This window comes from Ictalurus furcatus, chromosome 26, assembly GCF_023375685.1.
Source record: "Ictalurus furcatus strain D&B chromosome 26, Billie_1.0, whole genome shotgun sequence".
Taxonomy (NCBI): Eukaryota; Metazoa; Chordata; class Actinopteri; order Siluriformes; family Ictaluridae; genus Ictalurus; species Ictalurus furcatus.
The window spans coordinates 8,576,316-8,637,263 of NC_071280.1; the positions used below are offsets into that span (position 1 = coordinate 8,576,316).

Sequence of the window (60,948 nt, forward strand, 5' to 3'; positions counted from 1 at the left end):
TTGGCCAGAGTGCGTGGTCATGGGAAGGTGCAATGAATCAAAACCATCTGAAAGAGGCCAGAGAATTAAACCCTTCATTACTGTTGCTCACTTGTAGAACCGACATTGCTGTGGGGAGAGCAATGTGAAAAAGTGTTACTTAAGACTAAGGCATTTATTACACTCAGAGAACCCTACACTTTCTAAAGACTTAAACTCAATGGCAGTTGTGCCATCATTAGTCTTTTCTAACACTACAGCCGCTCGTTTATCACAGATCCTGAGTCGCTGTGGTGTACTCAATAAAAATGTTTTTATATGAGAATATTAAATGGTTCACAACAATCCTGGGCAGAATGAACCTTTAAACCAGTGAGCTACAAATAATAGAGAACTCTCTGCTGAACGTTTGTTTACTAGAGTATAAAATTTTAACTATTATTATTAGATAACGTTCTAAAAAACATGACCTTTAACAGTAAGTGGTGTATTGTATTACAGACTCTACTGCAGAGCTCAGACCAATGAAGTTAATTTAATTACTGCAACTATTGAGCTGTATTGTACTCTTCCTCATATTATCTTTGTGCTGTAGAGCTCATGTATCAGGATCAAAGGCTTTGGTAATGTGTGAGTGTAAAACTATAGACATTATCAGAAAATATATTCAACATTAGGACATTCATCTAATATACAATATATGAATTGTAAATATGAATATACAGATAGATATATGTGTTTACACAGTGTCACTGTACAATACGGGGGCCCTCAGTTCCAGTTCCAGAATGATTTGCTGATTTTCCTGTTGAAAGAAACTGGAACCAGGAGAAACCGGTATATGAGAAACATACACACCAATCAGCCATTACATTAAAATATAATCTCGTTACAGCTGCATCCGTCAATGGGTGGGATATATTGGGCAGCAAGTGAACAGTCAGTTCTCAAAGTTGATGTGCTGGAAGAAGGAAAAATGGGCAAGTGTAAGAATCTGAGTGACTTTGACAAAGGCTGAATTGTTACGGCTAGACGATTGGGTCAGACCATCTCCTAAATGGCATGTCTGGTGGGGTTGGCCCTGTATGCAGTGGTTAGTACTTAGCAAAAGTTGTCCAAGGAAGGGCAACCAGTGAACCGGTGACAGAATCATGGGCGACCAAGGCTCACTGATGCGTGTATAGAGCGGAGACTAGTCCATCTGATCCGATCCCACAGAAGAACTTCTGTAGCACAAATTGCTGAAAAAGTTAATGTTGGCTATGATCGAAAGGTGGCATTGCAGCTTGTTGCATATGGGGCTGTGTAGCTGCAGACCAGTCTGAGTGCCCATTCTGGAGCAATGGAAGAAGGTGGCCTAGTCTGATGAATCACATTTTCGTTTACATCATGTGGACAGCCAGGTACTTGTGCGTCACTTACCTAAAGAAGAGATGGCAACGGGATGCGCTGTGTGAGAAGGAAAGCTGACAGAGGCAGTGTATGCTCTGGGAAATGTTCTGCAGGGAAACCTTGGGTCCTGGCATTCATGTGGATGTTACTTTGATACGTTCCATCTACCTAAACATTGCTGCAGACCAAATACACCCCTTCATGGCAACAGTATTCCCTAATGTCAGTGGCCTCTTTCAGCAGGATAATGCATCCTGCCACACTGCAAAAATTGTTCAAGAATTGCTTGAGGAACATGACAAAGCATTCAAGGTATTGCCTCCAAATTCCCCAGATCTCAGTCCGATTGAGCATTTGTGAGATGTCCTGGACAAACGAGTCTGATCCAAGTCCACCCAGCTCACAACTTACAGGACTCAAAGGATTGGCTGCTAACATCTTGGTGCCAGATACCACAGCACACCTTCAAAGGTCTTGTGGAGTCCATTCCTCGATGGGTCAGAGCTATTTTGCCAGCACAAGGGGGACCTACACACTGGCTGGCTAAATCCCAGCTAATTCCCAGCTGGAAACAAAGACCTTTGAGGACTTGGTGAACGGTGGGGGATTCAGTGACAGGTGGAACAACATGCTGGTTGGAGTACTGATTTAGTGGCATCAAAACCACAATGTGCAGATGCTAAAACGTGAACCTAATTTTCAGATTTTTTTTTTTCCAGATAGAGGGAAGGCTTAGCCATGCTAGTGATTATACCAGAAAAGGCCAATACACTTTACCCATGCACAAGCTGTTATACCAACATGTATCCTGCTTTAACAACATTGTACTGACTGATTTTATATCAATATCCACTCTCAAACTATAACTCATGTTGGCACTCGCAATCTTGTCTGATTAGGCTGAATTATAGATACTAATGGTGCAGGATAATAAAATCTCAGAATTCCCAGGAAGTCAGGCCTCCTCTTGCTGTTTATGCACTTGCTTAATGAACAGTTAAACCACACTTTATGGAAGGAACGCAGCTTTGTTTAGACAAGTAAACCTGATGTGTCGTTTCATCCTTTGATTACTGTGATTTATGTATTGTGCAATACGTATTATCAGTTTGACCTAGATAAGACAGAAAACCATGAATCATCCTTGCCTGGAGGTAATACTTTTCAGCTTCTGGTAAAGACAGAGGCTTATGCAAAATAAATTAAATAAACAGAAGGTCATACTATTGCATCTTTAATGCTAAAATGAATAATTAAATGGGATGCTGACATTTCACACAGCAGATCTTTTTGCTGTTTCCAAAGCAGCTGTTCAAATGTTTAAATGTTCTTCCTAAGACAAGACGGTTGTCACATGAAAAAAAAAATAAACAAATTGCTAAATATAAAACAAATCAAATACCCATTATATGTTGGAAAGGCATCTGTTTGATATTTCAGCAGGTTTCCTCCACCTTTTCAGCACATTTAAAAGTGGAAAAGTGCAATATCGTATCCCATGTAAAATGTATTGAAAAAAATATTATATTGTAAATATAGCACATTTTGTATAAGATGTGTCATAACCAATGGAAGGTTTAGACATAGAAGCATGAATGTGCAGAGAGAGTTTATAGGGTTTAGGTCTAGGCACGCATTATCATTACAGTCAGCACACTCGAGGAAACAGTCAGGTGAGTAATAGCAGGCAAAAAGAAGCTAAAAGGGCAAACCAAATAAGACAGTATATGAAAGTACTTAGCTTTTTGGAACAACAGAAATGCACAACAGACTGGTGAGATTGATTAAAGGAAAAAGGCTAATTTTTCCCAAAAACGTTGCGTGCGTTGGCACTGTCTGCTCACAGCCTCACAGTGCTGTAACAAATTATTACAATTATTACCGGTTATAACAAAAAAACAAGCATAACATATATATATATATATATATATATATATATATATATATATATATATATATATATATATATATATATATATATATATATATATATATATACTAATTGTAGTTATCATACTAATGTAATCTCATTTTCCATCGCTCTAGTCATCTTCTGCTTGCAGGTGATCAGAGATGAGTGGATAGTGCCTGTCCTCCCTTAAAGCTTTGTTGCCGTTTGATGGAGTTTTATTAAATAAATTCTGTTTTTTCTTTTCAAACTGCGAGAGCTGAGTTGCTCTCTCTCATAGCTATCAAAAGAAAAAATAAGTGCAATTTTATGACACTGTCCATAGCAAAACAAAAGAACAACATAGTCAAACTCGCTACATAGCTGAATCAGGTGACGTAACCACGCAAAAACGAATGACATCAACTGACATTTCCTGTGAAATCTGACTCGACAGCTCAATTTATAAATCATTATTACAAACTTACCCTTTGCGAATCGGTAAGCTTATTCTAATTCATTTTTAACCCAAAAAAAGTTCCGTACCGCAGCTTTAATTAAAACTTCTGCACCCCACAACTACACATCATTTGCTCATATGTGATAAGAGTAAACAATGTGCTAATATTAAAGTTTGTTCAGGTTATTATTATTAAATTGTTTTCAGGATTAAGATGTTAATTTTTAAATGAATTTGTCAGCCCTGCTTTGTTATTACTGGAAAACAGCTCCAAGTTGTATGAATCACTTAGGGATGTTACTTTGCGTGGTACATTTTAACTGTAAGGACAGCAAATATGTTTTGGGCATGCATAAACAATTACGTAAAACTTATTATTATTGAATGAAATGTTACCGTATCCTTTTTTTTGGTGATCTGGAACAGTATTATAAAGTGAAACACATGGAAAAGCATTACTAATGACTGTATTAACAAAACAGCATTACAGTTTTGTTGCTTATTTACATCACTTTTAAAGTATGTTAATGGAGAATGTGTTATTCGTTGCTACATTACAACCTTGTACTTTTTGTAGGTTATTGTTTTCCATTTCTTTTTTTAGACCTTGACTGGCTAAATAAAACATCACACCAAAACTGTGCTCCTCTGCGGAGACCTATTTGTATGGACTATAATAAATCATATAGACATTTACATTTTAGACATTGAGGTATTGGAATAGGTTAAGGTATATTAGGTAGTAGATACTACAGGAAGAATGTAAGGTTTAGCTATTGGGAATTAATGCCGATGTGATCACTAATTAATCAGCAGTCAATATAATAGGGCCATAGTTAGCTAGTAGGAGAAATTTAAGTCTCAGTAATTACTGCTAAGTTAATAGTGAACTCCTGCTAACAAACTTACTGAGAAATTAGCTAGTAGTTTTAAGTAGCTGATAGGAGTCACCTAAGAGTTAATGAAGAACTACTAATTATTCCTGCTTAGTTCTTGCATGGTTATAAAACAGTATTATAGTGTTACCAACATAAATCTACAAAACATATGAGGCACATTTACCAGAATTTTTTTTTTTTTTTTGCAAATATGTGTCTGAATAATGTATAGATACTTATAAATATATAATCCATCACTGACGACCTACACAGCTGTAGAACATTTCATCGAAAGTATGCTGACCCATCATAATCTGTAATTCATTTCATATATAATAACACTTTTATGAAAGTGTAATATATGAGGCTTTGAATATAAGATTAGCTTTGCTATCTCAATCAATGCGAAAAGAAGACATACATAGCTTTTGTATATAGCTTTTGGTGGTTCCTGGTCTAAAACCAATGACCGAAATACGTGTACTCTGAAATTAATGCTCTGTCAAGCGGAGATCCCTAGCCCTAAAATGAGTTCTCAAACAATCACTGCTGCCGGACATGTGATCCGCTCAGATGTGCTAAATGTCATTAGCGGCGTAATCACCGCTGCTCCAGTCACACTGCATTAAGCGTGAATTGTGCATTAAGCAGAACAGAAAAGCAGCATGCTAATGCACCCGTGGTGATCCTCTCGGTTGGAGAGGATTAACTGAACCGCATGTGTTATTATTGGAATCAAGCAAAACCCTATTTAACTGCCAAAACCCTATGCGTGTAAAGTAAGAAATGTTTCACGATTTTATGGGAACATGCAGAAAATAAAACCTGGCAAGTTTTTGTTACCTATTTGTTCTTTACCTTATTCCTGACTAACCTCATGATCTCATATTAACCTTAGTTTGTCTTTGTTATTCGGACACCCTACTGTCCGCTGAAGTCAATAAATGCAATATAGCAATTTAAGTGAGTCAGCAGCTGCCCCTGGAGCTGCTTCCCCAGTCAATTCGCTTTCCAGTAGTGCACAGAACCTCAAAAGACCTATGGGCAGGATGCTGAAATGCATAACAACAATCTTGCTGTTCTGATGGACAGCTAATGACATACATGTGAATAATTAATACGACAACATATGCAATACGACAACAAAATGCAAGTAGACATGGTGATGTCTCTTTGTTTGGTCCCAGTGTCAAAGCAACTTTTTTTAAAAGCCATTTGAACTCATTTTTCTGGAAAAACGCCACCGAGAGAAATAATATACTCAAGATTTTCCAGAAAAGACCTCAAATGACAAGGGCAGATTGCCTTTTTTTGAGGTTAGTTGCTGTTCCTCATGTAAAGATGACCTCATGTACCACCGGGGTCTTTGTAAACAGAATAACAGTTAAATACAGAAGAAATATCACCAGTCTGGTTTTTTTTCTTTTCTTTTTTTTTTTTTTTGGATGTTTACAACTTAAATTCTACTGTCAGAAAACCTCTTGGAATCCTAGTGAAAGAAAGCAGGAGGTGTGTTTTAAAGACTCTGGGTCAGGAGAAAGACAAGGGCGGTCAATTAAGCAACATTAAATGTCATTTAAACGACATACCAAGTGCAACTGTGAGCCTCCTTTCAAAGATATGATCTGAACCTTAGTATTGATGAGATGTTCTGCTTTTCCTCCTTATCTGAGAACAGCTTGAGTTTTTTTTTTTTTTTTTTTATAACAAAGACCATTAGTCCTTTAATGGGTTTGCCAAGAGAAAAGAGGCAAAGACCTTGAAATTCCAGGCATTCTGTGAAGCTAAAAGCACAATTTAACCTTCTGAAAAACCTTTACAACCCAGTGCAATCTGGGCCTGATCCAACACACACAGTAAAGACACAGAGGTTGCCTTTTTTTTAAAGGCAACTCCGGACTATCATTGGGTAGTCCTTATCACATTACAGCTGTGTCTTGTTCACTACACAGTTATGCACAACACTATGTTAAAGAAATCAGTTATGAGTCATGCATAAATCTTTGTTCAACGTTCACAAGCCATACATATATGTTAAATACTTATTTAATCCTTTTCTCTAAGCTAACGCCATCTCTCGGGAACTTCATGCTAGGTTTCCACGAATATTACTGAAGCTCAGTGTAGAAATAATTCTTTAACCCCTTAAAGTCTCATCGTATTATTTAGATGTTCAGCTTAAAGTGTACTATTCATTAACTGCTATGAAATGTTAGTAACATATCCAATGAGTCTAGTATTCCTAATGCCTTATCAAGTTAATGCACTTTTGTTTTTTGTTCTATAGCATACATAAAACATTACAACATTACAAGTTTATCCAACTTAGAATTCAGATACTCTACCAGAGCCTGTTATAGTGCATTATAATAATAGGGTTTCTTATGAACAGATATTATAATGTGTATGTAACCTGACATTATGATGCTGTACAGTATATTTATGCTTTATGCTTTATAAAGTGGCATGCACGTAACTATAACTACTAATGGGCATTTATACACACTGTTGCTAGGAATTATATGGTGTAATATAAGCTATATTTATATAACACATTATCGGTACATTTATGATGCATTTATCACACTGGGACAAATAGGAACGCTAGAATAAGAGTGAGGAATGTAAAGTGTCTCCAGAGTCTTTAGTTTGATTTTGAGCTTGGTTTACTGTCTGTGTGGTGTTTTCTCCCTGTGTCCGTTTTCTGGTTTCCTCCCGCCTCCCAAAAACATGCTAGGTGCCTACTCTAATTTTCCCATAGGTGTGAACAAGTGTGTGAACATGCATGTATGGTCCCCTGTAATGGATTGGTGTCCCATCCAGAGTGTATTCCTTCATTGCATACAGTGTTCTCAGGTTAAGCTCTGGATCCAGAATAAATGAATGAATGAATGAATGAATGAATGAATGAATGAAGTGGGTCCTGGGGGTTTAAGGGGTTAATTACCAACCACACTCATGCACGTTTTGATGGAAATTACACTTTTGGATGCAATGTTTCCAAACCTTATTGTGGTTTCACTGCAATTCATTCATACTCAGTCTTTTTCCTCGACGTGTTATATATTCAAGACATACAGTAGCTATGCTTTATGATCACCTTGGGATAATTTTTCACTTGCAATTAATTATTAATATGGGATTATTTTCACAATGATCGATGAGCACACTTAGCAGCCAAAGGATCTTATCACAAGCTGAATTTGTATCAGGACATGTGGAAGATGTTAAGAAATGTTTTGCTGGTCTTCACCACACTCCATCAAGGGCAATGTCAGGCCATCCTGGCCCGCTATTGACCCCTGACATTCCTTTCATCTTACTCAGAGTGGCTGGTGGCTGGCTGAGCAATGTGCAAGCAACAGCCTGAGCTAGTTATTTACTAGAACGTGACTTTGTAGTAGGTAATAAAAACTGACTTAGCTCATCTGCAATGATGAGAGACAGCACTTGTCATTGTTGTCTTGCGAGCAGCTGGGAAAGATGCAGTAGAAAGACAGGGGACGTCAGTATCTGGGAGCCTAGATATACAGATTTTAGAATGATCAGGGCCTTTATGTGTTCCTTGTCTGTTTGTTTCTGCATTTGTAGGTAAAATTGTGAACTCCAATGATGGAGTTGATAATCCAAGGTTTATGACAGAACCTTGAAAATAATAAAGACCGGTGGTCATCAGACGAGACAATCTTATCTGAGGTGACTGCAACAACACAGAGAGAGAGAGAGAGAGAGAGAGAGAGAGAGAGAGATATGAGAGAGATATGAGAAAATCTAGCCAGAATGTAGGAGATAATAATTCAGCAGCCTAACACCCCCACACCATTGGAATATCACACCCCATCTAGATTATCATTGGTCCCTTTCTGCAAACCCGTCCCACTCCATATTTCCCATGCCCTCAGCTGGAACTGAATAGAGGGAGAGAGGGAGGGCTGAGTAATTTGGAGGCGGACCATTGTGCTAGGTTTGCTCCTCCTGAGCACTTCAGGGGAAGCTGATGCTCCATGAGAGCCAGTGACACACTTGAAGTCGGACATGCTCGTGCTCCAACTTCCCTGAGCAGTGCGCAGTGTGTGAGAGAAAGCCACCGGAGTGCAGGGAAACCTGAGCATTCCCACCTAGCTTTACTGTCTTTTCACTCTGCTGCTGGATGATGGAATTTTAACCATGTGGAAGGTAAGCAAGTAGAAGCCGATACGGCAGAATTTTATTGGATTTATGTTTCGTATATTGCGCACAGGAGATCCTGACTTCTAGGGAATATACAGAAAAGGTCTTTTGAATAGTGTAATAAAATGAAGGTACCGAAAAGCATGACTGCTCTTGTAGGACAACTTTTAACTTTGAGTGAAACAGACATCTCAGGAAGCAGGTTCACAAATAACAAATCTCTGCTGTCCTTAAGTTACAAGCATGTGAGTGGACTCTTAGAAAGTCCCCGCCACAGTAATGTGAGCAGACTGAGCTGTTTTAGTGCTGTTGGATGTGTATGATGTGTCAGCGCCTGTAATGAAGTGCAAGCCTCCTGAGTCAGCTTGGGTTGACCTCTTTTTTTTTTTCACCTCAGATGCCCTCATTAGTTCTCGGTGCAAATATATGAGGTTCGCTATTGAAAGCCTTCAACCTTTAAAAGTTTGCTTGTATGTCTGAGTGTGTGTGTGTGTGTGTGTGTGTGTGTGTGTGTGTGTGAGTGTGTGTGTGATTGAGGAATATGTTACTGATTACACCCTGGCCTCAGTAGCAGGCATTCAATGCCACACAGTAATGCCGTGTTTGGTGGCTTATCAGACTTCAGCCTACAGTATGTAAAGAAGAAAGGAGGAGGATTTTGTAACAGGCAAACAGTGCACTTCTTTGTTTCGTCAAACTGTCACACACTTCATGCAGCTGACAGTGACAGGAGCTGACACAGATCAAATCCAACCGTCTCTGGATCCAGTCCGATCAGATGAGCTTGTCTGCACTAGTGGATGTCAAGTTTTCACACAGTGCCATCTATTGTTATGGAGAAGTTTTGACACAGATTTTTTCTTTTTTTTTTTTTTCTTTTTAGAACTTGACTAAGGGAGTCAAAATTCCCCTTATTCCTGTAAACCTGTCAGGGCATATGATAGCAGCACAGTTGTTATTCCCACTGTCTTCTCTCTGTGTCACTACAGTGTGTCTCAGTCATGTACCTTATTATGCACCGCAAGTGCCTGGCGAGCTCTTGAGGCCGAAAGATTGCTCTTGGCTACAGAATCATACGCTCTGCTCATATCTTTGACCTGATGCGAAAGTGTGGCTTATTCTAGCACAAACTAGCTCTTTGTGACCTGAAATGAACTTTTCAGGAGCTAAAGCCGATCAAGTTTTCCCTCGAAATGTAGCAATTGTGTCAAAAACATAGTCTTTTCTCCTCTCTCAATGTGTACTTCCTTTGCTTATCTAAATAAAGCTAAAGCTGCCAAATTCCAGGAGTGTTTCTGACCACTTCTCTACCAGTAAATGATTCTGGGGGAAAAAAAAACAAACAAAAAAAACTAGAACATGCTCCATTGCTCTGCTCTCAGGTAGACGTTATGTGTAATCAGAGCTGTTACAGAGCAGCACAGAGGAGTCTGACTGGTTCCAGGTATTCTTAAGGGTTGATTTGTCTTTGATAAGTCACCTGTTTGTGTATAAGTGGTTCTTTGGCAGATGCACCATCTTTGTGCTGGACTGCATTTCTGCCACTAGAGGGCATCCGTAAACTCGCCCAATTCGCAGCAAATTATTTCTCATAGAAAAGTGGCTAGGTACCCTTCTTAATAAGAGGTATCTTCTAACCTGGCATGCTTCCATGATTGGAAATTCCTAAACATTTGAATGGACCAATTTGTTATAAAGTGATGGTTACTGTTAGGGTGGGTGGAGTTAGAAGTCAGCTTTTATTATGACTTCATTTGTATAGAGATTTTGTGTTCAACTAACCCCACCCCCAACCCTGCAACTAATCCCCCATCCCCCCTTTCCCGTCAAAAAAAAAGTATCCAATTGGTAAAAGCCCTCTGTAAAAACAATGAACAGTTGTGTGTGTGTGTGTGTGTGTGTGTGTGTGTGTGTGTGAAGCTCAACATGGCTTGAACTACACGTTAGAGAAGGAGAATGCATTTTATATGTAATATCTATAGTTCACGACATCCAAACAACACATATAACACTAGAAATCTTATACTAGCTAAGTAATCTGATCTCTGGATTGCAAAATCATAAGATCATATGAAAAAGTAAAAAATAAATAAATAAATAAAAATAACATTTGGGCCAAGCGGTGGGTTTAGCAGACGTGCCTTGTCTTATTTAATCCACCAAAAGACCTGCCCAGGCTGTCAAGCAAATGCAGGCTGTTGAGGAACTTAATCCTGTGTCTATTGCTGGAAGGAACAAGGCATCAGGGGTGATTTGTACGACCCTGAAGGCTGATGTCCTGACACGCCCAGGCAGTGTGGTGTCGTCTAGAATGTAGAAAGTCTTCTCTGCTGTGTGTCAGTGTTTCAGAGGCTTACAGTTCCTGTGGGTCAATTTCAACCTGGATAGTTTTAGTGTTTGAGACCTCATAATATGATTGACCTTTTTTGGGTCATGAATAAACCTCCCTAATTTTAGTTGAACGATATAATCAAAATGAAAGACTGATGAAAAAGGATTTAGAATTATGGATAAAGCGAGTACTTCATTCAAAATCATGAACGCATGGCATGTCACACACCTCCTTGTCAATGGTATACGTTCTTAGCATTCATTTTGCGGTTTAATTTGGATGTCTGACAAGTTTGCTGGAATGCACTCTCTCATGTTGTCTTCTGTAAAACTTTTATAAGCTCTGATGAAACGTGTCTTTTTATTAACGTCCGGTTGTTTGAGCATCCTGGCTGATTTATTACTCGTACTGAATATCAGTAATAAATCTTTCCATTCCTGACATTTTATGTTGGCGCCAAAGCCGCGACATCGAAATCTGTAAAGCAAGTATCTGTTACTAAGGTATGCAAGCATATAGAGGAATGAACAGTTGATAGATATGTAACAGATTGCAACGTATTCAGAGTGCAGTCTGACAGTCTACATGTAGAGGCTGTCTTGAGTAAGAGGCAAAGCCTGGTATGCTGAACTATTTATATATTACAGGGTATGTAGTTTTAAAGTGACAGTGTTTTAACACACATGCAGTATTGAATAATGGATTTGTTGTCCAGATGACTTTCAAAGTTGAATGGAGCAAAACAAGAAAGCATCTAGTACATGAAAGAGTAGAAACATTTCCCGCTCACGTTTTATATCAACATTCTTTCAATGGCTTGCATATAAGGGGGCAGCACTGAGCAACATAAAACAGCTATAGCTGTTTATATTCATATAATGCTAGTCAGGGTTGTGACCATCACTGTAATATTTTTAAGCAGGGATCCGTATAGAACCTTTAAAAGGTTTTTTTTTTTATTTTATTTTTTATTTAATGTTTCTAGATCTAACCCTTTTGGAAAAAGTCAACAATTACAGCAATTGTATATTCATTTGTACTAGCTCTCTTTTGGGTTCTTTGCTTTGTCCCTCTGCGGCATCCCTACAAAACATGATTTCTCTTTCAGAAAGGGCAAGTAAAACCCATTTTAGAATGGATGAGAGGATCCCTTGAGGATCCCTTTTTTTTTTTTTTCTAAGAGTGCAATGATAAAAGCACCACATCATAGGTATAACTCTAGGTATAATCATCACAAATTATAGCAATAGCAAGGAATTGCCTTTGCTATTGATCTGAGACTAGTGTTGCATTGTCTCTTAGATTTCTCAATTTGATTACGCTGTACCAGTCTGAACAGAATGTCCATTGTGATTCATCTGGTGATACATCTGTTATTGTAGATTTTTAATATGCTTCATGTTTGTTTAGACGTGTCAAAGGATATTTCTCGTTTTACAGATATTGTCTGTGTGTTACCGTTCAGGTTATGGCAGGTAATAACAGCTGCCCTCAATGTGGTAAAAAAGCAAGACGAGACAGGAAGTGTGTAATTTCGTGATTACAGCTCAGGTCATAATGGTAGCTGTAGTTTTGTTTGATGTTGTATGAAATGTATATTATATTTTTGGGTTAAATAGCACACGCCTTACACACCCACTCATGATCACACAGCTTGTGCCACTGTGTGTAGATAACAAGAAAGGCTGCTTGATGCTTTAAACTATAGCTGTCTTTTGCAAGAAAAATTGACATTGTACAATTTAAATATTAGCATATTTATGAAGCTATGTAGCAATTCCAGATTGTGTATGTAAAATCCACCAGAGTAATTGCATTAAAAAAAAAAAAAGACACAAGAAAACATTTGTTAAACACATCGGGCCTGTAATATAGTCAACGCATATTGTGGTGCTTGATTAGCTGGAGTTATTAGCAGGTGTGAATGAAATGTTGAATGCTGGTGTATACTATAACTGACATGTATTAGGTGACTTCATTCTTCATCCTAATGGTGTGTTGCACATTATCATTGACCTTTATATGTGTAAACAGATGCTCTGAGACATATTTTTTATTAACCTTTATAATCCTGTCACAACATACTGTTAGCAAGCATGTATCTAAATAATACAGTACACCTGCACATAGACAAACACGCAACATAAGCACAAGCACACAAGTGGTGATATTAACCTTGATACCTTCTTGTCTGCTTCACACACATTCCAAGACCTTTAACCAAAGTCACAGACTGATATATGCCATAGGTTTTGCAATAAACACCACTATCATAAAGACATAATCTACTTTCTTCTTCTCGTCTCGTACACGTCGGACCACATGCACACCATATGGAGCTACGCACTTGGCAGCTCAAGGTAATCTCTGCAGTATGTATGGTAATGATACTCATGAATAACTAGAAAAGAGACACAGTTTGTTCACTGGCCCACTGTCTCGTGCTGTTATTGAGCTGTAGCCTATTGTAATTCATTATTGTAAAAATTTTGGCTGTCCCCTGCCAAATATTTAATGGTTGTACATTTGGGTATTCGTTTTCTTGATAAATATAAAGCACACTGTGATGCCAGTAGCATGCAGAACTTGTCAGTGTAGTTTGAACAGTCACTATGTGTTGTAGACCTAATGTCTACTTGAGACAAAATTGAATTTGAGGTAAGTCACAGCTGGCTAAAGATATCCGTGTATGATTGATTGCTAGGTTGGATGCGTACTGTGTGTGATTTTAGCTATATAATGTGTTCCATGTGGTTGCTTTTGCAGTGCGTTATCTAGTTTTTGTAACTACAATTCTGGTTTGTGTTTAGTTTACTTTTCAACTTAAAGTTTACATTGGAATTTAAATTGTATTTTATTATGCTTGACATATTATCTTTTGTTATTCAAGATTACAACTTGATTATATAATTTGCTAAATGGCAATCTAATCATACAATGCTGTTATTGCAGCAAATTTGCCCTGTATTTTTACTCGGAAGCAGAATTCACCAATAATTCTTCCTCTTGTTGGATCCTCCCTGGGCAACATCTCCTCTGCCATTTAACCAACTATAAAGCGGCCCTGTGACTATGTGATGCTGGCATGACTGAGTGGTTCTCCCTCACCAGACCATGCACTGTGACTAGTGAACCTTCCAAGATTCCACTAACTCGCAGTACTGAGACTGGGCCGAGATATTCCCTCTGTGTTATCTGCTCAAAGTATTCCACATCCTCCACTGTTCAAACTGCCTGGGCCCGTGGATACATAATACTAGCAGGTTGAGTGGTTTCCCAAACATGTAGCCAGTATATGAATCCTCTGGAAACTGAAGATGGGCACCGGCTATACGCTCACTGTCTCAGGATTGATCTGGATTGGAAATCTTCTGCTCTGACTGCATAGTGATGCCAATAGTCTCGGTGGCTGCTTGGCTGTCAGATATAGACCCTGATTAGGAGTTGAATCTTATGCAAACATGGCAGCCTAAGCAGCTCACTAGCTGAAAACAGTCATGTCTGGCATCAACTTATAAATATGACAAGAATCCCAGAAAGCATTGTGAGTCACATCCATTTTTGGGTGTTGTGCGAAACTAGGCATAGCTGTCACTCTTGAAAGACTCCGGTCACAATGGAATTCACTCTGACTTAGGACTGAGAGCTAATGTTATCAGATGTAATTCCTGTTATGCAACAACAGGACCTTCACGATGGCTATTTTTATGTCCTGATCATCCTTGACCAGTGGAGCTCCGACTTTCTCAGAGTCAGGACTCTCTTGTGTAGGCTGCATGCCTCTGTGGCCTCCTAGCGTCGTCAAATTTTTGCAATTTATTTTTTTTTTCACGCTAGGCTCATCTGTATTAACTTTCCCAGCTAAGAGACTATGTCCTCAATCTAAAACTTGTTTTAAATAGTCTTCGGTTTTATCACCATGTAGCTTACAGTGCACTAGTATATCAACGGATGTCTCTTAGTATGCTGTGTATAAGTGATTTGATTTAATTTATTAATATTTCTCATTTTTATGTACATCATAGTTCAAAGGTTGACAATCCGGACATACAGGTAAAATAAATTTTCTTACAAAATAATGTTCTAGAATGTATATGTAGCCCCCCTGGTGCCATCTGGCCCAGGGGACCATGGCCCCAAATTTGAGAACCACTGCGCTAGACCACACATGCTTTATAAGATTTTTCTTCCAATGACAGACATTCCAGTTCAAAGTTTTACCCTTTAGGCTCTCTGTAGTGCCATAGATATTTCAGAGATGAATCCAAGCAACCTTGTCTCCCCTGATGGCCGGAGGCATCTGGATACTGCTGTACCAGGACAGATGGCTCCTGTGTGCCCCCACCAAGGAACAAGCAATTTGGGACACATCCACCCTCCTTGCTCACATTATGGCACTTAGAAAATAGTTCTTTAATACTAAAACAGGCAAAAAATGTGTCTTCATGAGGCTAGATTCACTAAGAATACTAGCCACCTCAACATGTAGAAGATATTATTATGGTTGTAATCAGGTTCAGCCAGGTTGCTTTGCGCAGTACCAGCTCCTGATGAAGATGCTCGGATTGTTGATGACAGCTGCAATGGTAGTCCCCTTGGGGTTGATTTAATTATGAGCTTTTTAGAAGTGGGTTTACTTTGGAGTTAAGACAAAGAGATGCAAGAGGATCACGTTCACAATTGCGTGATGACTGGAAATATCTTATGGATTAACAGGATATTAAAAATCATTTCGAAGCCATTTTCCTCTTTTAGGATCTACATAGAACATTTAGGAGTTTTTCCAGAAGTACAAGGGTACTAAGGGCTATAGATTTTATCTTTTATTTGTTCTTATTATACTCTTGTAGGACAGTATAAAATCCTGTGCTAAATGACTCATTATTAGGTTTGTATACAGTGCCCTCCACTAATATTGGCACCCTTGGTAAATATGAACAAAGAAGGGTGTAAAAAATTGACTTTATTGTTTAAGCTTTTGATCCTTTGTTCTAAAGATTCACATAAATACTCTGCTCTCATGGATGTCAATTGCAAACACAACACAGGTTTATCAAAAAAATCTCTGTTAAATATAGATGTGCAACAATTATTGGCACCTCTATGAATTTATATGAGAAAAGTATATTTGAAGTATATTCCCATCGATATTTAAAAATATTTTTATTACACCTGGGTGACTAGGAACAGGACATTTCCTTAAAAAACCTCAAAATGGTTTTGACATAAATGGATCATAAATCCTTTAAAAAATTATTTTGGGTTAGATTTCTTGGGGTGAGGGTCAAAGATAATTATTGACGTGGGTAAACAGACTTGACAGTGGCTATCACTAATCTTTTGGGTTTTGGAATTGTATATCAGTAATCACTTTTCACTAATATTTTTTTTAATACACCTGGGTTACTAGGAACAGGGAATTGTTCAACCATGACTTCCTGTTTCACAGGGGTATAAATATGAGGTAACACATAGGCCAAATTACCTTAGTCAATCACAACAGTGGGTAAAACCAAGGAATATAGCTGTGATGTGCGGCAAAAGGTTGTTGAGCTTCACAAAATGGGAAGTGTCTATAAGAAAATAGCACAAGCATTGAAAATGCCCATTTCCACCATCACGGCAATAATTAAGAAGATCCAGTCAACTGGAAATGTTATGAATCAACCTGGAATTGGACGTGTGTCTTTATTGTCTCAACGCATTTTTAGAGAATGGTTTGAGTGGCCAAAAATCTCCAAGGATCCCAGCTGGAGAATTGCAGAAGTTAGTGTTGGAAGGGTTTCAAGAAAAAAGACTCTACTCTCATCCAAAAACAAACTCAAGCGTCTTCAGTTTGCCAGACATGGAATTTCAAATGGGATCGGATTCTGTGGTCAGATGAAACCAAAATAGAGCTTTTTGGCAATAAACACCAGAGGTGGTTTTGGTGCACACAGAGAGGTAGCCATATGGAAAAGTTCCTCATGTTAAATATGGTGGTTTATCTTTAATGTTTTGGGCTGTTTTTCTGCCAGAGGACCTGGATATTTTGATGGATACATGGCATCATGGAGTCTATCAAATATCAACAGATATTTGATAGAAATTAAAACCTGGGCCGTGGTTGGATCTTCCAGCAGGACAATATTCCAAAACATACATCAAAATCAACACAAAAATAGTTTACTGACCACAAAATCAAGTTCCTGCCATGACCATCCCAGTCCCCTGACATGAAACCCATAGAAAACCTGTGGGGTGAACTGAAGAGGAAAGTCCACCAGCATGGACCTCGAATTTGAAGGATCTGGAGAGATTCTGTATGGAGGAATGTTCTCAGATCCCTTGCCATGTATTCTCCAACCTCATCAGGCATTATAGGAGAAGACTCAGAGGTGTTATCTTGGCAAAGGGAGGTAGCACAAAGTACTGACTAAAATGGTGCCAATAATTGTTGCACACCTTTATTTAACAAAGATATTTTTTTGTATAAACCTGTGTTGTGTTTGCAATTGTTTGATATCCATGAGAGTATTTTTGTGAATTTTTCTTAACAAAAGATCAAAAGGTTCAACAATAAAGACAATTTTTCACAGCCTTCTTTGCTCTTATTTACCAAGGGTGCCAATATTAGTGGAGGTCACTGAATAATACAGTGTTTTATGTAATACTGTTATAGTTCAGTTTCATATTTGGATTCAAACAAGTAAAATATGATTTGCTGTTTTTCATTAAATAAGTACTGTACAGTTCTTATTAGTGTACTTAGTGACACATCTGCTTTCCACACTGTGCCCTCTTCCTCCAATTCTACATATACAACACACCCTGCCTCTAAATGTATGTTAATTCCTTGGCTAATTTTTCCTGATTTGATATTTAGGTCACAAAATGCAGGTTAGGGAGGCATGGCAGATGTTGTATAGGCTAGATGTGACATATTAAGGCTTCTTTTTTTTCATTTTTTTTTTCTTTCAAATCTGGCTTGCCTTCTACACATCCTCAAATCAACAGCCAATCTCATTAGTTGTGACAGGCATTTTCAGTTGGAGCTAATTCCAGCATGAAAGGGTTTGTGATTAGTCACAGACACATCAGTCTGGGAGGGATGTAGAAGAGAGGTGCCTGCCTGTCAAAACAGTCCAGTAAAATGGCAGCATAATAGAACAAATATACAGGACGTTAATAGCTACAGTACACCATAATGCAGAACAGCATGAGCAGCTGTTGTATATGTTGACAGTGCAAATGATGTGATTGTGAACATCAAGTGGCGTTCAAAGATGTAATCCTAAAACCTAATGGCAATTACAAGAAAGGACTTACAGTATGCCGGAGATTCCGGGAGTATATGTTGAAATGGAAAAGCGTCAAATTACTGACAAATCTGATGTGTAGTGTTGACACATTGTTGGCCAGATATTTTTAATATGTCTGGTTAGCATTGCTATATTTCGATTTCGTTTTTAAGTAAAGTACTTAAATAAAAGTACTCTGAAAGGCACTACCATCCATACATCCATTTTCCGTACTGCTTATCCTATTCCAGGTCGCAGGGAGCCTGGAGACTATCCCAGGGGACTCGGGGCACAAGGTGGGGGACACCTTGATGGGTTGCCAATACATCGCAGGGCATGATCACACATACACTAGAGACAATTTGGAAATGCCAGTCAGCCTACGATGTATGTCTTTGGACTCGGGGAGGAAACCAGTGAAGCATGGGGAACATGCAAACTCTGTGCACACAGGGCAGAGGTCGGATTCAACCCTCAACCCCAGAGGTGCGAGGCAACAGTGCTAACCACTAGGCCACCATGGTTATATATTTTAAAATGTGATTTAGTCCATAGGGGGTTGAAGTCCTTACCTAAGAAACACTAGAGTAAGGAACTTGATTGGGTAAAAAAATAGATGGTAATAGATGGAAATGCATTTTAATCAGTTTTTTTTTTTTTTTTTTTTAAGTCAGCGATAGGGTAAACATCTGATCATACACTGTGATTAACCATGAAACCATGACACCATAACGACCTTATTCACCATGTTTAACCCTTCCAGATTCTGCTATGTTGCATATGCATTCATCAACCATTGTTGACTGTGTGTTCCTGTTTCATATACAGCCTGGCTTCATTTGGAAGCAAAACTCCATATGTACACACTGATAGTGTAAGACAGGTCAATGCCATTGACCTACTTTGCACACTGCTTTCTGTAGCTTGCCATCAAAAACTACTCAGATGGACAATTCTCCTTCTTTTCATAACACACAGCTCTCTACATTATTTATTTCTGACCTTAATAGATGCAATCATAATTCTCACTGAATGTAAACAAATTAGGAGCAAATGCATTTGAAATCAGTAGTCCATGTTTATTGATTACGTGTAAATATTGTGACATACTAAACGCCTTAATGTCTCCACCTGGTGGTCACTCCTTGATCTTTCCAACAGTGTAATAGCTTCCTTTTTTTTTTTAAACTTACTAAATGTAATTTATGAAGCGTATGGAAGACATATAGACAGTAAAGGACTACATTACATTTTGTCCTGTTGTGACTGCTAAAAGCTATTCTTTTTGTTGAGTTTCTGTAGTCAACAGTCATGTGGACTCAGTCCTTCAAGAGTCTTCAAGCAGTTTTCCAACTCTACTATGAGCAGGAAGCAAGGATAAAAAATGAGTGGATTTTGCTGTGTGTTTATTAGTCTAAGTATAATGAGGGGTCAAAACATGAGAAGAGTTTTATGGAAACTATAGCATAAAGCAAATAAAAAGGCAGGATAGGGTGAAAACCAGAGAATATGATACACAAGGAACTAGGAAACAAGGGAAAGCTAGGTAACTAGAGGACTCGTGTGGAAAATCTTGGCTTAGAAACAAGGAGACACATGTTTCACCAAGAATGGGCGAGACTCGAAGATTTTAAAAAGGAAACAAGAATAAAAATACTGTTGCCAAATAAAGCAAGAGGAACACAAAAAGGGTCAGTTAATGTACAAAGCATGGAAAGACAAAGGGGTCAAATGGTTTATACAAACCATTATTGAAATTCTGTTGAACAAAAATCCATTGAGCTGCTTTTAGGATGTTTTAAGTTAGAGGCAATGATCAGGTATGAAATGTGTTTATCAGGCCTTTTAGTTCCACAGAGCTTGACAGACTGGCAATTATATATGAAACATGGATATTAAGTACAATTTTCAATATTTTAATCAGAATTTTTTCCATGCCACTGAAACAAAGTATCATTCAGAGGCTGAATAACCGAGAACGAATTTCCACCCTGGTATTAAGGGCATGCTTTCTAAATCCATCTAAATATTAAGTGCAGGATTTGCTCCACGGTTATATATCATCCTCTTTAGAAGGATAACTGCCTGAGCTCTGAATCATGGTTAGAGCCTTCTATGTCCTATGGTTATGCCACATGTGAACAAGCAGGCAGAAAAGGTTGCATGGCATTCAGGTGATCACAAAGAAAAGGGTCAAAAGGCTTCTGATGGCTGCTTTAGAAAACCTGCTTTAGAGAAATGTGACTGGATTTATCCTATATACAGGTGCATCTAAAAAAATGTGAATATCGTGGAAAAGTTCATTTTTTATATAATATATTCTAGATTCATTACACATGAAGTAATACATTTCAAGCCTTCTTTGTTTTAATCTTGATGACTATGGCTTACAGCTCACAGAAATCAAAAATCCAGTAACTCAAAATATTAGAATGAAGAATTTATAATACAGAAATGTTGAATCTTCTGAAAAGTATGTTAATTTATGCACTGATACTCTGTCAGGGTTTTAATCCTTTTGCATGAATTACTGCATCAGTGCGGCGTGGCATGGAGGCGATCAGCCTGTGGCACTGCTGAGGTGTTCTGGAAGCCCAGGTTGCTTTGATAGCGGCCTTCAGCTCGTCTGTATTGTCGGGTCTGGTGTCTCTCATGGATTCTCTATGGGGTTCGAGTCAGGAGAGTCAGCTGGCCAATCAAGCACAGTAATACCACGGTCAGCAAACCAGTTACTAGTAGTTTTGGCACTGTGGGCAGGTGCTGAGTCCTGCTGGAAAAGGAAATCAGTATCTCCATAAAGCTCGTCAGCAGATGGAAGCATGAAGTGCTCTAAAATCTCCTGGTAGACGCTGCATCGACTCTTGACTTGAGAAAACACAGTGGACCAACACCAGCAGATGACATGGCAACCCAAATCATCACTGACTGTGGAAACGTCACACTGGACTTCAAGCAGCTTGGATTCTGTTCCTCTCCACTCTTCCTCCAGACTCTGGGACCTTGATTTCCAAATGAAATGCAAAATTTACTCTCATCTTCCCCGTGATTGTGGTTGTGTGTACTGAACCAGACTGAGAGATTAAAGCCTCAGGAAACCTTTGCAGGTGTTTTGAGTTAATTCGCCGTTTAGACCTCTTCTCAGGTCAACATTTCTGTATTATACATTCTATATTCGAATATTTTGAGATACTGCATTCTTGATTTCCATGATGTAATGTAATGTTCGATTAACATGTCACTGAATGTATTCTATTCTCCACTGGTTTCTATTCACGAGGAAGCAAAATGTGCTGAAAGCTACAGTCACGTTTAAATGTAAATTGTAGTAGTTTAAAACGATTACTTAAAAAGTGCAATCAAATCCTGTTGACTGACATTTTTCACTCTACATGCCATTCCCATTAATTTCACTTCCTAATCAAACCTCACTATGTCAGTATGTGTTTATGAGCTCCTTCCTCTGCCACCTGTGGCCTAATTGTTCCACACTATTGTTAAATTCCCATTTAACTGAATCACTACAAAATTGCTAAATAAAACAGGAAATCCACACACATTTTTATGTGTTATTTTACGAGTTATGTACGTGTGTGTGTGTGTGTGTGTGTGTGTGTGTGTGTGTGTGTGTACACATGCCAGCCGGAACTCCTGTTGTTTTTTCCTCTATGATTTAATCCCTCATTCACACACAATGGGCAATGAGAGGGCAACTCTTTCATCCTCATTCTACACCTTTGCAACAGATTTCCATCAGTATGTTGTGTGTTTAAATGAACTATTCTCTGTGCTGGAATGCACTTCCAGTTCTTCACATATCTGTGACTTTGTCAGTTCCTCTGTTCCCTACCACCCCCACCACGCACACACCTCTGGCTGCCCAAGCCACAGGGTGGAGGAAACTGACTTTCCTGGAATTGTCGGGATAAAGCTTATTTTTCCTGTTCGGAGGTGAAACAAGAGACAGGCCGAAACAGACATTAGACACAACTACCATCCCAGAACTAAGCCAATTAGAATGGAAGTCAGTGTGTGCGCATGTGTATGTGCTGCGTAGGGCTGAAACGATGCAAGCTGTTAGGCTGCTTTCGCCAAAGCTGTCTACATGAGGCTCTGTGTGTTGAGCCTCTTGCCACTTTCTCGATTTGGGTCGCTTGGCTTGATCATCAGGAGAGATGTCGCTGCTGTCTGGTCTCGGGAGAAATCCATTGGTGGGTACTGATAAAATGTGAAATGTATGTGTGTTTTTAAGAGTCTCTGCAAATGTATGTGCACTGTGGGCAGAAAGAGTAAATGATTTCTTCGAGGTGCCATCAGACTGAGGTGACTTATCACTTCTTTTGGCTTCGTTATTGATTAATACCGGGGTTCAATTTAAATTCAATATAATATACATATTTAAAGGCCATTAAGGGAGCCTGAGGATTATCAAGATCATTCTTTATTGTTTTTTTATTTTATTTTTTTATTTTAATAAGACACAGCGGGTGGGTGTTGAAGGCCAGGAAGGCTCATCTGAGATGTAGACTAGAAAAACACTGTAAACAAGTGAATCTGTCTGAAATACACAATAGCTAAATGCTCCATGCATTTTTAACAGTCACAACTGCCCCTGTTTTATTTCAAAGATTAAAATGATCCACACAGAATGAATTTCAATGTGTGAGGGTCATAATGTAATTGATCTGTTCTGGTGAGTGTGAGTAGATTGTTGAAACATTTTTATGACACATTTAAATATCACTGGCATGGGTAAGGGTTTCTGAAGCGCTCAAGCATCTGGCCTGATGTGCACATGGTTGGGGGGTGGGGGGGGGGGAATTGGATGTGAATGTTTCACTGGAGGAGTGTTGCACTGATGAGAGAGGAAGTGTCATGGGTAATTAAGACCAGTGTATTGGCTTATTTAGGACGTGTCTGACATATCAATGGTTATGTTGATGGATTTGGCTTTGGGTAATAGCTCTTATACTGTGATGTTAAATTTTTTTTTTTAAATCATTAATTCATTGGAAATGTTCAGTAGAATGAAAATATGCATCTTTTATGTCAGTATGTCAATTTTGGGCATATTTATTAAGCAGAGATAGGATCATATATATATATATATATATATATATATTTAATGATGCTTTTCTCTTTTGCTCACGCAATGAATCTATAGGTTAATCTGTTTAAAACCAAAAATAAAGCACTGAGAATTATATTATACTAGTATGCTGGACTTTTTAAAAACACATGGTGTGAAAGCCAGATAACTGAACTCTTTCACCTAAATCCTCTCCATATGTCTTCTTTCCCAGATAGCTGCTTGGCTCTCCCGGATTTTGCTAATGCCATTCCCTCTTCGCTCCACCTAAAAAGGATGGAAAGCCTGGAGTCGGAGCTGACGTGCCCGATCTGCCTGGAGCTGTTTGAGGACCCCCTGCTGCTGCCCTGTGCCCACAGTCTGTGTTTCAACTGTGCTCGCCGCATCCTGGTCTCGCATTGCACTTCAGGTGAGCCAGTCGACGCCATCTGCGCCTTCCAGTGCCCCACGTGCCGTTATGCCATCTCACTGAGCCCACAGCGTGGCCTGGACGCACTCAAGCGCAACGTCACCCTCCAAAATATCATCGATCGTGTCCAAAGGGCTTCCACTTCTGCCACTCTTCTTCTGTCCTCCAGCGGGCACAGTTCACCAGGTGACAGCCCTCTAGGTGCCATGACGACTGCCACTGCACCCTCCTCACCCACTGAGCTGGTGCAGTGCCAGTTTTGTGAGCAGGAACCACCACAGTGTGCTGTGAAGACCTGCGTAACATGTGAGGTGTCTTACTGCGAGGAATGCCTGCGCGCCACCCACCCCAACAAGAAACCATTCACTGGACATCGCCTCATTGAACCTTTGCCTGACTCGCACCTCAGAGGTCTGCAGTGTCTTGAACATGAGGAGGAGAAAGTGAACATGTACTGTGTCACGGATGAGCAGCTCATCTGCTCCCTCTGCAAGCTGGTGGGACGCCACCGTGACCACCAGGTGGCAGCGCTACATGAGCGCTACGAGAAACTGAAGGTATGTTGGACAACTTATTCTGGATGACTTTGTATGAGCTGATTGTTCAATTGAAATTCACATTTTAAATTCATATTTGAATTGAAATTGACACAATGATGACAAGGGTAGTGTTGATCTCTCACAGCTCCAGGGTCCTTGGTTTGATCCTGAGCTTGGATTACTGTCTGTGCTGAGTTTCTCTGCTTGTTCTCCTGACATCTGTGTGGGTTTTGTCTGGGTTCGCCAGTTTCCTCCCACCTCTTGAATACAGGCTTAGGCAAGATAAATTGCCCCTAGGAAGTGTGTATGGTTCCCTGAGAAGGACTACCGATCCATCCATGGTGTATTCTAGCCACATGCCCAGTGTTCCCAGAATAGGTTTTGGATCCATTGCAAATGAATGAATGAATGAATGAATGAATCCAGATTTAATCATAATTTTTTATTATTCAATCAGAGGCATGAACATGTTTCACAGGATTGTTTAATGAATAAAAGCTTAAAGTCTGCCACATTCATTTAGCTGAGCGTGTTGATTTCGTGCATATAACTAAGATGTATTATTCAGTAATTTGCAGATTAACCAACAGCCAACTTGTACTGTCCCTTCATCACAGTAAATACAATGCTGTTGTTTGTAGTGACTCTTTTTTTTTTTTTTTTTTTTTTAATCTCATTCAGTTTTTTACATCTGCCATTTGTTAGAATAAGGACTCTTTTGTTAGACAGTGCTGTGATGTAGCCTCAGTTTCCTGAATGACACAGACAGGTCATGGAGTTTATGTTTTATGGCTTGTTCCTGAAATGATGAAGAAAAATAAAAGCAGTCGTGAAAGCAGAATGACTCTGAAAAGAACATTTTCCCATATTATAAGAACTAACAGCTGAAAACGTTTTGGGATTCTTTCTAAATCGTTAATCATAACTCGACCATTTAAAATAATAAAGATGTTATATTGGAGTCAATTAATCATTAGGCATGATAATTCATATTAGTCAAAATAGTGAGATATAAATTACACAAGTACCAATGCACAAGGGTACTAAAGTTTAATATTAAAATGACCAACTTCCCAGACTCTAAAAACAAAGCTAACTAAGCTAACATTAATGTTAATACAGAGATCTTGCTGTTTTCCGTGTTCCTAAAGAGGAATACGTCTGCTGTTATAATAACTGTCCTTAGTTACTTTACATTAATGTAGTTAAATGATTAATGAGAATATCAAGTACTAAAGCTACTGCTAGCCTAACTATAGAATGTAAAGAGAAAAATATAGGGCCAAGACGGTCCTGTGATTAGAAAATGATTAACTTTTATAAGCCAAATTGTATAACCATACAGTTAATGTAATTAATTAAGCGTAATTTAGTTTATTAAATATATGGGAAATATTCTAATAACGTTCAGTTATTATTTGGACAATGCAAACCTTAAAAGATAGAGTTGTTCGCTAATTTTCCAAAACTATAATTCCCTAATTAAGGTCCTCACCTGGTTCATTCCCCCAAAAACAGGAGCATATAGGACACTTGTTGGGGCTTGTGCTCAGACCAGCCATCTGGCCTTTTGTTTCTCAGAGATTACCCTCTTATCTTCTCTGACCTCAAAACACTCATTATGAGTATAACTATGGTTCTGTGATTAAGTGGAAGACCGCCAAGAGCTGGAAATCTTGTTGTGTTTGTGCTTTGACCGAGAATTGAGTAGAAAAAAAAAAAAAGGTGTCACCCTGAGATGTATAATGTATAATGCGTCTATATAATTCTATGTTCCTTTTTGCACCATACTGCCAGAGGCTATGCTGAAAGCATCAGTGTAAGGTGAATACCTCTGCAGTCACATGGAATCAGGAGCAGCCAGTGCATCAGAGCAGCCAGTAAGCAAATGTAGAGCACACTGAAAATAGGTGATCCTCATTAAAAACAAGAAAACGTACAGGGTGACCAATACAAGGCTGTTGCACAGATCTCAGAAACATAGAAGCACTGCCCAAGCATGACAAGACAGATACAAAAGGATATACCTCTTTTTAAAAGAGAAACACAGAAGACAAAACAGTGTCCAGTAAAGTGGTTCTTGGAGCACTTTTGTCTTTGTCCTGATATGAGAGACCAAAGGAAGCACTTGGCCCATAAATGAAAAATAAAGGAAAGTGTGTTCTTTAAATCAAAACCAGTCATGGATCCTTACATGTGTCCTGCATAACATTTGAATTGGCCAGGAATGTTAGAATTCATTTGAACACCAGAACCTGTGACTTTTTTTTTTTTTTTCACCTTAGAGTATTTTGAAAATGGGACTTTGAGGGTTAAACGGTTTCATAGTCTTGTGACCACTGCAAACCTGTTTGGGATATGGACTACTCACACTCAAGTGCGATGGGACAGTTGTGGAGCTTAAGCTGCTAACAGTTCAGTGGTGGCTCAGTGGTGAAGGCTTTGGGCTACTGATCAGAAGGCTGTGAGTTTAAATCCTGTTGGTCTTTTAATCCTTCCGTCTCTTTCGTTGGGCCTTATTTGCTAGCCAAATGAGTAAATGTAAAATGTTCCTGTTTCTGCTCATCTGCAGTAGTAGAGGCAGTACCCTGGGGCATGCATGCGTCATGCCACGTGTGACATGTGCATGCAGTGGAGTCCCACAACTCCTGCAGAAGAAGATGAAAACTGAGTTTTCTGGTGACAAGACTTGGGGTCATATTCTGAGAACATGAAATTTAAGTAACAAAATGAAACTCTGAGACTGAAAGCATCCATCCAGGGCCTCTTGGCCCAGAGATCTGGCCAGATACTAGAAACAGATGCCTGTTATAATGACATACCTCTGGCCGAGTGGATCGGGGAAAAAACAAACATGACAATACTAATGGTTGCCTCACTTTGGTTGGCAGTGACAGTCATAGCTTGGAACACAAGATCAGTAAGGTCTGGCATTAATGGGTCTAACGATACTCCAAGGCAGGTGTGCAATGTCAGTGTGTGCCAGTGTTAGCCACATAATTCAGGGCTGCTGCCGTCTTGTATAATGGTGACAGCAGCTCATCTGTGAGTCCCATATGGCAGTGATTTTTTATTTTTTTGCCTTCATGTCACCCAAACTGTTATATGTTGCTCACTAATAGGCTTTCCTCACTCATGGAAAATGCTCTTTGCCATGGTTTCAGTGATAAAGCCAAAGTAGTGCAATATGTGATCTGTTTAGTTTTTTTCTTAACTGATGGGTGTTTATTTAACACTCAATAAACCAGTTTAAATTTCAACAGCTAATATTTGCAAGCAAATGAATCGACTACATGGAAACAATAGATGCATTAGACTTTACATGGTGATTTATACAGTTTGCTTAACTGTAGAGTCTGTTCAAGGTTGTTAATGCACTAATCAGCTGCACCAGATAAAACCCAACATGAAATGGTTACGTTTCATAATAAGAGGTGGGGAAAACAGTTCCACCTGCCTCACCTCACCACACTGCTTCTTATTTGCATCAATTCTGCTCAACTTTTATTTTTCTGGCAAGCACAAGAACTCCTACTTAGCTTGACCTGATGTTATTATAACTCCTGACTGTGTAAGTCACCAAGACTCATTGCGAATGAATGACTTCCTGCTACTTTGTCGCATTATGTGACTGCCTGTGGCAACATGGGACGGCGAACAACAAAAACATTGGGTCAAATAATTCATCATTGCCAAACACAGATGTTTGTCATGATTGTTATTTTCAGTATATATGTATTTGGTTGCCAAATATTTAGTGCATACCTAATATGAATTATTCATATTCCATTATAACCTACAGTATATTATATATAGTATATTATTATATTTAGTCACATTACTTTCTGTTCCATGTAAGCTTTGTCATGGTAAAAATATGAGTCATCAGCTTTATAAGAATTTAAAATTTAATGGCAGAATTTCAACAAAATTAGGCAAAAATATGTCTGACCTTCACCCACTAAAACTATAAATCAACTAGTTTATTGAAGCAGATTAAACAGTCTTGATAAATCCCATAGTAGACACCTTGCCATTATACCTTAAAAGAAAAGTACTATGACTGGCTGAAAAAGCACAATTACATGAAGGTGTCATTTTTACATATTTTAAGCAGCAAATGAATCAATACACAAATGAATCAATACACAATATACAAACACTCCCTACACACTTGTCCTTGTCGTGTTGAGATTTTATTACAATGACGCTTGGAAGGGAGGAAACCAAAAGGAAGTGGCCAAAAATAGAATGGCCTCTTCTTGGTGATCTCATGCTTTAGGTCACAGATTAATCCATTGTGACTTTAAATTTGTTATTTTATTTAATTTTATACGTGTATTCAAATATCTGCTGTCATGTTGCCATTTGTCATCATCACAAAATAAATAAATAAATAAATAAATAAATAAATAAATAAATGTCTCTTATTTTAATGTTTTGTGTTAGACTGAGATGTGCATAAGGCAGATAAAGCAAAGTAGTTCGCTGGAAATACTGGAAAATTAGGAGAGAAGCACAGCTCTCTTTTCCTCACCATCTGGCCCAGCTCCATAAAACGTCAAGGATAAAGGCTTCCTTCCTAAAATACAGACACATGCAAACACAAATTGAAAATGTCCATAATTTCAGGCAGTTTCCGATCCTGCTCTTGTGTAATCATCAGCGTGAGCAGATTTTTCCAGGCATCAACAAGGCGACAATTTGTTAGCAATTTGAGGTTTTCATATGCTTTGTTCTGCAGCTTTATGGCTTTGCAAACTGCATTTTGATAGATTTGTGGGTTTTTTTAATCTGTCTAAACAAATCCAATCCTATTTCCCTGTATTATCACACATGATTTTGGCCACCTCTCCCTCTGAGATGTATGTAGCTAGCATGGGTGCTGACAATTGCTGCTTTTCTCAAACATAATCAACATGTTTGTCTCAGACAAAGACAGCTGGGTAGTATTAGGACCGCACATACAGAATGTAGAGCACCACACGGCATTCATTTTCACAAGAAACTGAAGTGGATAGGCACAGTCAGGAATGAGAGATCCAACCCACTGCCCTTTCGAAACAAACAAAAATGGACCACATACGGTGTTAAAAGGAATAAAAACAGAAATTGAATGAGGGACTGAGCGAAACACGCAATTTGAGCTAATGGCAGCTCTTATGTCCTTTATTCGCCACACAGAGACATGACAATAAGATAAAATGAATTCAGTTCGAGGTTGAACTCAATTAGGCGTTTGAAAAACCTGCTTTAAATCAGGTAGATGACTGCTAGAAGGATTCAAGCGTACTGATTTAATTAGAAGAATTGTTCTAAAAAAAAAAAGTAAATGATTATATCTTTATTTCACTGTGAATAACATCATTTTAGAGGCAGACCTGTGAGAACTGGTTATTTATTTACCGTGGATGTATTCTGGCTGTACTGTACATTTATCTTTCATTTTTTGTGTATTTGTGTCTTTCTTTAGCACCGTGGGATTTCATTGTTAATTAGTATGGGTGGTAGTGGTAATAGTAGTGATCATGAGGGTCCTACAAGTGAATCTCAGACACTTGTATTCTTATGGTCTAACGTGAGTGTGTAATGATCATTTTCCATTGTTCTCTGGTTTTATTGCTTAGTTTCCTACTTCTTTGTTCCATATTTCTCTGTTCCTTTGTGTTTTAGGTCATTTCAGGTTTGGACCTCTGTCTATCCACTTTAATTAATATTATGGATTTGTCTTGGTTTACTCTGTCTGGCTGATTTGATCCATGGGATTATGATCATAGTGCTTGAATAATTATAATGAAAAGGGTCCCTTTTGTTACACACCATTCTTTTGCAATTTTAATTCCCTGTGATATTTCTCCTCCTGACAGATATACAGTTGCAATCAAAATGATTTAACCCCCACTGCATCAGGGCTATTGTCAAAATTTACAGACTTTCAGCTGTTTGCAGTGAACAAATCAAACAAAAGCAATTGAAATAGTTCAACACAATGAATGCTTCAAGTTGTTTTCCCAAATTCAACTGAAAATGCAACTTATAATGACGTCTCCAGTTTCAAAATTATTCAAAGCCTTTATGGCAAGCATCTTTAGTACGTAGTAGAGCTCCTTTTGCTGTTATGACCTGCTGCAAATGAGATGCAGAGCTTCTGGCAGCGTTCCTGAGGAATCTTAGCCCATTCCTCATGAGCAATGGCCTCCAGTTCAGTAATATTCTTGGGTTTGTGTGCTGCAACCGCCTTTTCCAAATCCCACCAGAGATTTTCTATGGGGTTTAAGTCAGGTGACTGTGATGGCCCTGTAGAATCTTCCAGGACTTCTTCTGCAACCAAGCCTCGGTGGAATTTGAGGTATGCTTGGGATCATTGTCCTGTTGGAAGGTCCAGTGACGGCCAAGCTTCAGCTTCCTCACAGACGGCATGACATTTTCTCCTGGGATTTCCGGATACTTCAATTAATCCATCTCAGCTTCCACACGCTGCAGGTTTCCAGTGCCAGAGGATGCAAAGCAGCCCCAGAGCATCACCGAGCCACCACCATGCTTGACTGTGGACAGAGTGTTCTTTCTTCATTCTTCTTCCTCCAGACATACCGCTGTTCCACCGTGCTGTAAAATTCCTGTTTTGTTTCATCACTTCACAGAACAGAATCCCAAAACTTCTGTGGCTTATTTATATGATTTTGAACTAACTATTCTTGTGCTTTTGGGTCAGTAGCAGTGTACGTCTTGGAGTTCTGGCATGGAAAACTTCTGTGTTTAGTACGCACCTTACTGTGCTCACTGAAACCTCAGTGTCTGTTACCACCAAGTCTTGCTGCAGGTCTTTTGCAGTCACTCGAGGGTTTTTCACAACCTGCCTTCTCAGAAATCTGCTTGCACACGTTGATAGCTTCCTTTTTCTGCCCCATCCAGGTATTTCATGCATTTTCTACCCCTAGCAAGTTCAGGTATTTCATGTGTTCCAGCTCAAGCACACCTGGTGCAACTAATGAAGCCCTTGATTAGTTGCATCAGCTGTGCATAAGACAACACCTGTTTTGCATATTTGTGCTGTTGTGAGGGATTCTATTCAGGGGGTTGAATAATTTTGAGACTGGAGAAATCATTATAAGCTGCATATTCAGTTGAATTTGGGGAAACCATTTGAAACATTCATTGTGTTGAACTATTTCAATTTTCTTTGTTCGATTGGTTCATTACAAACAGCTGAAAGTCTGTAAATTTTGACAATAAACCTCATTTGCAATGGGGGAATCATTTTGATTGCAACTGTATAACAATATTTGACATCAAAAGCATATCTATAAGATTTGCATTAAACAACAGTAAGATGCCATGGAAGAAAGGCTTGTTCCTGGGCAAAGATATCTTACATAAGAGGCACTGCACATGATAGGTGGACACAATGTCAGATGTGGGTTATTTAATCTGAATTTCACAGTTGAGTGGGTCAGGTTATTTTTTTATTTACTCAGTCTCCTTCCCTCTTGCGGTCATTCCAGTCACTACTTAAAACTGTAGACAAGCATTCACGATGAGGAGATCTTGGGCAGAAAGAGAGTATCTGGAGGTCAGTGAGTTTTGCCAGATTTCAGGGATTACCTATGCTCAGCACATATACATCTAAGAAAATATACTGTGTTCTTTTTTTGTTGTTGTTTTTACAGCAAACATTGGACTCCAACCTCAGCAATTTGATCAAGAGGAGCAATGAGTTGGAATCACTAATGGGGAAGCTGATTCAGACCTGTCAGCATGTGGAGGTGAGTCTCATCTTTTGGTCTATATTTTTCTTATTTATTTTATTTTAATCTGCTGATAGTATTCATGTCAATTTTATTATCGTTCTGCGTATGGCACAATGAAAGGAGTTAGTGAGCCCATCCAGTGTTACATTACACAAGCACATTAAATGTGTAGGGGGAGGTGGAGGACCATAATGTGGTAGTGCAAGTGTGTATAGAGTATAGAGTGTTTGTGTGGTGCAAAGCTTTAAATCTGGTCATGTCAAATGTCCAAAAAGTACTTATCTCCTGTTAGGTGATGGCATATTAACACTTATATTTCAGTCTTTGTGTGAAACAACACAAGCTACATAGAATTAAGAGGCCTGGAATTATATGCATTATATAATGACTGAAAGAAAAAATGGTTTGACCACTGGCATTTTTTCTCCCCTTTTTTTCCCCTCAAGTAGACAAATACTTCTGTAAGTCACTCTGGATGCTGAATGCCATTCATTTAAACTGAAAAGAATTGGCATAGCAATAACATCCCTAGCTGAGAGTATGTCTTTACTGAAGACGTTTTCATTAAACAATTTCATCATTAAAACAAGCTGGAGATGCCTTTGTGTGTTGCATGTAAGCCCAAATCACATTGAACATGTTTAATGTGTCTACTATAAAGAACCTTGTTATGCGCACAATTGTCTCTTATAACGATGGAATATTACGACCAGAAAATTTAGAAATGAATAACTATAGATCTGAGTGAGTATAGTTTGACACACCAAGCAAATAATTTTAACAATAAATGATAAAGTTTTATTCAGATCAAAACTGGATATTTGACTAGATTTCATTTGTCATATATCAGTTTCCATAGCACACTATTTCAGGAGAAATATTATCTCATTGCTATTAGCCTGTTTGATAAATACAGTTAAAGGGCTTAATAAGTGTTCTACATATACAGTACATGGGAATTAGTAAGTAGTCTGATTTGCGAAAAAGGTGCCACACGTTTGAACTATTAATATTTGCGAAAAAGGTGCCACACGTTTGAACTATTAATATTTGCGAAAAAGGTGCCACACGTTTGAACTATTAATATTTGCGAAAAAGGTGCCACACGTTTGAACTATTAATATAATATCTCACTTATGTGTATTTGTGAATGCTTTGCTATAAATATGAAAGTGGTTGGTAGAGCAAATATATTGAATATTAGTTTGACAGACATCTCTAAATACTGATAACAGTAATTTTCAACACAAAGTGAAATGACATTAAGTCAAAATCCACCTCTGAACTAAATTAACATCATGTTGGACCATGTTTGTCTAAAATTCAATTCAATTCAATTCAATTTTATTTGTATAGCGCTTTTTACAATAGACATTGTCTCAAAGCAGCTTTACAGAAATATCAACATGGTATACAGATATTAAAGGTGCGAATTTATCCCAACTGAGCAAGCCACTGAGTGGCGACGGTGGCAAGGAAAAACTCCCTAAGATGTTTTAAGAGGAAGAAACCTTGAGAGGAACCCGACTCAGAAGGGAACCCATCCTCATCTGGGTAACAACAGATAGTGTGAAAAAGTTCATTATGGATTTATATGAAGTCTGTATGGCCTTAGGAGCAGCCGTAGTCCCAGCAGTCTGGAATTAGAGAAGATTTGAGCTCCATCCAGAGGCAGAAAGGATCTGGATCTCTAGTATCTCCATAAATTCATGTGGGGCTCGGCGAAAGGAGAGAGGGAGAAAAAAGATTATTATGACTGCGAAGTAGTAGAACAGAATCTAGTCAGGGTAGGCTTGAGTAAACAAATACGTTTTAAGCCTAGACTTAAACACTGAGACTGTGTCTGAGTCCCGAACACTAATAGGAAGACTGTTCCATAACTGTGGGGCTCTATAAGAGAAAGCTCTTCCCCCTGCTGTAGCCTTCACTATTCGAGGTACCGTCAAATAGCCTGCATCTTTTGATCTAAGTAGGCGTGGCGGATTATATAAAACCAAAAGGTCGCTTAGATATTGTGGCGCGAGACCATTTAGTGCTTTATAGGTTAATAAAAGTATTTTATAGTTAATGCGAGATTTTACTGGGAGCCAATGCAGTATTGATAATATCGGTGTGATATGGTCGTACCTTCTAGTTCTAGTTAGGACTCTAGCAGCTGCATTCTGGACTAACTGGAGCTTATTTATATTCCTACTGGAACATCCAGACAGTAAGGCATTACAGTAATCTAATCTAGAGGTGACGAATGCATGAACTAGTATTTCCGCATCATGTAGTGACAATATGTTTCTTATTTTAGAAATATTTCTGAGATGAAAGAAGGCTATCCTAGTAAAAGCGCTTCCTGAAACACTTTACAATTAAAACAATCATGTGCTTCAAATCCCCACAATGCCACAGGCATCAGTGCCTGCCTTTGGCCATGCTATTTAAGTGGAATGGCATACTCTCTTTCCCCTGTCAATCACAGCGACACTGACCAATTACAGGCATGTGTGAGCTCATGTATGTGGAAGAGGGTAGATAGCGCTTTCCTCCGAGTGTCTTACACTGCCCTGTGATACTGGACGAGAAGCAGTTTAAAAAGATGAGCTTGGCTGGCTTCACATGTCTCAGAGGAAGCACGTTTTAGACTTCACTATCCTGGGTTGGTAGTTGGTAAAATGAGTAATGGGGGGGGGGGGGCGGGGGGGGGGGGGGGGTTGAAGCCTTTCAAGATGGCATGGTGTTGCAGAGTGAAGCCATTTTTGCTTTGCCTCTATGCATCTTATTTCTTATTAAGTGCTACTTACTGCTGCTGTATCATAGACCCAAGATAATAATCACTCAAATTTGGCCAACAGACCAGGAAGTGCTTAAATTTTTATGAGAAGAAATATCACATAGACAGGAGATGTGCATTTAGATGATGGCTTTAAATATTTTACAATAAAAAGCAACCTACCACTTTCTATGGCTTTCTGGCTGCCTTTCGAAGTGGCCTTTTGTCAAGCCGCATCTCCTCGGGGTTAAACAAATCACTTCTGGCTCTGTCGAGCACCATTTCATCACATTAACCACACTAAGGCTTAGTGATGACCTACATCTCTCTCTCTCTCGTCGACTCGCGCTCATTGTATTGAGCTTTTTCCTATACATGTAAGTGTGTGTGTCTTAAAAAAAGGAAAGTCAATCTTGCTATAAAATCAAAATAGATGGCTTGGGTCTATGGGATAAGCAAACAGTTAAAAAGGAACTAGGGATGAATTAATGAGTACAGTGTACAAATAGATAGATTTATATAGTCCTATAAAACAGTACTTTATAATTCCTTTCAAAACAGATTATCACAGTATTTCAGTTTTTATTTAATAAACCATTTTACTCCCCTCTGGAGTCGTATAAAGGTTTTGGTTCTCATTAGTAACCACTAGACAAAGTTTCTGTGAAAGACGCAAGGGGAAATAAATGAACACAACTCAGCAAAAACACACTCTAAGGTGAAACAGTTGATGGTAGTGTTCAAAGGTCAAGGAGCTTAATTAGCGTGTTGAAAGAACTGAGCCATGACTGAATAAGCTCTTTTACATAGTAAAAAAAAAAAACAGACCCAGAGAGAAGCTATTACACCTCATTGCTCTCAACCTTTAACAATCAAGTCTTTCATATCTCACCACATCATTTTTACACCACATGAAGACAAGCAGTGTATAAAAATAATAATAATAAAAAGACATTGCAGGTTTCACATGGTGTAGGTGTTCCCAGATGGGAAGTTTATCTAAAATTAATTAAACTTAAAACCTAAGAAATGCTTTTGTGTAAGGAAGCTCTGTTTATGAGAATGTCAGCTACTTAACTGAATTCAACTACATTTTATTTTATTATATGTAAATTTGAATACGCATACTGGGAACTTCTATGCTTCTTCTCTCAAACTATTTTCTCATCTTAGAAGAAAAAACTATACAGAAGTATACACTATAGCTTTGTTTATTTCCTTCTCTTGAAAAAAAACAATGTATTGTTTTGTACTATTTTATTATAACTAGTATTATGTAGTATTATATTGTAACTATATAATATACTGCCTAACTAACTAGTAATATACTGCATATTGATATGTATTTCTCTCAAGAGAGGTCACCAAAGACAAAAAACAAACAAACAACAACAACAAAAAAAAACAACGTGCCCCATTATATCTGATTCCACCTGTTTAGTGAATAAAAAGAAAACCTTACCATTATTCTATTCTTCAAAACATCATAACAGCTTCAAACAGGAAAATACTCTTCACCCACTTACTCTATGGTACCCTATCAATACTTTACTCAGAAAGACTGATTTCTTAGAGCTTTTAGAGCTTTTATTTTCCCCTCATCATTATTATTATTATGTACTTGCAAGTATAGATAACTAAAAGAATTATTCTGAGTCGTGTATATTGTGTAAGTGACATTTTTGGCTGAGTAGTGGCATGTTTTGCCCAAAATACATTTCTGGGTGTGTGTTTTTATTAGATGAACGCATCACGACAGGAAGGAAAGCTGATGGAAGAATGCGACATCTTGATCAGCTTAATTCAGGAGAGGAGACAGATTATTGGTGCCAAAATCAAAGAGGGCAAGGTAAGTTAACCTCATGACTTACTGGAAATCTCTCTGTAGATGAAATGTTATTTAGTACGTAAAACATCCTACATTTCAGTAAACTTGCCCACATGTGGTATTACAGAATACTGCTGACTTCACTTCCAGAGTCCAGATAATCATAGACATTCGCTTAATTCAAAACACTATACATCACAATTTATTTATATTACTGTATTACATTAGAGTTACAACATACTGTAATAAAATAGTCTTACTATTGCAGATACGTCTTTTTTTTTTTGGAATCCAATGAAATTTCTCTCACTCATTATAATTCCTACAGATATTTCATGCCATTATTTGGTCTCATGGTGATTACTTGTCTAAAGTAACACTTTCTGTCTGTAGGCGGTTCGACTGCGTAAACTAGCACAACAAATTGCCAATTGCAAGCAGTGCATCGAGCGATCTTCTGCTCTCATAACTCAAGCAGACCAGATGCTGAAAGAAACCGACCATGCTCGCTTCCTCCAGACTGCCAAGAGCATCTCAGAGCGGTGAGCAAAGAAACCTTAAAATTTCAAGACAGATTTTTAAAACGAACAGTATATCAACAAAAAAGACACCACCATTCAGACATGATATGCAAATATTAAAGATAAATAATACCAGGTACAATGATCCTTCTGCTATTTCAGAGTCTCGATGGCTACAGCGTCATCTCAGGTCCTGATACCCGAGATTAATCTGACGGACACATTTGACACTTTCGCGCTGGATTTTACCAGAGAGAAAAAGATGCTTGAAAGTCTTGATTACCTAACAGGTAATTGTTTAATTACAGCATGAACGCTTGCATATACATGCACTTGGCAGGAATGTTGAAGAAGTGCAATGCAGACATTGGTCAAGAGCTTCAGTTAATATTTATATCAAATGGGGCAAAATGTGATCTTGGTGACGCTGACCGTGGCAGTTGTTGGAGCCCGACTGGCTAGTTTGAATATTTCAGAAATTGCTAATCTCCTGGGATTTAGACTTTATACAGATTGCTGTGGGAGAAAAAACATCCAACAAGCACAAGTTATGTAGCTGGAAATGGCTTGTTGATGAGAGATGTCAGAGGAAAATGGCTGGATTTTTTCAAGCTAAGAGAAAGGCTATAGCAACTCAAATAACGACTTTTTACAACCACAAAATGCATAACATGCCAAACCTTGAGGTGAGTGGGCTACAAAAACAGAGTACCGCATCAAAGTCCTGTCAGCCAAGATCTGGAATCTGAGGTTCACCTTTGAAGATTGAAGATTGAAGATTTGAAGGTCACCTGGACTTTTTTTTCCAACATTCAACTGTCCAGTTTCACTAATCAAACCATCCCAACTGGCACCATCAACCATGCCATGGTCAGAGTCACTGAGATCAGATTTCCCCCCCCATTCTGATGTTTGATGTGAACATGATCTGAAGCTCTTGACCTGTAGCTGCATGATTTTATGCATTGCACTACTGCCACATGATTGGCTGATTGGATATCTGCATGAATGTCCAACTGTACAGCTGTTATACTTTCATATACTCATATTTTAAATTGGGGAAAATAGTAGAAATTAAGAAAACCCTTCAGTGAGTAGTGCCCAACTTTTCATGGCATACAACTGAAAAGTTTGCCTCTTTTAAAGGTTGCCATTTGAACTTCAGAGCAACAACACTGTGGAAAACTAAAAGTTCATCATCTTTAAATAAGGCAAACTGTTCCCAAGCGCTCAGAAATACTCAGATCATTTACATTACATCAATATACAGCTCCAATTTTCTAAATCGTCAAAATGACTGTCTTGGTCATTCTAGTGTTTTGGGCCAGCTGATTAAACTTGCAACGTAAAGGCTGCCACTTTAGATTTTAAGAAGTCAGGAGGTGGGAAAAGGGGTTTAGTTTAGATCTAAAAGTTTAGTCATCTACTGTTCCCAGAATACAGCGTAATGCACAAGGACTACAACGCACCTCCATCACAGACACTCTCACATTTACAATCACCCAAATACTGATTGCACTCAGCTGGACTCTATTACACGTGCACACTATATAAGCACCATCACTGCACTCTCAAGTATACACTCTGTGTTGTTTTCACCAGTGTTTACCGAGCCTTATTAATATTGATTGCTAATTTGGTTCCTGAGCTTGTTTCTGGTTTTCTCACCTTGTTGTTTGTTATTCAACTGACCTTTGCCTGAACCTTGACTCTATTTTTGGATTACGGTAGACCTGTCTACCTGCTCTTGCATCCTCTCCTGCTCTCCTGACAATAACAAATCATCAAATGTGGAACAAAGCGAATTAGCACGGATTTCATTTGAACTTCAGTTGAACTCTTGAAAGCGTGACTGATAGAAAACAGTAGGGTGAGCTGTGCTCTGTTCTTTTTGGAATAAATAACTAAAATGTCTGAATGCAATAACTAGGGCTGCAACTAATTATTCTTTTGATAATCGATTAATCTGATGATTATTCGTAAAATAATAATAATAATAATAATAATTTTTATTATCTTCAATTAATCGATTAGTTTGGATTAAAGGGCCAATTTTTATTTTCGGTATTTTTTTTTCGGTATTTTTTTTTTTTAATTAAAGGCTATGAAAAAGGTATTAAATGTATCTATGTGGGCTGTGCTATACATTGTGCAAAGTTTTTTTTTTTTTTTAATATTAACATTATATTTTGAAAGCAAAAAAAACAAAAAAAAAACAACCTGATAGTCCACAAGCATTAATGTAGAAGTTAAATCACTATATTAAAAATGTTAAAAGAAAAACAAAAGCACAAACTAAGTATTAGCTGGTAAGAGGTTTAATATTCTGCAGTAACACACATTCACTCATTTAAACACAGTAACATGTTCCTTTATTCTGTAAATGTATGACACTTCTTACATTTATATCCAATTACGTGTTCTAACCCCATTACAGTTAATACTCTCAATTACTTTTGTTTCTAAATAGAGCATCAAACAACATATTTGATCAAAATGAATAGTTCAGTCAGAGTTATCGCGCTTCCTTTCTATCGCGTGCCGTTTGATGGACTCGCATGCGTGGACTCGCACTCATTCAGTGTGCTTTAACAGAGACTCACTCGCTGTCAGGACGAGTCTTTATGCAAAATGGAAATACTGGTGTGAATTTCTAACATTTACAGATAAGCATGTAAAGGTAAAAATGTCATTTCTGTGCTGAAGAAAACACGTCCGGAACACATTAAACAGCACATGTGTCTGTCGCAGCATCTGACACGACAAGCCACGTTAATACACTCATGAGTTGTTTGAAGCGTTTAATATAAAACATTCTCATGTTTTGGACGACCTAGATCGTGCACGTTTCCCACAGCAGCAGCTCACTCTGTGACCGCCGCTGTTTCTCAGATGCATTAATTTCTGACTGTTGGCATATCCAATTTAATCTTAGTAAGGATGCAACTATGTAGCATTATTGAAGTACCATATATGGCACAGAATGAACTTAACAATGCCAACAAGAAAGCAGTAAAAGATGGCGGTAGCTTAAATGTTAAAACTGCAGGAGTTTTTTGTTTACTCTAAAAGTAAAAGCATGATAAAATGTAGTTTACACAAGGCAGCATATTGATGATGCACAAACATTTGAAAGACAATCACCTCAAAGCTCCTGCTCGAGAAGTAACACCGATTGTACAATTTGACGATGCTATATAATCAAAGCTGCTTGATAAAGTTGCAATAGCTCAGTGAAAGTGAAATACTAGCTTAATAGTTTAATGAGGACTAAATTTAGCATGCTTTTAATGGTAAGGCGTGAAGGCTACTGATTTAGCACCATTTGGATAAAGGGATAATGAAACAAAAACAATAAAATGTGAAAATTTTCTAATTTGTTATTATTTAATATTGATTTCAGTTTCAATAATTGGAACAAAAATAATCAATATATTAGTTGGTTATGCAAAAAAATAGTAATAATTGTTTGCGTCCCTAATTAGACAGTCCCTCCATGGTTTTGCGATTGTAGAAATTAATGCAAAAATGAAGGAAACTGCAATATCCACAAGAGCTTTTTCATAATTACTGCAGATTTTCTGCAGATTTGGGCCAAGAAGCGTCATGTCACATCATCACAACATGCATTCAGCCAAAGCCATCTTCGATTCACGTGTTGAACATGAGTACAGCTAAAAGGTCTCATTTACCAACAAACATCACTGCAAAAGACAGTTTAATGCAACTGCAATTTCGCCAATTCATGTAGTTTTCGGTAAAAAAAAAAACTGAAAAAAAAAACCTCTGCAGATTGCATAGCAAATTTTGAAAAAAGACGCAGCAAAATCAAGCATTTCTGACCGCAACAATCACAAAAAAATCCATGAAATCCTGTATGGACTGATTAGATGACTCTAGTCATGATGTAAAATTATACACTCATAATTTACACCACACTCAGATGAGATGAGGATGCTCCAATCTTTTGCTCTTCTGTTATTTCAGTTATATTCAGTGTCTTGTTCAGACTCATTAAGCCAGTCACAAAAAATCTCTACATATCGCATGCTTAAAAATCAGTAGCAGTAGTAATGATGTGCTACAGTAAAGTGAATGTGACAAGGAAGAGTGTAGCCCGGCTTTTAAGTCAAGTGAGTTGCAGTTCCCTCATAAAATACACACCATACTGCTTAAGAGCAATCAAAGGAGAGCAAGTGGAGAGCAAGTAGTGAGACTCAATTAAGGATCATCAGTCATCAGACACTCAAAGTCAATAAATGTCCAATGATTAAATGACACTTTTATGTGTAATGACAAGGTGCTCCAAGTTTATAGATTATTTTAGGTAAAACCCACGTAAATGCAGGTATAATGAACTGAATTCTGTCACTAGAAGTAAAATCACATTTTTGTTTAATACTTAAAATACGAATCATTTCAGCTTGTTACTGTCAAGTCAAAATAACCCAAATATCACCAGTGTGGCATAAACGACTTTCTTTCTTTTTTATTTTTCATAGAACAATGTGCATATGTCATCTTGTGTTGTTTCTCTCCATGTACAGTTGTAAAATGTGTCATAAAGCAAACTCCTCTTTGCTGTCGTTTTTATTTTCCTTCATTATTATTCCAGCGCCCAGTCCTCCAGGTATCCGAGAAGAGCTCTGCACAGCGTCCTATGACACCATAACTGTGCACTGGACATCTGATGATGAGTTCTCTGTAGTTTCTTATGAGCTTCAGTACACCATCTTTACTGGCCAGTCAAATATTGTCAGTAAGTAAGACATGAAATTCTTGAAATATATATATATATAAGCACTATAACTAAAGAGTATGGCATCATAATGCAACGTGGCTTTCCATACAATGTAGGCAGCTGATCCCAATATCAATAACAGTGCCATTAATACCAAGTACCTTTTTAATTAGGCCTACCTATTTTGACTAATTAAATTTAATAGACTTTTGCAACCTCTCATATGAACTATATTTTTTAAGATCAAAAACATGTAAAGGCAAGAAAGAAATTTAAGAACTCACAAATAATTGCATCTTCATGACTTCGTGGTTCATCATCATTTCTTTTTTCAATATATATTCAATATATATATATATATATATATATATATATATATATATTTTTTTTTTTTTTTTTTGCAAGTTTCCACCATGAGTTTGACACTTGGTCTAGACTTGGTCCACTTAGTGAGCATTAGGTTATGTAAGACGAACAGTGAAACATATCTCACTTTCCTATCCAGGTCTCTGCAACTCTGCTGACAGCTGGATGATTGTGCCCAATATCAAGCAGAACCACTACACCGTTCATGGCCTGCAGAGTGGCACCAAGTACATCTTCATTGTCAAGGCCATTAATCAGGCAGGAAGTCGCAGCAGTGAGCCTGGGACACTCAAAACCAACAGTAAGACCATACACAGTGTCTTTTTGGTGTTAGAAATGACTTCAAAGAATCAATTTTGGAAGACAAGTAAATGTCCTGGGCTTGTGTTAGAACTGTGTTCAGACAGTTTACTTAAACTATATAAAGAAGGAATCCAGTAATCACTGTTATTCATAACATGAGTCAAAAAACACAGCCAGGTACGTAGAAGGGTAATCTACAGTATTTTCATGAAATGGGAAACTGGATAAAGAGTCATGAACTGGACGAGATGGAATTAACAAACAATCAAACAATAAAGTCTCACACAGAACACTTGCATACAAGGCACACAGAGGGTTTAAATGTACTAATGACGGGGAAAATGAGGAACACATGAGTATACTCCTGGACGTACCAAGACAAAGGAGAAAGGAAAATCAAGAGCACATGATGAGAGTTTGAGAGTAAACTTCATTTGAAGAATTTGTGAAAAGTTCTAAATAGTCAGGATGCCTTGAATTAAATCCAAATTCCCACACCACTGGAATTGAACCTAAACAATATTACTGCTTTACTTGTGCTAGTACATTACACACTAGCTTACAGTTTACAGTCCATGTTCTGTGTCTTTAACGTCCTACATATTTATTGTTTCGTATTTGTTTATTTATTGTTTTGCACTCGTCTCACGCTGTTGTGTATTGCACTTTATGTAGTCTTGCGTACTGCTCTGTATTGCACCATGGTCCTGAACAAACGTCATTTCGCTCCAATGTGTAGAAGCTATATAGAGGAATGACAATAAAAACCCACTTGACTTGAGATGAAATTTGGTTATGCGTACACCTTCCTCATGGAAGTGCATCAGAACAAAGGAATTATGTAACTGTTGCTTGGCGACAGAGGGTAATTTTTGCATGCATACATACTAACGATAGTGTTAAATCCCCAAACCATGACCATGAGCACTAGGTAACTTGGAGAGCACCTTCAAAAAGAAAAAAAAAAAAATGCCACTGAGTTACCAGGAGAGAGAAGGCAGGATTTACCAAGCAGATTTGGATCAGTGGATAAACGTTTTTGATTGATATTTGTACTACTGGTGCAGCCTTTTCACTGGCCCTCAGTAAAAAGAGGCCCTCAGGCTCAGAGCCTGGACTGGAGCAGATGGATAGATAAATGGGAGACAGATGAGATAAGTGGGAATTAATTAAAACATATATCTAAACTTCCAGATATTCTTTTGGTCACTATTGGCCAAGGTATGCCCAGGACTCACACCATCACTGGGCTCAGAATCATTGTCAATAACTGTCTATGCATATTGTCACTGCTGATGAAGTGTTATGGATTTCTAAGTGAAATGGACTGAACAACATCAGCACAAAAGAAGATAAAAATCTAGGGGCCATTTTACTCTATGTAATCACCAGGCACAACTGTCATTGATTCTGCATGAAAGCTAGAAAGAAATCAACCTTGCTTCTTCATACCACTCTGTATCACCATTGGTGGTGCTGTTGCGCTTAAAATACACCTTTAAAAATAGTTAAAAGCAAATAATCTTATGTAGATGGCAAGAATGAAACCTTATACTGGTGTATTTTTATCTTTGAAAGACAGGAGGCTTAGCCCTGCTAGCTCATTTATATCATCTGGTCCTGCTGCAGTCCCTTGTGATGTTTGCAAATTGTTCTCCACATTTGTGTGACTGCCTCAAGCTTTTTAGAAACCGCACAACATGCTTTAAATCCTTTAAATCATTTACACTTTCTGAGGTTAACAGTAAAGATATATTTGATATAGTTGGCATTTGACCATGGTCTGTTGGTGTAAACAAACACAGTTATTCCATTTCAGATGGCTCAGCTTGAAGAATTGAACACAGAACAGAACAGAACACAAAGTTCTTTTTTCTCATCTATCTTTCTGTAATATAAATATGTTTTTCATTATTTATTTATTTTTGATCATTAGATAGATTGATTTCATTTCTATTGGCTGCACGCCAGGGTGCGTTACAACCCTGCACCCTATCTATCACATCAACCTCTGCAATATATAAGATATCTTATTATAGGTTGTGTTGTTTATTCCCCAGGTCAGCCATTTAAGCTTGACCCAAAGTCAGCACACAGGAAGCTAAAATTGTCCCATGACAACCTGACGGTGGAGCGTGATGAGATATCCTCAAAGAAGAGCCACGGTCAGGAGCGCTTCAGCAGCCAAAGCAGCTATGGTGTCATAGGAAACGTGTACATCGACAGTGGCCGCCATTATTGGGAGGCACTAATTGGAGGGAGCACTTGGTTAGTCACATTTTTTTCAGTACTTAGTGATAGATGTCCTATTAACTCTTAACCTCAATCATCAAGATTGCAAGGTTTTTTGTAAATCTGCCTTGTGACAGTGTCTGTTCTTAAAAGTGCTATAGAGATAAAAACCTAAGAGAACCTAATAGAGCCTAATTTAGTTTATGAAAGTACACAAACAAAGCCAAAGAGCAGCTTTATGAGCAGGTTTGTTCAGAAGTAAAGTAAGAAAGATTTTATATTTTTAATGCTGGAATTGTGACATTAAAAGTTGTATGCCGTTAAATTAGGTAACCGTTTTGTTTACACTTTCACAAGTGTTTTGATCTTTGCTGAACTGCAATTTCACTTTTCACTAGTGAATAATAGTTGCTTTGTAAACTGAAGTGGAAATTATGTTGGATGTCTGTCAGACATAATACACAAGGCCAATGTGATAAATGTGTGCAATTATAGTGATTTATTTGAGTGATGACTTGTAGGCCAGGCCTGATATGTACAAATGCAACGCATGTGACATTGACCAAATTATTTTATGACGCGCAATTTAGAATAGATAAACAAACATAATCATATGAATGACTGAACCTTATTTTTCATGTCCCTTAGAGGTTCACGTTTCGAATTTAGATCAAGATGTTAGAACTAACTACAAATTGACCTTACAGAGCAAGCTGTTTATAGGAATAGCTGGCAGTTGAAGACTGGAAAAACTACAACTATTCTTGAATTATTCAGTTTCATTGAGCCCATGCTCACTGTTGCCTCAGATTCCTGTTCTTGATTGACAGAAGTGGAACCCACTCCAGTCTCCAACCTCATAGTTTAAATTAATTCATAAAATCGATTAGTTTTCTGCTCACCACAGATGTAAAGAGTGGTTATTTGAGTATATTGAGCAACAGTCCGGCCATTCTCTTCTGCCATTTCTCATCAACAAGGCATTTCTACCCACAGAACTGCCAGTTATTTTGTTTACTGCACCATTCTGTGTAAACTCTAGAGACTCTGTTGTGTTTGGAAATCCCAGGAGATCAGCAGGTTCTGAAACACTCAAACCAGCCCATCTTGCACCAAAAGCCCGGCAACAGTCAAAGTCACAGTGATGACATTTTCCCTCTTTTTTCTAATGTTTGATGTAAACATTAACTGAAGCTCTTGACCTGTATCTGTGCGTTTTTATGCATTGTGCTGCTGCCACATGATTGGCTGATTGGATAATTGCATGAATCTGCAGGTGTACAGGTTCTCCTATTAAAGTTCTGATTAAACTTTACATGCACAGCTGTAAACTGGGTGTAATACATGAAACATTTACTACTTCTACCTTTATATACATAATAAATAATTTTCATACTAAATGTTGCCATATGGGTATGAAGACAATAAAAAATGACCTGACTTCCCAAATGGACTTTTTTTTGTCTCAGGTATGCTGTGGGCATAGCCTATAAGTCAGCACCCAAGCACGAGTGGATTGGGAAGAACCCTTTGTCATGGGTGCTGTGCCGGTGCAACAATTCCTGGGTGGTGCGCCACAACAGCAAAGAGATGGCCATTGACCCCTCACCACACCTGAGACGAGTCGGTGTGCTCCTGGACTATGATGCCGGCTCGCTGGCTTTCTATGATGCCGTGAGCTCTCAGCACCTCCACACCTTCCATATCACCTTCACCCAGCCGGTTTGCCCTGTGTTTAATGTCTGGAACAAATGTCTTACAGTCCTAACAGGCCTCCCTATCCCAGATCATTTGGAAGGTGTAGAGGCTTTCAACTGAGGCTGTGGTGTTTCTTTCTAAATAAAATAGTGGACCTTGGGCTGCTTTGGTTTGCTTTCAGCTCTGGCCATGACCTTGTTGGCCACATCATATTTCCAGTTCATTAAGGTTTTTTAAAAGCATACACAGAAGGTTTTGACAGCAATTCCACCTTTATATGTAAAAAAGTAAAAGGTTTCATAACCCCTGAGCTCAAATGACAATTAATTTTTTTTTTTTTTTGCCTAAGTCAAGACCACAGTGCATTGATATCAGGTATTTTGGAGGAATTTTGCACATGTCTATATGGTATGTCTATATTTATGAAAAGAGGGATGATCACATTATAGTCAATTTAGTGCAATTATGTGATTAGGTTTCTTAGTGCAATCTCAATTGATATGCAGATGATGGACTATTTTTACTTTATAAAAAGGACATTTCAACAGTGCAGCAGGACTGATTACATGCATACATAAAACGTTTTCCATTTTAGGTCAAATGAATGCTTGCTTGTCTTTTGCCTAATTATGACTGTTGCGGTATACCTGTTTTTGAGCATATACAACTGTTTTATGTTCCTGAACACTTTAGCAGTAAATCAATGCACAATTGTATTTTAGATACACAATCTATGTTGTGTGCTCAAAAAAAAATTACACAATTTGTATTGTGTATTGTATTTGCATTTGAGGAAGGTTGCCTGTCATTTGTTTCTGTCAGACTTTTTTTTTTTTAATGTATCATTAGCAGTGGTGGCACTAAGTTCATTTACTGACCTAACATAGCTCATTAAATCAATATTAAAATCAAAAATGTATCTTCCTGCACAGATTCAACAGTTGTGTAGATTTCTACACGGACTAAAACACTTTCCGTTTAGAGTAAATTATTAATGTATATTAGTTTTATGTAAAAATTTTTGAAAGAACAGAAAATTTCAAGTCTATTTTGTGGTTTAAATATGTATGTACATATGATAATCTGGCAGTTCATAACCTTACATCTCTGTAGTGTATAGAAATTGTCGGTTTCTAGTTGCTGAGGGTAAACTGTTTGCAAAGAGTTGTTTTATACTCTTGTATCACAGCATTTTTGTAGCATGTTTTAAAAACAGTTAATGTATCAGCCACTTGTTGGTATCGTGTTTTCAGTTTTCTTTCACAAAAGCAAACCAAGGATTCTTTTAAAGAGGATTAATCTAACTACTGATTCACAGTGAAGCTGCCATTATCCACAGAAAATCCTTTTAGGCTAAAAAAAAAAAAAAAAAAAAAAAAAGGAAAGCACTTTCACACAAATGGAATATCATCATGGAATTCAAAACACTATGGGCTAGATAATTGCAGCTCAAGACACAACTTGATGTGGCCATAAAAATATGCTCACATTGCATATGAACGTAACATTCAACGCTGTAGCTCATCACGCGAGCCTGGAACAACCTACTAAGCATGAAAACACAATCTGCAGTGTAAATGCTGGTGCAAATGGTCAACCATAGAGCTGTTTACAAACTCTGGATTAAAGCTAATGTGCTCATAAATTAAGGTCTTATTAAATAAAGATTCACATTAAACAGTGTGGCAAACATTAAAATGGCTAATATGTCGATTTATTCTAAACTGATTTAAAGGAAAATATACCTTTGTGCAGAATAATACATCTGTACAATGTATATAAAAAGTCTACACACCCCTGTTAAAATGGCAGGTTTTGTGATGTAAAAAAAAAACAACAACCCCAAAATAAATCATGTCAGAACTTTTTCCACCTTCAGTGTGAAATTACAAGGTATAAAAATTAAGTGAAAAACTATCAAAATTTTAGGCAATAAAGGAAGAAAAAAAAACATAACCTAGTTACATAAGTGAATCATTCTTTAGAGGATTCAGAATGCAGCAGCATGCCTTGTTTTCCAGCCCAAAAGAACCCATGTCACACACCTCTACATCTCCATCCACTGGCTTCCTGTAGCCGCCTGCATCAAATTCAAGTCCTTGATGCTCATGTACAAGACCTTGTCTGGAACAGCACCCCCCTACCTCAACACTCTCCTTGAGGTTTATGTTCCTTACATACAACCTGCAACCAGTTAACGACCGACACCTTGTAGTGCCTATTCAGTGAGGCATGAGGTCCCTTTCCAGAACCTTCAAAATGACTGTCCCTTAGTAGTGGCCAACCTCTTCTGTGAACACTTAACTAACCCCTAACTTAGATATAATTTTTTTGTGAGAAAGGACTTCCTCTAGCCAGCCTACCCCATAGCCCAGACAGGTGAAGAATATGAGAGATTGTTCTCATATACAGAGAGTAATCAGTACTTGTCAGTTATTCCTGCAGCTCCTTTAATGTTGCTGTATGTCTCTTGGCAGCCTCCCTGGTACGTTTTTGTCTTGTCCTTTAACAAATGTTGGAGGGACATCCTGTTCTGTTCTTGTCACTGTGATGCTCCATTTTCTCTATTTGTTGATTATGGCCTTTATTGTGCTGCATGGTACAGGGTTTTTCCTACTATAGAAAGGCCTAGGCACAGCACCTAAGTGTTTTAAGCTTTAAGCTGAATTAAACTGAAAAAGCATTTAGGAAACATATCAAAATTAATGTAAAAAATGAATCCCATGAGCTGAGAAAAAAAACATGTGAAAAAAACAGATCTCAAATGTTAATCTAGCAACAGGAATGAGCTGCCAATCAACAATCATTGTCTTGAATGTTTGTGTGATTGGTGTGTGACAGATGCTCATCGTTAAGTTAATCAAACAGCTGATGGGTAGTTATCTGTACCGTCACCTTGGGATGGTAGTTACAGCCATCGACTTGGATAAGCAAGTTACAAGCCATTGATAAGGTAAGCCTCACCAAAGTATAAATGAAGTATGAACATTTTGGTTAGGGAGTCATTCTTGTGGCGGTTAACAATAGCAATAACAGATAGTGACAATATATAACTAATGTAGCCTATTTTACAACTAAAGAAATCACTAGCCTAGCTAACTTGCATAGATATTCATGTACTGAATTAAGTTATGTAAGGCCAACGAAGCTAGTTAGTTGATGTTACATAAAGATACCTCGACTGAATTAAAGTTAGTATCTAATGTGGCTTGGTAGCTAAACAAAGTTAGGCTGTGTTTGTCATGGCCCCCAGGAACACGATCCCCATCTGGCCTCGCCATCTTTGTTGATCCCCCCTCAGGCCTCACTGCGGTCGGTGCTGTGAGCCTCTCACACTGGTGGTGCTTTCAGCCTTAAGGGGGTGGGAGCTCTGTCATGGCCCCCAGGGAAAGTTCCATCTTTGGCTACTAGAGGGCACCCTAACTGCCGTTTCAGAATTTCTTCTTCTGTTGTCTCCCTACATTTTGCGTTTTAACCATTCTGTTTTCATTCTCCTGGTTGATTAGTGCTCTATTTAAGTTCCCTGGTTTTTCTCCTCGCATTGCATCAAGTCAGGTTGTGTTTGTGTTTGAGTGCTCACATTTGTTATTGTTCAGTTTATGCACTGTTTATTTTGTGTTTCTTATGGTTTCTTTCCTAGTTTTACTAAGTTTCTGATAGCCCCAGTACCTAGTGTGTTTATTCCTTGTGTTTGTTTGCCTGAGCCTGTTTCCCAGAACCTGTTCCCTGTGTCTGTCTTAAATAAAGTTCTGCATGTGCATCAGTCTCCCTGGACTCACTTCATGACAGCGTTCACACGTAACCCAGCTGACAAAAAAAGGTCCCCAGGATGTCCCCTAAAAGGCCTCTACGAATGTCCCCCGAACGTCCATGTGTAGGGTTCTCAGGACGTCTAGTGGCCATTCGGGGCACTTAGGGAACTTTTGCTGAAATTAACACATTCAGTAGTGTTATGATTTGATATCCTCTCATGTCCTTGGAATGTCCGTCAGCAAACGTTATAAACCGGACCAAATGCAGACCTAAGTGGACGTTCGCAAAGTCCGGGGGACGTCCCCTGTTTCCTAGGAATGTCGTTTCTGATGAAAACCGCTGGTCAAACCTTTTTTTTTTTTTTTTTTAAATAAAAAAGTGGTCTCCTCCCCCCACCAGCACCTAACACATCAAATGTTTTGGAAATTCTTTTATACTCCTCTCTTGATAGATATCTTTCAACAAGTGTGATACCATGCAAGCTTTTTGTGGACCATGAGTTCAGCAGTCGGATGAAACCAAGCCTATGAAGAGAAAATCCTACAGAAACAGTGTATCCTTATTTAGGGTTAAACAGAATAATTTCATTGACAGATTTTACATCACAAAAACCTGCCATTTTAAGAGGAGTGTGTAGACTTTTTATATCCATTATATAATCCTTTGTAACTAAAACTGTTTTGCATTTTATTTGTGGTTGACTGGTAGCTTATATAACACTTAAATTGAAAAAGTCCTGGGATGCTGGAAAAGTAAAGAATGTGCAGGACCTGGAGGATTTTTCTGAAGAACAGCGGGCAGTTTAACTGCTCAATGTCTGATGTCTGGTTGTTAGTACACCAGTGACTTTTCTTTTTTTTAGGACATTCCAAATTGTAGTATTGGCTATGCCCAATACTTGTGCAATGCCTTGGATCGATTTTTCGGTCTTTTCTCAGCTTCAAAATACCTTGCTTTTCTCCCATAGACAGCTATCTGGTCTTCATGTTGGTTTATCCTTTTTAACAACAAGTGCAGTCCTCACAAGCGAAACCAAGGGCTCAAACCATGAGTAGACATTCAGAGCTATTAATTGTTTAAACAGTCAATCTAAGAGGGTGCACCTGGGCAACAAGACGCACCTGTCAGTCACGTGTTCCGATATTTTTGATCACTTGAAAAATCGGTTCAAAAGGTGCTATGATTTAAGTTTGTTAACACATCTACATGTAAATAAGAGCAGAGGAAAACTGAAACTCTGATCTATCATCTCATAAACATCTTTTAATCTCAAACGCAAAAGAATTGGCCTTGCGGTTCCAAGGGAACTGTATATTACAGGATTACTGTATATACAGTTTAGAGAGTGTTTTTGAAGAATTTTGCCAATTCAGTCAAAAGCACATTTGTGAGGTAAGGCACTGATGTTTGATGAGAAAGCCTTGCTCATTGACTGACTTTCCAATTCATCCCATTCAGTGGGGTTGAGGACAGGCCACCGGAGTTCCTCCACACCAAACTCGTCAAACCATGTTTTTATGGACTTCGCTTTGTGCACAAGGTCACAGTCATGATGCAACAGGAAACTGCATTCCTCACACCATTGCTTCAAAGGTGGAAACACTTAAAATGTCTTTGCATGCTGTAGCATTAAAATTACCCTTCACTGGAACTAAGGGGCCTAGCCCGAAGCTTGAAAAACAGCCCCAGACCATTATCCTTCCTCCACCAAATTTACTCTGGTATGCAGCATTCTCCTGGTATCTGCCATGCCCAGATTCAACCATCAGACTGCCAGATAATGAGTCGTGATTCATCACTCCAGAGAACATGTTTCCACTGCTCCAGAGTCCAGTGGCGGTGCATTTTACACCACACAAGCTGACACTTGGTATTGCACAGAGTGAGCTTAGGCTTGTGTGCAGCTACTTGGCCACAGAAATATATTTCATGAAGCTCATGACACACAGCTCTTGTGCTGATGTTGCTTCCAGAGGCCGTTTGGAACTCTGTAGTGAGTGTTGCAACAGAGGATAGGCAATTTTTACATGCTGTGTGCTTCAGCACTTTGTGGCCCTGCTCTGTGAGATTGCATGGTCTACAACTTCATGGATGCTGCTCTTAGAGACTTCCAGTTCACAATAATACAGTGCTGTGGAAAAAGTATTTGCCTGATTTATTCTGTTTTCATGAATATCTCATACTAAATAGTTTCAGAAATTAAACAAAATTTAAGATGAAGCAAAGGCAGCCTGAGTAAACACAAAATACAGTTTTTAAATGTGTGAAAATGTATTTGCCCTAGTTACTAATTCCCCAACTCTATGAAACTGCATTCATAATGGGGTTCAGCTGGACTAGACACAACCAGACCTGATTACTGCAAACCCTGTTCAATCAAATCAACACTTAAATAGAACTTTTTCAACAGCATGAAGTTGGTTAAAAGGTCTTACCAGTAACACACTATGCCAAAGTTTAAAGAAATTCCAGAAACGATGAGGAAGAAGGTGATTGAAATACATCAGTCTGGGAAGGGTTACAAAGCTATTTCAAAGGCTCTGGGACTCCAAAGGACAGCAGCGAGAGCCGCTATCTCCAAATGGAAAAAGCACAAAAGTGAACTTCTCAGATGTAGCCAACCTTCCAGAATTCCTCCAAGAGCACAGCAACGGCTCATCCAGGAAGTCACAAAAGAGCCAAGAACGACATTAAAGGACCTACAGGCCTCTCTTGCATCAATAAAGGTCACTGTTCATGACTCTACTATTAGAAAGACACTGGGCAAAAATGGCATCCATGGAAGAGTGGTGAGGTGAAAACCACTGCTAACCCAGAAGAACATTAAGGCTCATCTGAATTTTGCCAAAACGCACATTACTGATCCTCAAACCTTTTGGGAGAATGTTCTGTGGATTGATGAGTTGAAAGTGTAAATGTTTGGAAGACAGGGGTCCCGTTACATCTGGCGTAAACCAAACACAGAATTTCACAAAAAGAACATCATACCTACGGTCAAGCATGGTGGTGGAAGTGTGATGGTGTGGGGATGCCTTGCTGCTTCAGGGCCTGGTCAACTTGCAGTAATTGAGGGAAACATGAATTCTGCTATCTACCTGAAAATCCTAAAGGAGAATGTCCGGTCTTCAATCTGTAAGGTGAAACTCAAGGGCAACTGAATTATGCAGCAAGACAATGATCCAAAGCATAGGAGTAAGTCCTAGTCCTAAGAGTAAGTGAAAGACTGATCTCCAATTATCTCCAGTTATAGTATGCATTTGGTTGCACTTATTTCTGCTAAAGGTGGCACAACCAGATTTTAAGTGTAAGGGGGTAATTAGTTTTTCACATTGGTGATAGGTGTTTACTCAGGTTGCCTTTGTTTTATGTTGTATTTCATTTAAAGATGTAAAACTATTTAGTATGAGATACACACAAAAACAGAAGAAATCAGGAAATACTTTTTCACAGCACTGTAGCATTTACAGTTGTCCAGGGCAGATCTAGCAGGACAGATATTCTGTCCGATCCATTCTACTGCCAGTGTTTGTCCATGGTTATGTGCTTGATTTTATGCATCTGTTAGCAGGGGGGCTGAAACACCTAAACTCAATAATTAGAAGGAGTAGGCCACATACTTTTGACCATATAGTGTGTTTACAGTGCAATTTATATACATAGTGCAATATAACATATTTTTGGTTTCTCAAATTGTACCCCCAGTGCTTATAAAAACACAACTCGTAATAAAGTATTATACGAGGTTTTTACAAGCTTAAAATGGGCTTAAATATATTTAAAATGGGAATTACGTTTCATTGCAATACACAGTACATTGCATGGAACTATAAATGCTGACTTCAGGCTCTAAGTGAAGCAACTTACAACTTAGTGCTTTGTGTACGCAATAGTAGATTATTTATTGTAAATTAAACCTGCACATCCTATCTGATTAAAAAATAGGACGCACCATACATTGTAACTTTACACACAATTATTCACAAGATGTTCTTTGTGAATGACCCAACACTATCACTCAAACATTGTTATATATCTACCCAGTACTGAGTTCCAAAAAAAAAACCCCAACTCCAACTGGGTTGCATTTAACTCAGTTCTTTTTAGAGTTGGATCATCTAAGCCTGTATTCATCCATATTCAGCCTCAGGTATGGAAAGTTTCCAATGTTGTAATACCAGAAAAACTGAAGCAACATTCAGCAAACCAGTTTGGGGGAGTTGCTGCATATTGTTTCTCAATATGTATAATGATATCTCAAACCAGCTGTATTTTATATTAATCTGTATCCTGTGTCTAGTTACACATAATACATCAGTACTACTGAATATTAGTCAGTAATCAGTTAGTAGCTTTATTAGTAAAATAAAATAACAGTATCATAATTCGAAATGCTTAAATTTGGCATCCAGGGGCAACTTAACAGTAGTCATTATTGCAAGCTATGTTATACAAATATGTAGATGGAAACCTAGTAGAGTGTGGAAGTAATCTAATATTTCACCACCTACACTAATGAGGATGAGGGAAGGTATCAAAGCATCCTATAGCAATAAATGTTTCATTTTCTGGCCAAAAGACAGTTCTGTGTTGTCACTGAAGGATGGATGGATGGATTGATTCACTGATTCATTGGTTCTTTGGTTCGTTGATTGGTCTTTGAGTAATTGTGACAACATAATGGCATTGAATACAGCCATAAAGAATGACAACAGTCCCAATAGTAGTTACTGTACTGGAATCATATCAAAGTGTGATGAATTTCTCATTTATTAGATAGGAAATCTTGCAGGTCACATCGACACTCTCCAAATGAGAGAAGAGCAAATCCCAGCAAGAGGCAATTTAGTGCGCGCACATGAGAGAAAATAAAAGCTGTGAGAAAATGAAATCTGAAGGCATCAAAGGGAGGCAGTCTTTTTCGCCTGCACAACGCAAGATTTCAATGTGGTATTCTGTCAACAATTCATCACTTATTCTAGAGACGATACCAATAAATTTTTTCTCTCTACTTATATTTTAAATATTGAAATAAAACTAATTTTTTTTTAGCTTAAAACAAGAAACACTAAGAGGAATCTGTCAACTGGATTGACAGGCGAGTGGTTTTTAAACAGGGACGAATCACTATGGGTCGACACAAAACACTCAAAACTGCAGAAATACTTACCATTTATTTATAACACTAATAAAGAACCACCACATTTAACTATGAGTGTAAATTTCCCCTAACATTTTGTCATATTATAAGACATGATGCATATAAAAAAAACACCCATCCCTAGTTAGCTGGAATTTAATTACTGTTGAATATTATTGATCTTTATACTTTTTACTATTCTATACTGCTTTATCTGCACTCCTCAGCCCAGACAGTACTTTACAGTCAATTTGCTGTTCTCTTCATCCTTTATATTTTATGTAGTGTATTTAATGTCTATTTTGTCATTTATTGCCTTGTACTACACTAGCTATTCTGAAATTGATGTATTTCTTCATTTCTGGTTTGTTATGTAGGTTTAGATGATCGGCTTCTATCACTATTTTGTGGAAGAGGTAAGACCCGTGTAATCCATCCACTGCTAATCTCAGTTATGTTTTCAGTGAGTTAATCAGTCAAAGGGGGGGGGGGGGGACAATCCTTTCATCTAGGTCTTTCTTTGAGACACTACTAATTACCTGGATAGTGAGTCAAACTGCAAATTACCTAATCTCTCACTTTTTCTGTTATGAGGTCGACTCCATTAGACTCCTGCAACTGAAAATGCATGGCACTCACATATGGTGTGTAGAATAAGAGTAGATGTAATGGAGTTGTTGGCAGTGTGTATCGATTTTACACAACTATGACTCAAGGGGGCACTGATGCACCAAAGATTTCCACATTTGCTGGGAAATTTGTGTACAAAAAAAAACAGGCTTCACTGAACAAGCATGTTCTAACAGCATCCATACAGAAAAACAAGCAGCACATTTGTGAATAGTACCAATCATGGTTGAAAGGATGTGAGTTCAAATCCCAGAACTGTCTGAAAAGACACTTTTGAGTCCTTGAGAAAGGTAGTTAACTGTCTTCTGCACCTCAATTGTAAGGTTGTTTTTTTTTCTGCATTCACCAAATGATGGAGAAATACTATGTAAAATTTTATATATTGTAATGTCTTCCCAAGGCATGTTCTAAGAAATATCACTATTTATATTTGTTGCCTTGAAGTATGTTACTGTTATTCCCATAATAGAAGTTGTCAGGATGTCATCTGAATCAAGGCTTGTGTGGTTAATAAGAAGTGTTAGCCATAGCATCCAGCAAGTGGAGCTTTGTATTCACATTCGCAAATAACACACCGTATCTAGAGCAGCCTTGTTGTTTCAAACGACAGCCCCTCAAACAATGATTTATGAATTATTCAAAGCTTTTTAGAAATCTTCTTCCATTTTGATGAAGAGCCCTAGTTTTCTATATAAGGATTCTTTGTAGTGCACTGGCTACCCTGGAGAGGACTCAAAACTATGGTCTTGAACTCTCAGCTATTCTTTTTGGAATGCTGGATTTCTTTTTGGAGCAGGCCTGGGGATTAAGACTATAAATTCTTTCTTTTTTGCCTTAATCATAGAAAAATATTTATATTATATAAGGTCATGTATAAGGAACTGGTAAGGAAAAGAATATTAAAAGGCAAAAAAAAAAAAAAAAATCCTCCTGATTTATTAGTCCTGATTTATTCTGAAAAAAAAGAGAGAGAAGTTTTTATTAACTATCCACATTAGCACTTATTCTGCCAAAAAAAAAAGAGCATGCTTTTGCCATCCTGGACAATTTTTTAATTCAATATTCAATAACACTCTCTCTGAAAAGGCTTCCAGAAGTTTCTCCACTCTGTGGCACTGTTGCAAGAGAATTGCGGAATTATTATTGAATGTTTAGTGAATTGAGGAACGACTATTTTATTGGAATAATCTATAGCTAATATAATTGGAAAAGGTCAAAAATCTTTATCACTCTAATTCGGCACTCATTAGCACACCATATTTCTATTTTACAGTTAATACTAGTACTGTCCGAGTGTTTTATCTATAGGCTTAATGAGTTTACCTGCCTTTAATAAAGCACTCGTGTAGAGTCCCAGTAGGATCCAGGCAATACCAATCAATACGTTAAATATTAATTGGCAATACCAATTAATACGTTCCACAAAGATTTAAGTTTCTAAATAGGTTTCTAAATATTTAAGGTTTCGAAGTATTTAATTCTTATTCTGTATACATAAGCATTACAGTATATTGCTCAGAATCTTCCTCTGAATCTGAATACTGCATGCCACTGCAGGTTTGACAAAGTTGTGAGTCTGTTCAGAGTTCCATTTCACTGTCCTACAAACTAGGGTATGGGTACAATCACATATTTTTACAACACTGGCAAACACTGTCTGGAAAGTGAATTGGCTGCAACTACAAAAAGACTACAGATGCTAGCAGATGTTGAAAGATTTCACCCAGATCATAGGAAGCTGGTAAAAGTAGAGAGAGGAGAAGGTGGCAGTGACTATTTTTTGCCTTCATCACAATTTTTTTTTTCTTTGAGTTTCCATTAATTTATTTAATTATTAACCTGTGATCTGTTAAGATTTAATTATGATCTGTTAACTTTTGCTAATGGCAACAGGCTAATGAATTTGCTAGGCGGGTATAAATTTTTTTTTTTTAACACACTACATTAGCATTTTTCAGTTACTGAGGCAGTTTGTATAAATTAACTCCTCCACAAATGTCTAGTCACACGATCATAGTCCTTCACCAAATCCACACAAACACTGGATTAACATACTCCAGTGACCCCTCACAAATCTGTACAATATTCAAGAGTATTTTCACTCCTGGATACTAGGTTTGGATGGCGTTTCTCCATAGACATTTTTAAAAAATAAAAACAAGGACTCCATTCCTGTTTGCAGGCCAAAGACATCCATGCAACATTGCAGAAATGTGCTATCCCAATCTTGAACAGTGTTTTGAAATCCCTGTAGCATTGTTGCTATGGAGGTTTCTAACTGCCATAGTACCCTTGGCCACAGAGATGGACTCCAAAACACCAGAGATTTCTGTCACTGCCTTCTGACAGGAAGCGCATTACCTCTGCGCTAAAGAGTTCCTCAAATTGCACCTTTCACTGCTCGACAATATCCCCAATAGAGGTCAAAACATCCCCGACCTTGCTCAGCAGAGCTTTTGCATGGTCTCATGTCTCCCACTTGTGATGCTGAACAGTTTGCCAGAACATCTTTGACACCACCAAAAGTCTTCTTTTTTTCCTGAGCTTTTGCTGCAGCCCTTCTGTCTCTCCTGTGCAACTTAGTTGATTCAGGAAAGCCCTCAACCACCCTCCATACAAGGACAAGTCCTTTTAACAAGTGAGAGTTAGATTCTTTTTTTCACTGCAGCTTCTGCCAGATGCTCCCAAGCAACCTGTAAGGCTCTCCTGGGTTTACCAAGTAAATCATGCCAATGGCCTGTGCAGTGGCCAACTTGCCACCAAGCCATAATCAGTTGACAGCTCTACTACTTTCTTTACCCTAGTGTCGAAAATAAATATATGGCTTCAAGTCTAATGATAGTATAAAAAATGGAGTCTTGGTATTTAGCCAAAGGGGCTCTGGTACCAAGTGCATTTATGAGCAATCTTGTTTAAACAAAGTGCTTCTTATTGACTATCCGTGGCTTGCACAGACGACTAATAACATTTCACACCACAGGTTCAGATCTGGGATCCCATTCCTCCCAATCACACCCCTCTAAGTATCCCTGTCATTCCCAACATTGGCATTGAGACGTCTGGGAAGTCAGAAGTCAGAAAAGTGTCCTCAGCCCTGAGTACATCAGTATGTGATGACGTCATTTCAACATTACAGCTCTCACTGTAAAGTACCACTTCTGTACTTATGACATTATTACTTGCTTTAGATCAATCAACATACAGGGTTGATACACTGACCACAGTTTGCTGTTTTGAGAAAGTAAACACTTCATGAACTTTAAAGCTTTCAGGGAGGTGTCCATGTATTTTCCCATGCTCTTGCTCAAATGCACAGGTTGAAACAAAGGTACATCTGAGATCCAACTTCCCCATATTATTTTTTAACTAGCACAGGTGAATTTTCATTATAATTGTACTTTACCTTAAATACTAAAATTAGAAGTAACAGATAAATATAGGTAAATTGAAAATATTTATTCAAGTTAGATTTTTTTTTTTAAATGCCTCAATACTAACTGGTATTAGTACAAGCTATAATTTATTTACATATAATGTATAGGCTTAACTGTTACACTACAAGCAACTGCCCACAATAAAGCACTTATTTGGATCTGTGAACTTGCCAATTATGTCCCCAAATATAAAGATTTACTTCTTTGCTGGAACACTTGAATATATTTTCTAATTTAACTGCCTTTCTGTACCTTTTCTGTTTTGGCTGTGGTACTAATAGTCATAACACTTTAATAAAGCACACAATACTGGCTGTGTATATAACCTGAACTAGTAGACAATTTTTTTTATAATATACTGAAACACAAGCAAACATTTGATCATCTTTGAAACAGTGTCTACAAAACCACAAAGAAAAATAGCTTTTTTAATCATTTATCCAACAGAAAAATCGATAGATGTGAGATTCTTCTGTGGAAAAAGTAAGTAAATCCGGGCTTTGGCTAGGCCATTCCATAACCCTCCACTTCTTCTTTTTAAGCCATTCCTTGGTGGATTTGCTAGTGTGCTTAGGATTATTATCCTACTGAAAGGTCCACTTTTGGTTCAACTTCAACTTTTGGAAAGATAGCTTTACATTACCTTCAAGCGCTCTTTGATATGATGCAGGATTCATAGGTGTATCAATGAATGCAAGCTGTCCAGTCCCTGAGGTAATGAAGCAACCCCAAACCATAACATTTCCACCACCGTGCTTCACAGTTGGTATGAGGTGCTTCTCTTGAAAAGCTGTCTTTGGTCTGCGTCAAACATGTCTGCTGTTACTATGTCCAAACAACTCTGTCTTTGGTTTGTCTGTCCAGAGCATATTATTCCACAAGACCTGGTCTTTGCTTATATGCTCACTGGCAAACTGTAGTCTTACTCTAATGTTCTTTTTTAGACAGCAAAGGCTTTTTTCCTGGCACGCCTCCCATGCAGGTCACATTTGTGCACTCTTTCTGACTGTAGAAGCAGATCCTGTGATTAAATTTTAGAGTTCTTGAAGACTTCTTTTTGCATCAGACAGTCTGTTCTTGGGTCGAATTTGCTGGGACGACCAGTCCTGGACAAATTGGCAGTCAATTGAAATCTGCGCCACTTGTAGGTGATTTTCCTCACAGTGGAATGACGTATTTCAAATAATTTGGAGATCTTTTTAAATCCCTTTCTACCTTTCTAGACTCATAGGCATCCACAACCTTTTTTTCTGATGGCCTTATAGAACTCTTTAGATCTTGGCATGATGACACCATGGGGCGCACGGTGGCTTAGTGATTAGCACGTTTGCCTCACACCTCCAGGGTGGGGGGTTCGATTCCCACCATGGCCCTGTGTGTGCG

At 38.2% G+C, this 60,948-nt stretch overlaps 1 protein-coding gene across 3 annotated transcripts; it reads left to right on the forward strand.

Moving 5' to 3' along the window:
• The first annotated feature begins 8,467 nt into the window (after positions 1 to 8,467).
• mid1 (midline 1) lies at positions 8,468 to 47,996 on the forward strand. 3 transcript variants are annotated; one of them, XM_053615937.1, is made up of 10 exons: positions 8,468 to 8,773; positions 23,684 to 24,431; positions 32,081 to 32,176; positions 36,664 to 36,771; positions 37,144 to 37,292; positions 37,434 to 37,561; positions 41,887 to 42,030; positions 42,518 to 42,679; positions 44,742 to 44,949; positions 46,383 to 47,996. In XM_053615937.1, the coding sequence occupies exons 2-10, from the start codon at positions 23,742 to 23,744 to the stop codon at positions 46,729 to 46,731; spliced, it is 2,034 nt and encodes a 677-aa protein (XP_053471912.1). In that variant the 5' UTR covers positions 8,468 to 8,773; positions 23,684 to 23,741; the 3' UTR covers positions 46,732 to 47,996. The 3 variants fall into 3 exon arrangements, with proteins under 3 accessions (XP_053471912.1, XP_053471911.1, XP_053471910.1); XM_053615936.1 differs by having other exon boundaries at positions 8,469 to 8,773; positions 23,680 to 24,431; XM_053615935.1 differs by lacking the exon at positions 8,468 to 8,773 and adding an exon at positions 20,745 to 22,587 and having other exon boundaries at positions 23,680 to 24,431.
• The last annotated feature ends 12,952 nt before the right edge of the window (positions 47,997 to 60,948 follow it).

Bases quoted from the DNA above. Each gene is read 5' to 3' on its own strand.
- mid1 (XM_053615935.1), top strand. From the start codon at position 22,482: ATGAGGCTCTGTGTGTTGAGCCTCTTGCCACTTTCTCGATTTGGGTCG. The intron at 37,562-41,886 runs GTAATTGTTTAA...TTATTATTCCAG, and splicing joins AAGTCTTGATTACCTAACAG to CGCCCAGTCCTCCAGGTATC. The intron at 44,950-46,382 runs GTTAGTCACATT...TTTTTGTCTCAG, and splicing joins CTAATTGGAGGGAGCACTTG to GTATGCTGTGGGCATAGCCT.